Source organism: Gobius niger, assembly GCF_951799975.1.
Source record: "Gobius niger genome assembly, chromosome: 22".
Classification (NCBI taxonomy): Eukaryota; Metazoa; Chordata; class Actinopteri; order Gobiiformes; family Gobiidae; genus Gobius; species Gobius niger.
In genome coordinates, this window is record NC_136873.1 from 2242961 (window position 1) to 2303908 (window position 60948).

Sequence of the window (60948 nt, forward strand, 5' to 3'; positions counted from 1 at the left end):
GAAATGGAAATCAAATTCTCAGTCCCTGGAGGTCTGGATCCAAGATTATAGTCAAAATCAAAGTGACAAATCAGGTCACTGGTTGATCCAAATTCTGTAGAAATTCCTCAAAACGAGTCTGTATCATCCTCAGTAGTGTGTGTGGCCTCCATGTGCCTGAATGCACTCCCTACAACGCCTGGGCATGCTCCTGATGAGACCACGGATGTCCTTCTGAGGGATCTCCTCCCAGACCTGGATTAGAGCATCAGTCAGCTCCTGGACAGTCTGTGGTGCGACGCGGCGTTGATGGATGGACCGAGACATGATGTCCCAGATGTGCTCTATTGGATTTAAGTCTGGGGAACGGGCAGGCCAGTCCAGAACATCAATACCTTCATCATGCAGGACCTGCTGACACACTCTTGCCACATGTGGCCTGGCATTATCAGGCATCAGAAGGAACCCAGGGCCCACAGCACCAGCATATGGTCTTACAATAGGTCTGAGGATCTCATCCCGGTACCCAATGCCAGTCAGAGAACCTCTGGCTCGCACATGGAGGGCTGTGCGGCCCTCCAATGAAATGCCTCCCCAGACCATCACTGACCCACCACCAAACCGGTCATGCTGGATGATGTTGCAGCAGCAGAACGTTCTCCAGGGCGTCTCCAGACTCTGTCATGTCTGTCACATGTGCTCAGGGTGAACCTGCTCTCATCCGTGAAGAGCACAGGGCACCATTGGCCAATCTGCCAATCGCTGTGTTCTCGGGCAAATGCCAATCGTGCTGCACGGTGTTGGGCAGTAAGCACCGGCCCAACTTGTGGACGTCGGGCCCTCATACCACCCTCATGGAGTCGGTTTCTGACCGTTTGAGGACCAACATGCACATTTGTGGCCCTCTGGAGGTCATTTTGTAGGGCTCGGGCAGTGCTTCTCCCTTTTCTCCATGTACAAATTAGCAGACACTCTGGACACTGCGCTGGGAGACACAGCAAACCTTCTTGCCTCAGCACGAATGGACGTGCCATTTTGGATGAGCATCACTCCCTGACCAACTTCCGTGGGTCGTAGATGCCTCCTCATGATACCTAGAACACTTGTACATGCAAAAGTGTTCCAAAAATACGGTACAAAGGATGAAGACAGGGAGATGGTCTGTGGTCAGCACCTGCAAAACCATTCCTCTTTTGGAGTGATCTTGCTAATTGCCTCTCATTTCCACCTGTTGTCTGTTTAATTTCCACAACACCAAGTGAAATTGATTCACAATAAGCGTGGCTTCCTAACTGGACAGTCTGATGTCCCAGAAATTTGATTGACTTGGAATTACATTGTGTTTTTTGAGTGTGCCCTAAGTTTTTGTGAGCAGTGTATGTCGAAGCGTCATTGTTTATCAACGGATTAGAAATTGAAAGGGCACATGAGATTAAGTTTCTAGGTATCCTGATTGATGAACACTTGACATGGAAATCGCATATTGATAATGTCAAAGTAAAGGTATCCCAAATAATAGCTGTGCTGTATAAAGTCAAAGATTCTCTCAATAAGAATGCATTGTTTTTGTTGTATAACTCATTGATTGTTCCATATCTGACCTATTGCATTGAAGTGTGGGGAAGTGCCTGCAAAACATACATTAATCAAATTTTTCTGTTACAGAAAAGAGCGATTAGACTCGCCAGTGGAAGTGGATACAGAGACCATACCAATCGTTTATTCATACAACTAAAAACACTGAAATTTTGTGAATTAGTAGAGTTTAGCCTCTTAAAAACCATGTATAAAGCTCACCTGGAAAGTTTACCAAATCATTTACAAAACAGATTCAATAAGAGAAAAAGCAGATATGAACTAAAAGGTACTGAGGTTTTTACAAAACCCAGGTTTCAATCGGCAGCAAAGGAAAGATGTATCTCAATCAAAGGAGTCTTGATTGTACAGTTAAAACTTCTATGTCCATTGATGTGTTTAAGAAGTATGTAAAATTATCAATGTTGCAAAAAATATGATACTGCGGAGTAGCAGATCAACTTTATTTATGTATTTTGTGTTTTGATGTCTTGGAGAAAAGAAATAAAAAAAATAAAAAAAAGACGGCTGCATGAGACAGTTAAACATTAAAATTAACTGGAAATGTAAATGATTTTGTGTTGATTAGGGGCAGACATTATACATTTTTACTTCTTTCTGCTCCTTTTCATTCATGTTAAATGCTGTTGTTGCATTTTTAAATGAATGAAATAAATTTAAAAAACTGAAATGAATGAAAATGAAATTTACTAAACTAAATATGCCAGACCACCGGGACTATTTTGTGTGGGTTATTAGCTGGTCACTGAAGGCTGGTCTCAGAGCGAGTCATTCTCCGCAGCTACGAGGATCTCAGTCAGGCTCAACGACACAACATCAGCACAGAATCACAACACAACAGGACTAACCCGGCACTTTTCCGTGGAAGTAAACACCGATATGCGGCACTCGTGGGCAGGAGTTATTTCACTTTTACGCTGTTTAACCTGAAGCTAGCTAGCTCAACGAGCTCAACTGTTTATGGAAACAGCTGCGGTGGAGTCGCTCACACCTGGGCCCCCCCAACTGAAACTTTTATGTTTGACTTTACTAATCCAGACAAATATGCTTAAATGCTGGGATCATTTTATGTACGCCTGAAAATTATGAATGGTAGCCTACCTTAACCGTTTTCAATAGAAATGGAAAGCTAATATTTTATTAACAGTAGCTAACCTAGCTGCTCACTCTCCTCTACTTCCCATTCATCAAATGTTTTGTTTTGGCCAAAAACGTTGAAATTAACCACAAAATCCATCTCATACGTTCCTGTCAGTCACTAATTACATGTTTATCTGATTCAGCTGTGTCATGCGTTGCTATGGCGATGCCCACAGCGGAGTGATATCCCAGTGATTTAACTACCGGACTACGTGTGCGGTTATACGAAAATATTGCACACTTGTTAGCCCCCACCAGCCAATTAGAATCAAGTATTCACCCAGACCATGGTACAATGACAAATAACCATCGCGTAACTACATCAAGATAATACACTGAGAGTTAAGACAGCTACACGTGAAGGACTTTGTTTCTACGTCCTCTAACTGTCCATATTCTCAAACTGAACATCGCTGTCATCGTCCTCGTCAGGCGCCTCATCAACACCGGTGTTACACATGGCGCTTGTGCAATTGGCACAATGGCAAACTATGCAAGCGCCACAAATGAAAATATTACAATTTGCGCAAACTGTTGTGGTTTTACGGTCTTGCTTGCAAGCATGTCACCGTTTTCGCTCTTTAATTACCCAAACACCTTGAGACGGGTCTTGGCTAGTTCCGGCTTGGTGTCTGCCTTGACCCGACCCTGCCGCTCGGTCCTGCACCACATTGGCGCCCCGGGCAACTGCTTCCCGATTACGAAACATTTTCACCACCTCTTGCGCCGCCTTGTTGTGTGGCATATGGCTTCTCCTCTCTGAGTGGTGCAACCAGTGCTTTGCCCAGTTCCTCCAGATAGACGCGGCGCTTGTTGCGTCTTTCTGGCCGAACCATAGTAAACAAAATTGAAAAATTGGAAACCAGCATACCGGAAGTCTGGGAGGCGTTTGGAGAGCAGTACCCCATTGGAAAAAGTATCAAGGAAGCGATTGACATTCATTTAAAAAAAAGCATATGAAAAGGAATTTGGCAAAACTAAACAACGACAAATGAAGAAAATTGAAGAGTTAATTAGAAAGAAAAGAAAAGGCAAGCATTTCAAAGGAAACGAAAAATGGTTAAGCAACCTGTCCACCCGCACGCTCACGGAGACAGAAGAAAATGGACTGAAGAGAGGTTTAAATTTCGCTGTTACACCTAAGAAAGTACCACAGGAAGATTTCATTGTTGCAACTGAGTTAGCATGCAATAAAATACCAGACCCGGGCAAAAAAGCAGAACTACGCAACGCAGTCGCAGGAATTTTAAAAACAACGAAAGCCCCACGCAGCAATATCACCAAAGAGGAAAGGAGAGCAATCAATACTCTAAAAAAAGGACAACACAATCACGATCATTCCAGTGGACAAAGTCAGGACCACAGTCGTAATGGACACAGAAAAATATGAAAAGCAAATGGAAGCATTATTGCAAGATAAAAACACATATGAGATCATACGGGAAAAACCCCACAGAAGAGAAAAAAAGGGCGCTCAAGGCTCTTCTAAAACTGCTGGCAGAATCGGGAAAAATAACCACGCAGGTTTACAATAGTTTCGTCCCAACAGCTAACATAACCCCACGTATTTATGGCACTCCAAAAATCCATAAGAGGGACACCCCTCTCCGCCCCATAGTGGATAGCACGGGGTCTGTTACATATAATTTATCAAAGGCATTAGTAAAAATCATCAAGCCCCTCCTTGGAAACACTCCACAACACTGCAAAAACTTGAAGGAATTGGCCCAGGAACTAGAAAGCATAAAAATAGGAGACGAAATACTCATCTCACATGATGTAGTATCATTGTTCACAAAAACACCCGTGGACGTAACACTACATATAGTACAGGAGAGATTAAAAAAAGACCAGACACTAAAGAAACGCACAAATCTGGCAGTAATAGAAATCATGGAACTTCTGACTTTCATAGCGAAATCGACATATTTTCAGTACAAGGGCACGATATACAGACAGAAGGAGGGATTTGCTATGGGGGATCCCATATCTGCAGTCATGAGCAATTTTTTCATGGAGGATTTCGAGGGGAGAGCAATAAAAACGGCCTCGCAGGATTGCAAACCAACGCTCTGGAAGCGGTATGTAGACGACATTCTGGAAAAAATAAAACGGGGACATGCACAGGAACTAACGGAGCATTTAAACACAATAGACGCCACCGGTAACATAAAAGTCACATGTGAGGAGGAGAAGGAGGGGAAAATATCATTTTTGGACGTCAGCATCCACCGCAAACAGGACGGCAGTCTCAAAACTACAGTCTACAGAAAGCCCACACACACGGATCAATATTTACTATGGACATCAGAGCACCCCATTGCGCACAAACTTTCAGTAGTCAGGACATTATTCGAACGAATCAATATAATCACAGATGGCGAGGATAGAATTAAAGAGGAGAGACACATCACACAGGCGCTAAAACAATGCCAATACCCGAAATGGGTCAAGAATAAACACAAAAAACAAGAAAAGGACAAAAAACCACCCAGAACAGCAGAAGGAAAAAATAGAGACCAAGTTAAGACAGTTACTCGCACACCCCAAGGACAAAATTCAACCCGATCAAAAATGCAACGTAATCTACGAAATTCCATGCAAAACTTGCAATAAAACATACATTGGTGAAACAGGACGGACTTTCAACACACGCAAGCGGGAACATCAAAAGGAGTGCGAAAAGGAGACAGCGGGACGTTTAACCAGAGCAATAAAACAAAAGGCCACACAAGAAAACCTCAAATCCGCAATATCAGACCACTGCAAAAGGGAAAATCATATCATGGACTGGGAGGGGGCGAGGATCGTGGGCACAGAAGAGCACAAATACAAGCGCTGGATCCGGGAGGCCATAGAAGTCAGAAAGCGAGGAATAAGATCCATCAACAGAGATGAGGGCGCCTTTACCCTGGCGCACACATGGGACGCACTTCTCCACTAACCAGCACACGGCGGAAGGCGTGGCCACACTGACAGGTTTATTGCTTATGTCAGTGTGGCCACGCCTGGGAACTACAACTTTCCCAATAAGAGACGCATCATGCACGTCGGGAGACGCCTCTGACGAAGACGGAAGTGGTTCCTTGTCCGTCGAACCGCGTAAGGTAATTGAACAGCTTTTGTTTGTTCCAACCTTGTGTCTTTTAAAAAGAAACCAGAAAAAGTTTAAGTCTAAGACCACTTTCATTGCAAGATTTTTTGGTCGTTTTTTGAACTTCTTCTTCTGTCACCGGGTTATCTGTGCCTCATTCTCGTTGTGACTCTTTCTCTGCTTTTAACCCCCCCCTTTCTTGCAGTTGCTGCTCTTCCTGATGGGCCACCGGGGCTTGCTGTTCAGGTACATCGCTCTCATCATCAGAGGTTGAGGGTTGTTTTCCCAGGTACACCTGCATATTCCAAGCGTAGCTGGACTTGGTGTCACAAGCCACCCAAATTTTAATGCCTTATCTCGCAGGCTTCTTCGGCATGTACATTCGAAATGGACAGCGTCCTCGGAATGGCACCAATTGTTCATCGACTGCAATGCAGGCGTATACTTTTGAGGCAATTGGCCGACGAATAAGTCCCACACCTGACGAATCGCTGCAAGTTTATCAGAGGCTCTCCTCGCATCTCTCGTGGCATGGTCATCGAACATGAGTGTACGGGAGAAGGCATAGAACTTTTTTAGGGGCATGGTGGCTCGGAAAATGGCCCTACCGGTCTCCGGTGCCCAGAGGCTCAGATCGGCTTCTCCACGCGACTTGTAGAAACGCGTGCAGATCGATTGAATCTACAGGTCTCCAAACATCTGCACCAAACTTGCGTATTCCCTCATGGTTTGTTTGTTTCATTATTATATCCTCCATCTCTAAAGTTATGAATAAGCGAAACGCTGACAGAATGTCATGATCATTTTGAACAGCACGCTCTGTAGGCCCTGGCCCTTCAGGCCCCTGAGGTGGAGGTGATGGGGGGATGGGAGAAGTGGACCGCGAGGTGCGCATTGCCATTTGGGATGTGGCTGGATCGCAAGGGCTACGCAACCATTTGATTTCCTCATCTCGGGATAGGAAGGAGGTGGGTGGGAGAGCAACGAGTGGGTGAGGAAGGCAGAGGACAGTGAAGATGAAGTGGGGGATGGAGAGCCACGAGTGGGCATTTGGTAGGTGGGTGATGGACAGCGAGTGGGCGAGGACGCCAAAACGGCCACTTGTTTCTGTCGACCACGACCCCGACCGCACCCTTTGGGAAACAATGTTGCAGCCAGAACTACTGGCACCTGCCATGTCGGGAAGACTAGAGACATTGCTTTGTGTGCGGCGCGGTGATCTTCGAAGGGCAGCTAGAGCAGCCGCGTGACCAGACAGCTGTCCCTTCCGTGGTCTCCCACGTTTCCGTACTGTAGCTACAGGCCCGGGGAACTTTGTATATCCCGTGTGGCGCAGTCGTGTCGCTCGTCTGCTGAGGATTGCGCTTCTAAATATGACCGTCTCGGGTCCGATTGCTAATGCTAACTGAAATCCACTTTCATCATCTGTGCTATCGTGGGTGGAGTCATACTCCTCAAAATCTTCTAGTTCTGACAAATCCTTATTCTTGGTCAATATCAGAACCATCTTCGAAAAATACGTCCTTCAAAACCTGTTCTCCTGAAAGTTCCGAGGCCTTGATTGTATCTGCGAGGGTGAAAAAAAAAGTTTTGTAGGACAAAAAGTGAAAGTGCAGCTTTTTTCCCCCTCGCGCTCCCTTTTGTTGTCGTGTGACTCCGTGAGACTTGAGAGCATAAAAGACATGTCAAAAAATAAAAAAATAAAATAAAAGACACTGGAGGAAAGGTAAGTTAAGTGTATTGCACACGGACACAAAGACAGTATCTACCAAAAGGAGTCGGGAATCGAAGCGCTAACCGTCCAGTTACAAGACGACCCGCTCTACCATCTGGGCCACTGTCAGCTGATGTTTTTCCTTAAAGAAATAGGCCACCGTTTCTACATACTGAGATATGTTCTTACCTGAGCTTAGACAAGTTCATTTGTGCCTGTCTGGTCTTCACGCATGTCCTCAGTCACGTCAACACAGCGGAGTACTTGGGCGTCCGCACAGTAAAGTGAAGATATTACTGTGTGGATGTCGAACTACTCCTGATATCATTACGCCTTACAATATAGTTCTCCCTTTTTATCCACTTACAAAATCAACATGTTTCATTTTGTGTAATTTTACTTTTGTAGTGTAACACTTCACCTAACCATATTTAAAAAGGGAAAACATGGAAGAGTTTGGTAGCTTCTATCTTCACCTCGTTTGGAGCTATAGAGGAGAGGCCAAATGCTAACAACATCTTTGCTGTTTTGACGTGACTGAGGGCACGCGTGAAGACCAGACAGGCACAAATGAACTTGTCTAAGCTCAGGTAAGAACATATCTCAGTATGTAAAAATGGTGGCCCTTTAAATCTTGACAACAAACCTCCCTCACTCTTTCCCTGATAATTTTCTTGACAGGGTAGATTTCAAGATTATGATGCTGGCATTCTGAAATGTATTGAGAAAAAAAAGCATTTCTGTTATGTACATGTTTTTAACACGTGTTTAATATTAAGAAGTAAGGTGCCTTTAGGTTTTTTGGTCCTTTTCGTTGCAGATTTTGGGGGAGCAGTAGTAGCAGAGAGGTCAGAAGGAAGAGTAAGTGAGGAGGACGAGCTAGGAAGAGGGGTGACAGTGGTCAGTTCTGAAGATGAGATAGTTGTGCAAGGAGGGATAAGAGTAGTAAAGTTAGAAGAGAGAAGAGCAGAGGTAGTAGAGGAACTGAAAGGGGTAAGAGTAGTAAAGGTAGAAGAGAGAAGAGCAGAGGTAGTAGAGGAGCTCAAAGGGGCAAGAGTAGTAAAGGTAGAAGAGAGAAGACCAGAGGGAGTATAGGAGCTGAAAGGGGTAAGACAAGTAAAGGTGGAAGAGAGAGGAGCAGAGGTAGTAGAGGAGCTGAAAGGGGTAAGAGTAGTAAAGGTAGAAGAGAGAGGAGTAGAGGCAGGAGAGGAGCTGACAGAGGTGAGAGTGGTAAAGTCAGTAGCAGAGTAAGTAGAGGAGCTGAGACAGGAGAGAGCAGAGGGAACAGGAGGAGGGGGTAGGAGGGTTGGGGGTCAAGGCTAAATGTGAAGCGCTCGTGCACTCACAAGTATCTCCAGGAATCGTGCCAGCTTCCGAGGAGGGGAAAAAATTAGACACTGTACATGCATTGAACAACCCTGAAGTTGCCCATAACACATGTTAATTATCCTTACCATTCAGTACACTTTCAAAAATCTTTTTAATCGTGGCCAGAGCTTCTGCCTCCTGCTGGCACGACGGTTCCACTGGGCACAGACATTCTGCCACAAATGTTTGCCACATTACCCATACCCTTGAGTTGTATAAGTGAAAAGCGCGGTGCGTCGCTGTAGCCGCTCGTCCACACAAACAAGCGGATCGTGGAGAGTGTGTGAATGTAAATACAATGAACACTTTTGCTCTCCTGGCTTCAGAGGAGTAAAAGAACAAGGCTGGCTGCGTTGGCTGACCCCACCTGTGCCTCGGTCATTGAGGTTTTCACAAGTGGCGACGAGCACGAGAGCCATGTGCCCGTTTGGCCTCGTAGATGCGATAAAAACAAAACAAAGCGGTAAATATGAGATGAGGCGGACTGCAGACAGAACGAAGCCTGAGAAGCTGCAATGACAGCACAAGCTCCAGAACATGGAAGTGTTTGCTAGACACTTTGGGAAGCACCTCTGTAACAGAGCTTCAGAGACATCCACCTGTAAGAGTTCAGCTAAAACAGTCTGTCTTCTAATGGTAAGACTGGGCTTTCATTACTGTAGTTTATTTTGCAGATGGACGTTCACAAAGCTTATTTTCTTTGCACTGGATCATGAGCTGTTTATTTGAGCAGATCTAACTAATTATTGTGAATACATGATATAAATGATACATTCCAGCATCATTACAACATCATGTATACTGTAATAACGCTGTAAAAAAAATTAAGAAAGAAGGGAAAATACAACATAGTACATATAGGGCTATTTTTTGTCTTTTTTGGGGGTGGGCGGGGGGGTGGGTCTTCGCAAAAAATAGAGTACCGGCACTTCTTTTTGTCCACTTAAAGCACTGGGTGTAATAGATTTTATTGCTGGCATTGTGTGGCAGTTTTCTCTGCCTGTAATTAGGTATGCTGCTATCCCGAGATCGCAGCCACTATGTTGTTCCATATTTACCTGTGCCCAGTCAGGTATGATGGGGTTTGGGGTCATCATCAATTATCTCCTCGTGTTGAATCATGACATTTACCCATGATTCCTTAGCATAATGTAGAAGAAACCCTCTATTTCTGCCTCGTTTATGAATCATTCCGTTCCTTGCTGAATTTCGTTTGACACCCCAGTTTTCAAAATTTCTGTGAACTTTGGCACCCCAAAAAACACAGACCAGACAAATAGGATTTCATCAAAAGTAGGTATATTACAACATTTCAACTACACACTGGTGATATGTCATAGCAATCTGATGCCAAGAAGTGTTCTTTTTTGTTGGTGCCGTCGACTATGTTGCATTGAAGTGGTCGCAAAATCACCAGATATGGGGCTCCAAATCCGCTCGCGAAAACAATCCTATCGTCACCATATTAACAAATAGTAATAATGACAACAAAACAAAAGTTGTTTGCGGTCACAAGTCAGATTTCATTTTCCTATGTTTTTCCATTAAAGTGAGTTGCCCCAATTGGGCCCAGTTAGACAATACAGTAAGTGCTGTATCTTCCTTTCTATTTATCACAATCATCAGAATTGGTGAGACTGTCCTCCAACAGAAAACGACACAAGTGGTCGTTTGTCTTATCCCTTAATTACGACCATATAAGACGTTTACTAAAACAGCGCCCCCAAGCTCCCATTGAGGGTATGTACATTACATTTAACCCAATTCAGAAACGACTTTGCTTTACGTAGTGTTTTACGATGACGATTCCAAAACTCAAACGCAAAGAAATAAATCACAAACTTGCAAAATTAGCCCCACATGCAATAAGTAAAGCAGCCCCAGATCTTCAGCCCCGCCACAGCTTTGGAGGAACTGAACGTCCAGCGGTGCCAAAGGCTCTCCAAGCGCGCTCTGCGCTATTACGCATCACACCTCCCCAACCGCAGCAGCGGCACCATTCACCACTCTCATCATTTACTATATTATATGTGTGAGCTGTAGGTTATCGCCATTTTACTCATAACAACAGCGACACCAAAGCACAACTCACCATTGACGCCTTCATGTCTTCTCCTCCACATGCGTCTCCAGCTCCATAACTCTCCTGTCACTTCCATCTCTGTCCTCAAACGTCCTCGTGTCTCAGACTCCGTGTCTCCCGTACGTCCGGTTGTCCGGTGACCGCGGCGAGCCTCGGATCCGCCCCGGGTTCCAGTGCGCATGATGCGGGAAACACCTCTGTCACCCCGACAAAGTCGGGCCTCGGCTCCGCTGCTGTTCTCCACAAAGTCCCGCATCTCTTTCTGAGTTCCTCTGGAGAACGTGCTGCCAAATGTCCTGATCAAACTGATGTGGTTCATTTCTCCGCAGAATCGTCATTTAAAGATAAAACATATAAAACATCACAGCTGTGTTTAGCTTGCGGGTTTTTGAACTAGATTTGACGGACACTCGCTCTGTCCAATGAAAACACGTGAATCAGCTCGAGGGTGTTTGGGCAGGTGAGCCTGCGCTCTGATTGGCTGAAGGGTCAGCTACGTCATATCCAGTAGTATTTGTTGATAATTATCATCATTATATTATAAACAATCTGAAATAAACTGCTGTAAAGCATTTCCTCTGATGCCTGTGATTTATATGGACAATGTTACACATTTCATTATTTTTCTATTCAAAATAAATGTCTTGGTCATAATAATCATTCTACCCATATGTGTTTCTACACAGCAAAATGGGCCGAGTTAGTTTCCTGGTGTAAAGCCTTCAGTGTGGCTGGGGCTCAATCCGAAACCATCAAATTGTAGCCTCTAAGCACTAACACTAGCAACTAACTCCTTAACCTTTCATGGGGTCAACTCTTAGACCTCTATGCAGTTAGGGAACTAGACCTTCAGCAGCATTTGAACAATCCGTCCGTCCTTAAACAGGGGAAGGGGAAGTGACATCACCAACAGCTGCTTTTCTTCTTCTTTAAAGTTATTGGTGGAGTGCAGGCCAAACAAAAGTGCATGTCGCCCCCTAGTGTACAGTGTCCAACAACAACATAGTGTCCAAACAAAGACATTTAAGGAAAAAAATAAATCCAAATGATCCAAACATTTCCCTTTAGTGTTATTTTATCTCAACAGCTGTTTCATAAAGCTACAGCAGCAAATGATCCATGTGGCTTAAGTTTCTACTAAATGAAAACAAAAGCATTTAATCTGTTTCCTGAGTTTACTCTTTAACACTGACATGTGACTGAGCTGTGGGGACGACAACATGGATTTATCACTTTTATAAAGTTTGGCTTGTGCAGAATCTTACTTTTTAATTATTATTATTTTTATTATTAAATGTGCTCCTGTCAATCAACAGTGGTTGCGCATGAATCACTCGAGGGTGGGGGCGAGGGGGGTGGGGTTTTTTGGCGCAGTGGCTTGTGGGATGGCACATAGCTCCTAATCGCTGGCTGTTTCCCAATTGCCAGGATCCTCGGCGTCTCGACCACTTCGGACGTCATTCGCGTCATCACGGCGCCGCCAAGTGGTGTTCCATTTCACCTGGACCACTCGCCCCCTCGCAGCTCGACTCCTCCGTTTGGCTCATTTACGAAGGATACAGCAGTGGATCCTCCGCTGCCTTGGAGAGCTGAAATTACCCATGATGCACTGCAGCATAGTTTCTTTTTTCTTTTCTCGCAAAACTTTATTAGTTTGAACTCACTTTAAAAAAGTTTTGTTCCACATAAACAGTTTCCTGGCCTCTGTTATTCATAAAACAGTTGTTTTAATAAGCATAGATTGACACGTGACCTGACGCAGCCGCTCGCTCCGGAGGCCGTTCCATTTGAGCTCAAAGGCGGCGGGGAGAGGACACTCCGCTCCGTTTTGGAGGAGCCGCCACCGAGGACGTCAACGAAGTGGCCAAACAGAGGACGGATCCTCGCAATTGAGAAACAGCCACTGGTTAGTTAGCATCAGAGGTCCCTATGCTAAAGTGGCCATGATAGTTAGCATCAAGGCTCCTTTTCCTAACTACTTCCTAACTGACTTACCAATTCGGAGGCAACTTGCCATGGCGGACGCTGACGCACATCCGGTTTGGCGTAAGAGCTCTTAGCAATCTGCCCGTTTCGGAACCAGCCTGGGTGTTGGTTTTGGGTGTGGCTATAACTCGTCCAGTGAGAAGACAACTCAAGGGGCGGTGCTTTTTCGCAGTGTGAGCCAATAATGGATAGCTGTAGACCCGGAGCCGGGACAGATCTACCGTGGAGCGAATCCACCGTGATAGTGCGCCCTCTGCTGGTAAAAACGGATCTGCGACGGCATTTAGCTCATGTTTTACAGTTGTATTGTTGGGATTATTTTGTGTAATTTAGAATGTGTTGACATGGAACTTAAATTACATGAATTATTATTATTATTTTTTTTATTAAATTAAAATTGTAATCAGTTTGTTAGTAGTATGATTTACTCCAATATTTCAATATGGTGCCTTCATTTGTTCGTAGTAATAAGGAACAAGGGACAGAGACAATATTAAAATTTTATGTTTTACTCCAATATTTCAATATAGTGCCTTCATTAGTTCGTAATAATAAGGAACAAGGAAAAGAGACAATATTTTGGAACCAATTTTTTTTTATTGTGGCCATTGCTGTCAGTACAGAAAAGGAGGGAAATCATTGGGTTAATAATGATGGCTTTCAGATGCAATAACAAAGTAAAATACAAAAATGTGTACCTTCAGGGTCTTCCCTGTTTCTTGAATTCAACAGAAATCTTTCTGTTGAATTCCTCAACTTCACTAAAGCATAAGATCAACACTGTTGTCAATAATGTGTAAAAATCAAATGTATGTTTGGAATGTTTCTGGTAAAAAATAAAAAATAAAAAGCAAATCTGAAATAAAATAAAATAACCTTTGTTCGTAAATGGCTCCCTGGAGGTACACCTCTTTTGCCTTCTTCCAGGAGATGTTTTTCAGTTGGCAAATTCCATGAATGATTGCCTATACAAGTAAAAACAAAGTAAACATCAAACTACAACAGTAACATTGTCACACTTTTGGATGTACCTCTGGAAACAGGACGCCAAAAATGAATTCCACCTCATCGGTGACCTTCAGCACTGTCTGTGCACTTTTTATCAGGGTTCTGAGGTGCACAAATAGAGTATCCTGGTGCTCCTCCGTATCTAAATAAACAGGTACCTGAAAGCGTGGCTTTAAGGGATACCACTCAGATTTTTTCCCTTTGAGTATGTCCTGTGGCACACAAATTAAATACTTTATATGAATGAATCAGCCATACAATTTTGTTTTATTATGTAATTTTACATCTACAGTGGTTTTTGTTTTATTACCATCAAATGCCTCTCCGTGTTACAATGCAGTCCACAAGCCTTCTTTCCTCCTTTGTTCTGTTATTGACTGCTTGGAGATGAGCAGGAAGAGTGACTGTTGTTGTTCTCTTTATCCGAAAGAGTGGCATTAGCTTCCCCACAATCAGGTGACTTGCCTCCTTGGTCCAGAAGGCAAATCTCTGACCATGACTTTTTTCAAGAGAAAGATAAAGGAAATATACACAATAATTAATAGCAAAATCGGTGGCTTGACAATATATTTGATGTTTCTTTACCAATAGCGATGTATTGGCATATTATTAAATACTAACTTGATAAATTTACTTGATGTATAAAAGAATGTAAAAAATTACAAACATATTTACCCATCAATTGCATAGCGCTCCATAAGCAGAAGGCACCACCATCTGCGGATTAATGGCATATCCATCTGTAAGGAATATTTCAATTCACTTGATGACATTCAGTATGCTGGGATATATTAAAAGGAGGAATAAAACATTCAGTAAGGTAGTAACTTCAAATAAAATTAAAATAAATGTCACATTACAGTACATCTGCTCTACTTTTTGAGGTATGACAAATGGCACCCTTGATACTGTACCATACAAACAGAAAGAAAAAAATATAATGTAAACTAACCTCCTCGAATTCAAACCCTGTTCCACACACCATTGACAAGGTGTACTAAAAAAGAAAACATGTCCAGTGATTGTAAAGCAACAAAAGGGGCAGATATTATAGACTTAATATTCACTGCTCCATTTCATTCATACTGTTTTGGCTTGGTGGTTTGCTGTGATTGTTTTGGATGTCACTTTGAATTAATTAAATAAAGAAATAAAATAATATTAAATATTTAAAACTTTACCATGAGTATGAAAACTCCACAGTCATTCCCTCTTGTCTGACGTGGCAAAAGCTAAATTGAGCATACAAAACGAAATATATAAACAAATAAATACATATTTATTGCATTTCTTTAAAGTGTAATTATCACCGGAAAATCATATCCCGTCTTTTCAGTCCAGGTCCCTGGATCAATGTGGTAAGCAATTTGCCTGCAGATAAGATGCATTAGCAGCAACAATAGGTAGGACCCATTAACTCTTGAACATCATGCATAAAGACTACATGAATGTAGCCAAAATATACAGAAAATGGCTTTAGGAACGTAGCCAATATGTGAAAATGTGGAACAAAGGGTAGAAATAGGCTATAGGAACGTAGCCATATAGTACAAAGCAGTGGTTCTCAAACCATTGACACCAGGTACTATCCAAAAATACATTGTGAGCCACGAGGCCTATAATAATATCAAATCAGCATTAAAGTAGGTCTAAAACGCATCTGAATTTGCTCTAAATGATACCAAATTAATTTTGTTTAGCCCAATATCACAACATGACTTGCACACACGAGTGCACAAACCTGGGAATTGTAAAATGAGTTACTAAAACAAAAATGAAATTATTAAAATGACTAAAGTGTGAAATTGCTGAGTACCACCTTACGGTACCCAAGTACCATCAGTGTTACATGTAACATGGTTTGAGAATCAGTTATAAAATTACAGCTTGTAGAACACAATAGAAATGGCTAGATGAACGTAGCCATATATCATACAAAGAGACCTAAAAATTGCTCTGTATTCCTCATCTCCAAATCCAGTACTGTATTGTCTGTACATAGAGTCTAAAAACACCATGGGCCAGATCTTGTGGCGGCGCACGGGGCGGCGCAGGCTCTTGGCGAATTATTTTCCGAGTGGCGGAGCTATATGTGCCATTCGCCTCCGCCACCTGTGAGGGGGCGTCACAAGAGGAGGTGACTGCACTGATGGAAACACGGCTGACATTCACTTCCTGGTTTACATTGCGCTGGCTTGCGTTCTTTCTTAAGCCTTAGGCTCTCACAAGTCAAACTAAAAACTTTATTTACCCCATCGTGAGCTAAACGATGTTCACGTCTCGAGAGAAAAAGAGCTACAGCGTCCGCTGTGGCGCGGATCGGCCGCGCTTGGCGTGAACGCGAAGCAAAACAAAAGCACATGTTCACCCCCCACTCCCACACAACCACTCTCCTGGACGCGGAGTCGATCTGGTTGGAGGAAAATGTGTATGTCTCAACCCACTTAAATGCGCCAAGTCTGGAGTGGCAAGATCACAAAGTGCGCCCCGACTGAGCGCAAAATGTCACGCTATCCTCTCCGTTTTGATGCACAAGATCGGGCCCCATCTCTCTTCGAAGTGGCATCATTATCTACAATATACCAGTGCAAAAACATGTTAATAGTCTTGGTAGAAGCAAATGGTATAGTCTGTTTAGAATCTGAAGAAATGCATAAAGTAATCAACACCTATCCCAGGAAACAATAATTTCTTACACAGATAAGGAAGTGGTCAGGCCCACTAACGTTCGTCCATCCTGGAAAGACTATGAAGTCTTTCATATCAGCATCCTCCTGGAATGAATCACCAATTATGTGTTTTTTTAACATTTTCTTTTTAACCTCATTCACTAAATAAAGTAGTCAACTTACTGGTAATCGAGTAACAAGGTTAGGGCTTCTTTTCAACATTGGGACGACATAAAAGTCTTCAATGTATATGTCCTTGCCCTATGTAAATACAGAAAAGCTGACTGACAACATATATCAATATACAGTAAATATTAGCCTTCATACAATCTGTCGAGCCATTTCCTTTATGAGCTCCATGCATGCATTTCCAATCTGTATTAAATAATCAAATTAGACCTTGAGTGAATGTGCAAACAAAGGTTTCAAAAACAGACATCACTTACATAGGAGTCCATGTCCTTCAATAGTCCAAGGCTCCAAAACTCTTCACGAACAAGGCACATTTTGCCCTCTTTCACTATTATTTCACTGCCTGGTCGATTTCTGTCCAGCACATAATCAAGCTACAAAAACATAAATATAGTCAAATAGGTTAAAAAAAAACAATAAAACAGCAATTCTAAAAATCCATTTATTAAATTCTACCAGTTGCTCTTGTAATGGATGCCAGTCCCTCTCCCATGGCTTTGTAGATGCATAATATTGCAGAAGACTGGTCGGTTCCCAAGTAGTTTTTTGCTGGGCACTTGCTGAGGAGGAGTGGCAGCTAAAGGTGTAGGAGTAGGGACTGCTGTTAGGGCTGGTTGTGATGCAGCAATGACTGGTTGTATGGTTGAGGTTTCTGGCACTGATGTAACTGTTAATTTAAAAACAAAATGAAAAATCACAATATATACACATCACTAACAGACTTGAGGTCTACAACCTGTCCACAACAGCAAACTTACCACCCGTCCCATTTACATATTTTCTCTGGGAAAGTGTATGTTCTGTAAAAACATATTTAAACTACAGTTTATAATATGGTGGAGTATTCATAATAATAATAATAATAGAAAAAGGAAAAATTACCCAAAAACTGCCTGACTATGGTTATTCATGCGGATGGTTGACTGGAATTCTTTCTTTATGCCATTAAGTCGTATTTCATTTTGTCGCACATTATTATGTTGAATTATATTGCGCATCAGAAAAGTATGTGTGGATGGTAAAGCCATATTCAGAAAGTAGTTGCTGTTCACTCTCCCAGCAAGCTGAGGCACAAGATGCAGCTTTCTGAGCACATCCCGGGGATCCTTTGTGTTGTCCTCATGAAAACGGTCATACAGAACATAATGATCTGATGATCCCGTTATGGGATGGCTGTTTTGATCTGGAGACCTCTTTTTTGTTGTGAGCCATGGCAGTGAAATTGTTAGGTTTCCTGTTTGCGCCTTCCTGAGATTTTCTGGAGTTGGTTCCATCAATCTTCCCTCCAAGGGTGCAAAAGTGATGGGCTGTCTTAAATTGGTGTGAGTGGCCAATCCACGGGCAAAGTCATAAATTACAATATTGGGGATGTGCTTCCATGATAAAAGCATATCTGCAAAATCTCGAGGACTTTCTCCCCACAGATTGCATTTTATGCTGTAAACCACAAGGGCACATGATGACAGCCCAACCCCCTACAACATAAAACAGAATGTATGTGAGAAGTTTGATATCTCATGCAAGAGAAAGTACTATATTGATTTGCAAAATAAAAGCTTACCTGAGGCAGCCCATAGCCCACAGTTCTAGAGCCTTTGTCGTCTAAGCCACACTCCCAACACAAAGACCGTATCACTTGAACCTATGAAATGGATAAAATGTGTCAAAAGTGTAGCCACAAAATAAATAAAAGTGAATACAATGGAAAAATAAATAAACACTTTTTGTTTCATAAGCTCATCCTTCAGACGGTCTTCAGAAACTGTTATTTCAGGCCGTTCTGCTGGTTTGGGCAGCCGTACCTTCTGGAATTCGGAATTCAGAACAGTGTTGGATCTGCGAGTGTTCTTCCCGATCCAGGGTGCCCAAAAACTGTAACTGGGTGAAACTGAAAATGGGTTGTTTTTTTGGCCTTTGGAGAAAAACAACACCAATAACATGTAAGTACATAAACCATTTTAATGTACTATTTACTTAAAAATGTATAGACAGATGTCAGTTATATTAGTTGGGTGATAAAAAGTACTTGTCACAAATCCACGAGCAAGCCTTTCCATAGTAATGGCCTCCCAAAATGTATCTACATCAACTTCTCCATCAAAATCTTCAGGGGGAAGTGTTAGGTCACTTGCTATATATATATATTAGGGAAAAAGTATAAATGAAGTGCTTACCTCTATTTGTAATCAGAAACATATAAGCAATATTTACCACAGAGGTGGAAAGATGAAGGTCCATAATAACCACTGGTGGATGGTCACCACAGGTGACACATGAATACTGGTATTCATGCTCTGTCAGTGCCTCGAAATGTAGGTAACCATGAAGAATAATACCTGTTGAAGGAAACTTCACACCAGTTGATAACTCCAAATACTCGGCTATTCGGCTGACTGCAGTGTGCACCTAGGCAAGATTCAGCACAATAAATAACAATTTTCCCAAAGCACACATTTTGAATACATTGAAATACCTGCAACATGTGCCTTATAGTGAGACACAGAGATATTTCCAGGATGACATGATCGTTGAAATTATGCAAACCACTGCTCCACTCCTGGTACCTGTACATCATCGTACACTGTGGACAACTTTTGTAGTAGGTTGAAATGTCTGCAGAACACACATGTATAAAAAAAATGGCTTAAAGCTACACAGAGTAGAGTACAAGGTAGGTATACAAATATAAATGATTTACCTTCTACAATGCCTGATGACGAAAGGATTTTGGCTTTGTGTGTGATGCACACAGGGTCACTGAGGACAACCCGGTTTGGGCAGTGGTGGCAAAATGCTTCTTTAGGAATCAAATGTTTGGGGAATTCCAAAATTTCCATTGATGGATGTTTCACATGGTCAGGAAGAGATGGAGGAATTTTTTTATTGCCATATATATACATTACAATGGCCTTCAATGTTGGCACATCTTTTGGGGGGTATGCCCTTTCCCCCTCCACAGTGGTTTCAGCTTCGTCCATTGTGGTCACCGGCAATAGGTCTACGATAGCTTCAGTGCAACGGACCTTGCGGAATAGTTCTGGATTAGTTTGAAAGAGGTGCCATTTTCCAATATATTTATGTGTGCATGACCTTTGACTTTTTGAACAAGGACAGTGCCATGAATTCTTTTTTGTGTCATAAGACACCATTACTCTGCCAAGTCTGCTATAATAGGAAATTCTTGGCTCATAAACCGAGATACATTTTGTGGCAGATGGGATGCCAATCACTGACTGAACTGAGAGAGGTGTATTTTGTTCCTTGGCCAAAGTTTGGCGATCTACACACACTTTAATTTTATCATTTCCAAACCACTTCGCTTTGACCATTGCCTGGAGGGTTTCAATTGTGAGTGTGTAGGTGAACTTAAATAAGATTGGCAATATGAAACAGACCGAAGGTGTACACACTGGTAGGAAGTCATTCCACTTCTCCAAGCCAACTCCATATTTGCCTGGCAATCCCTTAAAGCACAAATCACACTATGCTGTTCCCCCCATATTCTAATCTGGACATGAATGGGAGTGGAAGCTCCATGAAAACTTTTCTGCACAGTATAGATCCCATTCTGGGGGTCAATGCACTCAGTTTGAAGATGGCAAGCAGAATGAATATCCTTCATTTTTTTTGTGTGCTTCCGTTCAATGTGTCTTTTTAAATTCTTTCTGTAAATTGTCAAATTACATTCTGGACATTTTTGTTTGCGCCTCCCCTTGATAGTAGCTTTGACTGGTCTAATACTTGGAACGACTGGAGGCATGGAGCGGCTGGGCACGACTGTGGAGGACACTGAAGGCATGGAGCGGCTGGGCACGACTATGGAGGACACTGAAGGCATGGAGCGGCTGGGCACGACTGTGGAGGACACTGAAGGCATGGAGCGGCTGGGCACGACTGTGGAGGACACTGAGGGCATGGAGGAGCTGGGCACGACTGTGGAGGACACTGAGGGCATGGAGCGGCTGGGCACGACTGTGGTGGACACTGAGGGCATGGAGGAGCTGGGCACGACTGTGGAGGACACTGAGGGCATGGAGCGGCTGGGCACGACTGTGGAGGACACTGAAGGCATGGAGCGGCTGGGCACGACTGTGGAGGACACTGAAGGCATGGAGCGGCTGGGCACGACTGTGGTGGACACTGAAGGCATGGAGCGGCTGGGCACGACTGTGGAGGACACTGAAGGCATGGAGCGGCTGGGCACGACTGTGGAGGACACTGAAGGCATGGAGCGGCTGGGCACGACTGTGGAGGACACTGAGGGCATGGAGGAGCTGGGCACGACTGTGGAGGACACTGAGGGCATGGAGCGGCTGGGCACGACTGTGGTGGACACTGGAGGCATGGAGCGGCTGGGCACGACTGTGGTGGACACTGAGGGCATGGAGGAGCTGGGCACGACTGTGGAGGACACTGAGGGCATGGAGGAGCTGGGCACGACTGTGGTGGACACTGGAGGCATGGAGCGGCTGGGCACGACTGTGGTGGACACTGAGGGCATGGAGGAGCTGGGCACGACTGTGGTGGACACTGGAGGCATGGAGGAGTGACCTTGTAGATGTTTTATGAAATGTTCTTTTCGCAAAACAGTTGATTTACAATACAAACAATGATAGTGGAGGTCCGCCCGACATGAGTGGCCACATCTGTGAATGGTAAATCCTGAAAATGAAATGAAATAGCAGGATATTAATGAATGTTTTACAAATATGTAAATTGTTACAACATCTTTTAAAGTTACCGTCATAATTGACAGATCTTGCGAAGTGTATTTTTAGGTGACGCTTCACCCTTCCCAGCTCTGTCGGCTTGAAGTGATTAGGGCCACATAATGGACAGTGGAAATCACTGCAGCAATCTGTGCACCGCGTAATCTCAGGCAGGGAATTCTGTTTTTGAATTGTAATATCCATCTGAGGGGAGGAATAATGTACATTTTGAGGACAATATGAGAATAATTCTGGGCTAAGAGTAATAATACTAATAGTAATACGGTCCAAACTAGTCTGGAATGACATATACATGCAACAATGTGCCATTAATAATGGTGCCATAACGTTTTCAAAAATGTATTTGTCCTTTATTTATCCAGGATAAAACTCGCTGAGATTAAAAATCTCTTTTTCAAGAGTGCCCTGGCGAAGATTCTTTAAATGAAAATATGTAATAATTGGCCACAGAAAGTAAAAGGTACCCTTAATACATATGAATAAATTATATATTTATTTAAAGCCTGCAATTGCATTTATTGGGGTAGCCTATGTAATTGGGATTCTTTATTGTTTTTACGAATTTACAACTAGCATAAACGCTAATTCGTATGTCGTTTAAAGTGTTAGCTTTATCAAACAACAGAAGCATCTACAATTTCAAAATGTGAAATAACGCGGTAAAAATCTACTCACGTTCGTTGAGTTGATCAAAATCAATCTTCCGAAGAGGTTTCCTTACTTTACTTAATCATTATTGAAGGGCCAATTAACAAGCTCGAAGAGAGATGTACTGCACCGGGTTACAGCTAAATGGCTGAATGGCTAGATGGCTAGTTTCCATCCGTAGTCCCCGAGCTAAATACCGTCGTAGATCTGTCCTTACCAGCAGAGGGCGCACTATCACGGTGGATTCGCTCCACGGCTCCGGGTCTGCAGCATAGAAATATATACATATATATATCTGCAGCTATCCCCTACTCGCTGCACTTGCTCTTGGCAGTGTTAATTACACTCCGGTTCCCGCTACTTTTTCAAAAGAGGCCAGTCTGCAGCAGTGCCACCGAGTCTCCGATGTGCAGAGGAGGACACCGCGGTTGATTTGAACTTTTAATGAGGTAAGACCTCCAAATGTTAATGTGTACAAGAAAACCCCAAAACGAAATGTGTTTTAAGATGAATGGTTGTTATAACTCCTGTTTTAGTAGCCTAATGCTAAACATGAAACTTATTGAAATACGACTACTCAATATAACCAAGTGCAAGGCTTTAGATTCAAAAGACAAGGTCGTTTCTAACTAACTGGTTACTGTTTTTTACAAATATTGTCTTCGTTGGGTCTGTAGTGTTCTCAAGACCAGCTGCTAACTAGCGTTAGCCGCTAACTAGCGGCTAGTTAGCGCGCTAACAACGCTGGCGATTCTTAAACCGCTTTATTCCCATGGGCTTGATTCAGCTGTAAAGCTACCCCCACGACTAAAATGTACTCAAGAAATGCAAAGTAAAGAGGTATAGCATGTCCATATTGAGCGAAATTTAGCTGCAGCAAAATGCAAAAATAATCAAAGTGCAGTAGGCTACTTGCTAAGTTGCGCTAGCATGTCTACAAAATACACGTACTGGAAAATCTACAGAGTGAGGCAAAAAGAGACCAATTAGCAGTAGTAAAAGTACTATTACAGATATACAGCACAAGCAGTGAGTAACGTTTGGCCATGGACTGTTCTGTCTTTGATACACATTTAAGGCGAGACACTGCAGGTGAATAGGGAAAAAATTTAAATTTAAAGATATCAATTTGAAACTTTTGCTGTAGATTAACTGGCATAAATGTGAGAAAAAAAAAACATTGCAGGTTTTCTGTCATTTTATCTTTTCATATAAGAACAAGGTGTTTTATGCTTAAAAATGCCCCAAATTTCCCATCTTTTCGGCGACGAAATCTGAATAATGGATAGAGCTACATTCAAATGTGTGGTTTCATTTTATTGATAAATGAGTTACCGAGACTTTTTCAGAGGGGATTCAGGATTTCTTGTTTAGTTTTAAAATAAGCTGTTTTTTAGTGGAAAAATTTGTAAAAATTTAATTTTCGCCTCATTTTTTGCCATTTAAAACTCAATAAATGAGGTTTAGGGATTAGATAATAAAAAATCCCTCTGAAAAAATCTTCCAAATATTGTTCAGTCCAAGGCTGGAAAATGTGAAGTCTGCAGGGTTCAAGACTAACTTTTATTTTAGTAGCGCTGGTGCTACCAACTTTTTCATTTGGTCGCACAGACAATATTTTGGTCGCACAGACTCGAGACACAATATCAAAATTCACCATTTTAATAAATTAAAACAAGAACAATTATAAACATGTTCGATATAACTTATAATTGATCTTAATAATGATAAAAATGGTGTTAAAACTTTTTAAAATTGAGTTTTTCATATTAATAATAGTGATTTTATATGTTTTATTATATATTTTTTTGTATATGTATATATTTTGTGTTTTCAATCCATTATTATTTATCTTCCTTGACAATTGTTTGTCTCTTTCTTCCCAAATCTGCAATATCACTGTCACTTGCAGGATATTCACTTATAAAATTATGTATTACTGCCAATTAAGACGTATTAATCACAGGCAAAAAGTACCTTTTTTAGCCTAAAGCCTAAATAAAATACAGGAGCTGAATCTACAGTGGCTGAGGGAGGGCGGGTCATAACAGCAGCTGTTAGCTCTCTGTTAGCTTTACGTTAGCTCTCTGTTAGCTTTACGTTAGCTCTCCGTTAGCTTTACATTTGCGCTCTAAAACAAGCTTTTTCTGACCGCGAGGAGATCAGAGCGAGCTCAGGTAGGAACATAAACCGCTAAACTCTTTCCGCTCCTGTCTCCTCCTATCGAGCTCGTGCTCCTGTCTCCTCTCGTGCGCGTGCTTCTCTCTGACCTGCGCTCGTGAGCTCGCTGCTCGGCTGCAGCGCTACCGCCCCAAAAGGCGAACATAAAAGTGAAAATAGATACTTCTTTGGGGAATAAACTGTCGGAAAGTGCGCATTGGCAGAAAGTAATAGAAGGTTAATTCATGTCGGGACACGTGGCTTCTTTTGCTGTCTGTATTTCATCTGTCCCTGGGACAAACAGGGAGAGCGGGACACTTGCCCGGACAAAACGTTTAGCGTAAACTACCAGCTGACTTCTTCAATAATAGTGGAAGCTTGGGTGGTGCGTGCGTGTTTGTGCAGTGTGTGTGTGTGTGTGTGTTCTCAGAGGAGTGCTCTGGAGACGCTGTTTATAACGTTATTTGCAGCACTCCTCATAAAGCCTATTAGACTTTCTTTATTTTTTTTGCTCGCACAGATGCTACCACTTATTTTTTTTACTCGCACATTCTCTAAAAATAGTCGCATATGCGAGCATTTTGGTCGCAGTCTAGAACCCTGAGTCTTTAGGTCCGACTGACGTGGACATAGTGTCGCCACAATGACAGAAAAATGTGTTTTGAGAAAAAGGCCCTTGAAATTGCATTCTCCCAGTCTATGGGGGAACATTGAATCAGCGCAATATTTAAACATGTTATTGTGAAGATTAGGCATATTTTCTGTTTTCGGGTGAAAGCTTATATGTTCAGAGACCAATTTGGGCCAAAACCTGAAAACTGAAAAAATTTAGTTTTGCCTGTAGTGTCTCCCCTTAAAAAGTCATATGTTCGATTCTTTCTGATGAACTTAACTGATATTACTGATAAAATTCAAGGAGTGTACAGGAATTAATTACTATCCAATCTGCTATGGAAAAAGTCTATGTTATTCAAAAAGTATGTTTGAGAAAACTGCCCTGTACTCATGTCGGTATAGGCAAGTATTCAAATCAAAGTACTCTTATCGGTTTTAGAAAAAGTGGCATCAGTGCATCCCTAGTTCTGGAGCACATGGCATTATTATTAGCCTTTGTTTGCTTCTGTACTCATTACTTGGTTGTGGTCCAATATCTAATGTGATATTGTGCTAGCATGTTTAAATTTGAATTATAATTTTGTTTTATAGATTTCTTGCTGTACTATCAGGTGCACAAAACGATGTACTGTATATTAGTGGTACTTACTCTTTTTAAAGAAAAGAAAAAATGATTTGCTGGTTTTATCAACAGACATTATCGGAATAACTCCATAGAATTGTATTTTGTCAGCTCCTTGGCGTCTTTGCAGAGCCATGTTGCTGAAGGTGCAATGCAACAACTAAGAAGTACAAACGTCTACAGGCAGGCTTCACTTACAAGGATTTTATGAAAGAAGGTGAGTCACTTTGTTTGCACTTGGCTTTTGTCTGGTCTATCTCATTAATAATTCCTTCATTATTTATTGTTAGTAAGATGCAAGTTTGGGTTTGCTGACTCGACTGAGTTGCTGGTTATGGATGAGAGTAATACAGATGTGTTTCTGGAACTGATGGAGGCCAATCCTGACATATGTCTGAAGATCCAGGAACATCCTAAAGATAATTGCAAGTCTACTTTTTAATGTCATATTTTTTTTAATTTTTTTTTTTTATACTAATGCCTTTCTTTAAAACCTTTCTGACAGCTCCTGCATCACCAATGGATCGCTCTTCATCATCCCTCACAGACACCCTATCACCTTCAAGTGACACTGAGACTCCTGGGCCAATGGAATAGTGGTCATCTGCCAGGAGCGTTCCCTTCCCTGATGTCAGAGCAAGACCTAGTGGAGAAGTCCTAGAGTCCAGTGCTGCCAAAGAGGTAATGTTACAAGGTCAAAATGCAATAATATGAAACCAATCCAGGTAGAGAAGACTTAATCTTAAAGAATAAAAATGATGTATTGTTAAGGTAGAGGAGCTAAGCAGTCAACTGATGATTGCTGTCTTTTTGTTTTGTCTTATTTGTGGGCAGATGGTGTTAAATGTCCTGCATGTGAAACCCGGAGGTGAAGACATCCTGGAAGAATATAAGGCCAAACGTTTGACTCCAACTCCAGATGTTCAACAGCTACTGGCAGCAGCTGAGGCATATGGACAAAATGACAACTGTAAGTTCAGACATATTTGTAAATTAAAGCAATTGAATCAATTACAATTGTAATGTTCATAATTGGTAAAACTGAAAAGGATACAATTACTTTGGGGTACAGTATGGTTTGCAGACAACAAATCTGTGTCCAGAATGTTATGTTGTGTATATAAAATCTTCTGATCCAGTAGATAAGCCTGCTACAAAATGTTCTGGAATACATGTGGTTCTTGTATTATTTGAGCAGTTTATATTTGTCTACTCTCTTGTTACTCTTCCTGAATGTGTTTTCAAAGACACAGTGTGAACAATATCTTGAGTTTGAAACATGAATTGCAAATCTTTGCAATACAAAATTTGCTATGCTTGCCAACTCTACTACTTCATCTTTGCAAATGTAAATGGCCTAAATATGGACACTAGATTTGATCATACCCTTTTTGCATTGTGCTTTTAGACTGGGACAGAGACATGGCCTCCCTGTTACTGCTCCGTCCGAAGGAGAATCAAAATAAGTTCCAGTGATGCAGAAAAGAAACTTGTCTACTTTCACAATGTAAGACATTTTTGCAATGACAAATTATAGGACTCATTTTAAGTCAATTTGTACTCTTAACTGCACAAATAAATTACCATTGCACAAACAAAAATAATGCATGTTTACCATTTTAATATGAAGGAAAAGACACCACCTAGTGGTTAATTATGTTTTTTGTTTGAAACGTTAAGTAAAATGTGTTTTCGTATAAAGTCACCTATTCTAACAATGTATGTAACCCGTTTTTATTTTTTTTTAGTCAAACAGCAGCCTTGAAGAACATCTCAGAGACGAGGAGAACCTACAACCATACATCAGTGCAGTTGGCCAAACCAAAAACAAGATGGATGCCTTCTACATTGCCATTGATAAGCAGCCAATACCCTGTCGGACCACCAGCTCGTTGAGTGCATGAACTGTTTAAAGCGCACTTCGTCTTCAACACAGCCTACGACTCATCACTGGTGCAGTTCTACAGGTTCATCCAAACTACAACCTACAACATTGACCTCAAAACAGCTGACGAATCTCAAAGACTTCGTGAGTTACGTGCAAAAATCCTAAATTACAGTTAAAATGCTGAGGTCCACCTTTGGGAACAGCCAACTGTTAATACGCCATATTAGACTTGACCACAGTTTTTATCCAAACACAAAGTTCAAGTTGTTCTGTGTTCAAGATGTTGTAGACATCAGTTCAGCACTTAGACAGGTTTGAGAAAACATTTAAATGAATGATGTTAGTGAAAGAGAGAGAGTTCTCCAGGTAATGATTAAAAACGTGTATGATGACTTCATGCCAGTTATTTTAAAGGAATAGGCCACCGTTTTTACATACGAGATATGTTCTTACCTTAGCTTAGACCATATGTTCTTACCTTAGCTTTGATGAGTTCTTTAGGACCTGGTCTTCATGATCTGATCTTCACCCATGCCTTCAGTCACGTAAACACAGCGCAGACGGCGTTAGCATTTAGCCTCTCCCTCTCTCCTCTATAGCTCCAAAACAGGTCAAAATAGAAGCTACCAAGCTCTTCCACGTTTTCCCTATTTAAATATGGTTACGTGAAGTGTTCCACTACAAAGTATAATTACACAAAATTAAACAATGTGGATTTTCTAAGCGGATAAAAGGGGGAACTATAAAGTAAGGCGTAATAATACCAGGAGTAGTTCGAAATCCGCGCAGTAATCTTCACTTTACTGCGCAGTAATCTTCACTTTACTGTGCGGATGCCAAACTACTCCTGGTATTATTACGGCTTACAATATAGTTCCCCCTTTTATCCGCTTAGAAAATCCACATTGTTAAATTTTGTGTAATTATACTTTGTAGTGGAACACTTCACGTAACCATATTTAAATAGGGAAAACGTGGAAGAGTTTGGTAGCTTCTATCTTGACCTGTTTTGGAGCTATAGAGGAGAGAGGGAGAGGCTAAATGCTAACGCCGTCTGCGCTGTGTTTACGTGACTGAAGGCACGGGTGAAGATCAGACAGGTCCTAAAGAACTCGTCTAAGGTAACAACATATCTCAGTATGTAAAAACGGTGGCCTATTCCTTAAGATTTACTACGATGACTTTGAAATGGTTAGCCCCCTCGGTTCAAAACGTGACATTGTATTTTGTCCTAAGAATTTTGCCACCCAGGTTTAATTCGCTGTTATGAACATTCATCTTGTGGCACTTTTTCATTCTGATAATGTGAAAACCTATGAATTTGATTGACAAGCTTGTGGTCGATCATGTCAGTGAACACTTTCATACAAATATGTGAGAGGAAATGTTGTTAAAGAAAACAGTCTTGTGTTTTACAGACCCTTTGACTTACAAATGTCTTATGACAGTGACAGTATTGTGCCCTTATTTGCCTTGTAAAGAGACCAGTTGTGCCAGTTCCACATTAAAAATGGTTAAATGTAAACATTTGTATTTTTTCTCTATTTTATAGGACTTGTTTATTTTAACTGCAATGTTCACAGCTAATGAATAAATAACACTGTTAAGATGAATAAATCACACAAGAAATGCTTTTTAAACAACACTGTATGAATATAGAAAATTCACTTAAATGGGTGAAAAGTGACACTTTTTGGATGAAGGAAATTCACTTTATAGAGTTAAAACGGTAACCCTTAGGTGGTGAACATTTAACTAAATTTAAATGAAGAAAAATCACTTTAAGTGTTAATATTTTAACACTCTCAGTGTCAAAAAATAACACCAAAAATGTGTCAAATTTTTAACACTTTTGAAAGTGTAATTTTAACACAAAATCCGTGAGAACTATATAGACCCAAAAAAAAGTGTTAAAATTAACACTATGGGTGTTAAATTAACACCGGCCATTTATATGCATGATATAATGGGCTAAACACATGAGTGCAGATTAAAGGTTAAGATCATTTATGTGTCATTACAAAATGTGTCTCTGCATTTGGCCCCTCCTTCGACTGAGGCGAGCCGTCAGGTGCAGTGGGCAGGAACGTGGAGCATGTGGAGCCAGGCTGATGGTCAGAATCACCTGCAGAAGGATTCACCTAATGCACATGTTTTATGTTTAAAGCAAATGTAATAGAGACACTGCAGATGTGGCACTTTGTGTTCAGTGTGAATGTTTCCTCATGTCTGATTGTGTGTGCGCAGATGAGCGGCCGATTCCCCTCTGGGGCTAAAGACGTTTATCTTATCTTATTATATCTTATCTTATGTTGTGGTGCAGATGAACTCCACACTGAAAGGGAATTTAACCCAGGACCCTCTTGCTGTGAGGCCAGAGCACAAACCACTCAGCCACATGAGCCACCATCATGTAAATCATACAGACGACTGTCACGTGTGTTTTAATAAAATATAGAAATGTAAACATGACTTTATCAAATAGTAACATATGAGGAGGTTGCATTATGTCTGATCTGTTTTGTGCAGAGGAACATCATCATCATTCCCTATGATGTAAACTCTAATGAACAGCTGCAGGGACAGATGTGCTTCATGGAGTTCTGGACAGTCCAATTGTGTCCAGTTCTTCAGGTCCCTTTGTGAGTCAGTGTACGACACTGAGATGGTCAAATGTACATACTCACTTTTATGTTACATGACTTAACACTGATGATCCACATGTGGCTGTGGCTCCTCCTGTGGCTCCTCCTGTGGCTCCTCCTGTGGCTCCTCCTCCTGTGGCTCCTCCTGTGGCTTCTCCTGTGGCTCCTCCTGTGGCTCCTCCTGTGGCTCCTCCTGTGGCTTCTCCTGTGGCTTCTCCTCCTGTGGCTCCTCCTGTGGCTTCTCCTGTGGCTCCTCCTCTGGCTTCTCCTGTGGCTCCTCCTGTGGCTTCTCCTGTGGCTTCTCCTGTGGCTCCTCCTGTGGCTCCTCCTGTGGCTTCTCCTGTGGCTTCTCCTCCTGTGGCTCCTCCTGTGGCTTCTCCTGTGGCTCCTCCTGTGGCTCCTCCTGTGGCTCCTCCTGTGGCTCCTCCTGTGGCTTCTCCTGTGGCTCCTCCTGTGGCTTCTCCTGTGGCTCCTCCTGTGGCTCCTCCTGTGGCTCCTCCTCCTGTGGCTCCTCCTGTGGCTCCTCCTGTGGCTCCTCCTGTGGCTCCTCCTGTGGCTCCTCCTCCTGTGGCTCCTCCTGTGGCTCCTCCTGTGGCTCCTCCTGTGGCTCCTCCTGTGGCTCCTCCCGTGGCTCCTCCTGTGGCTCCACTGACATCACATATGATCAACCAACACACACATGCACCCACATGTATGTGCGAACCCTCACGGTCCAGATGAAACGTGACATGATGAAAACTATAAGAATTATGTTTTTGTTTCTTAATTTTATCATAACCCCTGAGTAAATGTTTGTCTGATTAAGGTTTAATGTTGATAAAGCAGAGAAAAAACATAAAACAATGTTGAAAATTCTGATATGTGTAAAAAATACCCCAGAAAAAAATAAATCACAATTCTTTTGATAAGACACAAGAAAATTAATACAGGTTTAGATTCATTGTGCTTTGATTCATTTTCATTTTTTTTCTTCAGTTTGCCGCTTGCAGATTTACTCAGTAAAAAGAGAACCATACACTCGAGTACAAATACTACTTCAAAATAATATTACTTGAGTAAAAGTAAAAAACTCAAATAACAATTAAAAATATAAATAAATGGATCCCAGAAAGAATAGTTATTGCTGCGGTAAATATATAAATGCATAAGTAGTAGATAATAAGAAATGTATAAATGAATAAATAAGTAAATAAATAAAATCAAATACATAAACCCCTTTCTTTTTTCTTCCCACCTGTGCACCTTTTGCTATAGGGTTAAATCCTGCTTTAGTCCATATAAATCACAGGCATCAGAGGAAATGCTTTACAGCAGTTTATTTCAGATTGTTTACAATATAATGATGATAATTATTAACAAATACTACTGGATATGACGTAGCTGACCCTTCAGCCAATCAGAGCGCAGGCTCACCTGCCCAAACGCCCTCGAGCTGATTCACGTGTTTTCATTGGACAGAGCGAGTGTTCGTCAAATCTAGTTGGAAAAACCCGCGAGCTAAACACAGCTGTGATGTTTTAGATGTTTTATCTTTAAATGACGAAACTGCGGAGAAATGAACCACATCAGTTTGATAAGGACATTTGGAGCTCGTTTTCAAGAGGAATGCGGGACTTTGTGGAGAACAGCAGCGGAGCCGAGGCCAGACTTTTCCGGGGTGACAGAGGTGTTTCCCGGCATCAGACGCACTGGAACCCGGGGCGAATCCGAGGCTCGCCGCGGTCACCGAACCACCGGACGTACGGGAGACACGGAGTCTGAGACACGAGGACGTTTGAGGACAGAGATGGAAGTGACAGGAGAGTTTATATGGAGTTGGCAGTGACGCATATGGAGGAGGAGACAGGAAGGCGTCAGTGGTGAGTTGTGCTTTGGTGTCGCTGTTGTTGTGAGTAAAATGGCGATAACCTACAGCTCACACATATAATATAGTAAATGATGAGAGTGGTGAATAGTCGCCGCTGCTGCGGTTGGGGAGGTGTGATGCGTAATAGCGCAGAGCGCGCTTGGAGAACCTTTGGCACCGCTGGACGTTCAGTTCCTCCAAAGCTGTGGCGGGGCTGAGATCTGGGACTGCTTTCCTTATTGCATGTGGGGCTAATTTTGCAAGTTTGTGATTTATTTCTTTGCGTTTGAGTTTTGGAATCGTCATCGCAAAACACTACGTAAAATAAAGTCGTTTCTGAATCGGGTTAAATGTAATGTACATACCCTCAATGGGAGCTTGGGGGCGCTGTTTTAGTAAACGTCTTATATGGTCGTAATTAAGGGATAAGACAAACGACCACTTGTGTCGTATGGATTTGGAGGACTTGTAAGAGAGAGAAGGACGGGCAGGAAAAGATTTGATAGTTCATTAGAAAAACACTCTTTGATAAACAGGCCGAGCAAGAAAAGATTTTAAAGTTCATCAGAAAAACACTCTGATAAACAGGTCAAACAGCGTCCACTTCTTCAGAAACACTCCTCTGTGTGAGTGTCTATTCAAACAGTGGCTCAGGGGTTAGACCATTAGTCCATGAATCTGTGGGTCAGTGGTTCCAAAGCTAAGACCAGTACACTTGTCCAGGGACTGTTTAGTTGGTGCAGATACTTTTCTGTCGCTCCTCAGATGTCACTCTATATTGTAATGGCAAGACTTCATAGTCAGGGGGAAACGCAAAAATGTGCTAAAAAACAAATCTACGGTCATTTCTTTTATTAAAAAGTCCTTACCTCAAGTGGAGGAGTTCAAGTATCTCGGGGTCTTGTTCTCAGTGAGAGACGGATGGAGCGTGAGATCGATAGACGCGGAAGAAAATGGATGGATGGATAATAATAAATAGTAATAATAATAATAATAATAATAATAATAATAATAATAATAATAATAATAATGCATTGGTTCTATATAGCGCTTTTCTGGACACTCTTTACATGGCATTATTCATTCACTCCATACTTGGTGGTGGAAAGCTACTATTGTAGCCACAGCTGCCCTGGTTAGACTGTCGGAGGCAAGGCAACCAATCTGTTCCATCAGCTCCTCCGACCACCACCAACCACTCACTCACTACATTCACCTAGGCTTCCTGGTGATTCCCAAACGGTCTCCCATCCAAGTCCTGCCAGGCCCTTCCTGCTGAGCTTCAGAGGTCTGACAGTATCGGGCAGAGCAAAGGCGGGACGGCCACATTTATTTATGATTTTAGTCAACAGAGCTACATTAATTCAAAGGCACTAATTTCAAAAATCACTGTCATCAAGTCAAATTATTGCTTTTACATGGTCTAATCCATCATCAAAGATGACATCATTGCTCATATGTGGTGAATAGTTAGTTTAATAAAAGGCCAATGTTACACTCGCATTTCCTGTTTAGTTCATACATTTGAGGACAGAAAGAGAGACTGGCTGTGCGTGTCAAAGGCAGTCAAAAAGGGTAGGAGGCACTCCGGAGTAGCAAAAATTAATTAAAAATCCTTTATTGGTGCATGGACAAAATGGATTAAAAAACGCCAACGCGTTTCGACAGTTATGTCTTCATCAGGGCGATCTTTGTGAGTGAAATTGCTTACAGGTGTGTTAAATACTCGAGAGGGCTCACGTGAGGTATCACGTGACCCGGTGTAGCAAAATAATGCAACATAAGATCATCGAAAAACATTCAACAAGCTAATTGCATATGTGGACAGGACATATTAAAAGGCATTTACATGCGAGAGAAAACAACTTATGTGAACAGTTCAATAATGACGGAGTATAGAAAAACCGTTCATAAAGGTATTCACAAGAGCACTAGTGAGGGGACGACAATGAGTGTGTTAATGCTTACATAGGACACCATAATAGAACAGGAGACGGAGAACACCGAGAGACAGACCGAAAAAGTCACACTTGCGAAACCAGGAATTTTTGCTGTGGAGAGGAATGTCATAGGAAGGGGGAGAAATCTATCTCCTCATTTAGGCCCGGGGGGGCTGGTGGCTTGCAGAGCCTCGATCCAGAAAGTTTCTCTCTGTAGGAGTCTTTTGAGTCTGTCACCCCCCCTCCGGTCATAGGGGATCTCCTCCAGGACCATTACTTTGAGATTGTTGAGACTTAAATGGCCGCTGTTTTTAAAGTGTTTAGCCATCGGATAGTCTAGATTTTGTGTTCTGATGGCATATTTGTGTTCGGCGAATCTCTGTTTTAGTTTGCGTTTGGTTCGTCCAACATAGAAGCTTCCACACATACAGTCAAGTCTGTAGACGACATAAGTGGAGTTGCAGTTGGCGAATGAGCGACAGTGGTATGTTTTAGAGAGGTCAGAGTTAGTGAAGGTGGTAGTTCTGTTGATGTGTGAACAATGAGTACAAGAGCCACATCTGAAGGTACCTATAGGCTTTTTTAGAAAGGTTGTGGGCTTGTTGGCAGGTGTGTAGTTGCGTACTAGTTTGTCCCTTAAAGTTGGAGGCCGTTTGAAGGAGAACAAAGGAGGATTGGCAAAGGCTGGGCCCAGAGTGCGATCGCATGAAAGGATGCTCCTTTTGATTGTGTGGGCCATGGTACTATATTGTATAGGACAGAAAATCCTGTTTTTCCGTAGTTGAGGCCGATGTGTTCTGTTGAGAAGGCTGGGGCGGTCAAGGTCTCTTGCTTTGGATAAGGCCGTGTTGAGTGTTGGTCTGTTGTAGCCCCTGGAGGCGAATCTATCGTACATCTCCACAGCTTGATTTTCGAACTCGGTTTCAGAGTTGCAAATTCGTTTGAGTCTTTGAAATTGTCCATATGGAATGTTTTTGATTAGGTTCTGTGGGTGGAAGCTGTCCGCCCTCAGAATAGTGTTTCTGTCTGTAGTTTTTCTGAAAATCGACGTGTGAATTAGTCCGTGTTCATCAAGAACTTTGTTGAGATCCAAGAAGTTTATTTTGCTGGCACTGTACTCAAGGCTAAGTTTGATGTTGGGGTTGGTGTTGTTTAAAAAATTGTGGAAGCGTAGTAGCTGTTCCTCCGATCCTGTAAATATGAAAAAAAGGTCATCAATATAACGTCCGTAGTACTTGATGAAGGGTTTGAATGGATTTTCTGTACTGAATACATACCGGTTTTCCCAGAGGCCTAGGAATAGCCCGGCACAGTTCGGGGCATATGCGGCTCCCATGGCAGTGCCTTTGATTTGTTTGTATAGTTGGTCCTGGAAAAGGAATATATTGTTAGTGAGAGTCCATTTTGTGAGATTTAGGACAAATTCAGTAGGTAGTGACAGGTCCTCCCTCTTCTGTAAGAAATGTTCAAGAGCATCCAGGCCTTCACTGTGTTCAATATTTGTATAGAGGGAAGTTATGTCCATAGTGACAAGGAGTGCATTGTGAGCATTGCCTAGATTTTGGAGATGATTAAGAACATGTGTGGTGTCTTGTAGGTAGGGCTGAAACAACTAATCGATTAATCGACAACTAATCGATTTCTAAAATAGTTGTCAACTATTTCTGTAATCGATTAATCGTTTTCTAGTAAACACAGACTAAAATAGAGCAAAAAAGACATGAAAATTATGTAATGTGGATGAAAACCTACTTTGTTTTTTAAGTTGGGTCTGCAGTGTTTTGTACATTGTAAATTTCATAAATATCTGTCTTTGTCTCGTCCAATCAGAAAGCAGAATTAGCACAAAGAGCCTCCCACAAACGTTTACTTTAAGTTTACTCCATCAACATGTCCTCAAACGGCGCCACTTTAGCTCTATGTGATAAAAAAAATTGAAAAAATACAATTTCCATGCACCTTTCACAGCCAAGCGATTAATCGATTAATCGTAAAAATAACCGGTAGATTAATCGATTACCGAAATAATCGTTAGTTGCAGCCCTACTTGTAGGTAAGCATCCAACGACATGGTAAGTGGCTTGATGATGTGATCAATGAATTTGGAAGCCGGTTCTGTGATCGTGTCTATCCCATTGATTATGGGTCTGCCCGGGGGCGAAAGAAGATTTTTGTGTATTTTTGGGAGTAAATGAAACGTTGCAAGTTTTGGGTTGGAGGGCACCAGGAATTCATATTCATTTTTGTTAATCCATTTCTCAACCAGTGCTCTATTTAACATGGTTAACAAATCACTTTTAATTTTGTCTATAGGGTTGGATTTGAGGGAAACATAGTATTCTTTGTCACTGAGTTGCCTCAGTGCTTCCTCTGTGTACTGGCTCTTACCCCAGATGACTGTTGCTCCACCTTTGTCAGCTTGCCTCACCACAGTAGTTCATGCATTTGTTTGTAGATGTGGATGACAGTGGCAGGGGCGACAGTGGCACAGATGGTAGAGAGGGTCGTCTCATGATGGGAAGGTCGGGGGTTCGAATCCCACCTCCTGAAAGTGCACATTGTCGTTGTGTCCTTGGGCAAGACACTTCACCCACATTGCCCCCAGTGTCTGCGTACACTGGAGTATGAATGAGTGTATGAATGGGTGAGTGGATCCTTGCTGTAAAGCGCTTTGAGTGCCTAATGTAGGTGGAAAAGCGCTATACAAGTTGAGACCATTTACCATAAAGTCAATGATCATAAAGCAAAACAACTAAAGGTTCAATCTGAGCCTGATGATTTTAATACAAAAGTCTGTCTATCACTGTGTGAACCCTCACACAGCGCTCACAATTCTCCATGCCCTCAAACATGACGTCTAAAAACTATCCACAAATCTGAGCAACGTGCTGGTCAGAGCTGATTAAACCTCACTTTTTACCGCAAATCCCATATGGTAACTACAGATGGCCACTGGTCTTTTGCTTAAAGTTACATTGAGTACAAACTATTCAGCCACCAAAGAACTGGAAACTCCTATCGTAACAAAGGCGTAACCCTATTGCCTACATAGGCAAAACCACGAGACCTCTCAAAAACAGAATCTCAGAACAATCGGTCCAACATACTGATCAGAATCAGAATTGTTTATTGCCATTGTTTAGGAATTTTTTTTGGTACACTTGTGCAACATAAAACACAGAATTTTAGATAAAAAACAGCTATGACAACATAAAAACTATAAGGCTACAGGGCATGGATAAAGTAGAGTCAAAATATGATAGGACAACAACTCCAATTGGACATAGAACAACAGTGGTATTGTATTCACAGATGTGCAGGTGTATTCAGTGATAGATATGAGTGTGGACAGACCAGATAGTGCAATAGAACAGTGCAAATGGCATGATCCTAAGAGCCCTGTCGCAATGCACTTTATATATGGGGCGACGGTGGCGCAGATGGTAGAGCGGGTCGTCTTGTGATCGGAAGGCTGGGGGTTCGAATCCCACCTCCCGAAAGTGCGCACTGTCGTTGTGTCCTTGGGCAAGACACTTCACCCACATTGCCCCCAGCGTCTGCGTGCATTGGTGTATGAATGAGAGTATGCATGGGTGAGTGGATCCTTGCTGTAAAGCGCTTTGAGTGCCTAATGTAGGTGGAAAAGCGCTATATAAGTTAAGACCATTTACCATTTAGAACATCACAATGTGAGCATGTTGCGATTTAACTCTTATTAAGAATTATGTATTATATTATTGTATATTATTAGTTTGCAGTAACAAAAAAAAACTGTTGAAGCTTAAAAAACTAAACCAACATTAATCTTTTAGCAACGTGTGGCTCAACTGTTTATGGAAACAGCTGCGGTGGAATCGCTTTGGCCTCACGAACTGAAACTTTTATGTTTGCCTTTACTAATCCAGCCACATATGCTACCGTTTTCAATAGAAATGGAAATCTTATCTGTTGCCAACATGGTCAAATCCATCATCAAAAATGACCTCATCATCCATAAATGGTAAACTAGTTACTTTTCTGTTTTAATCTGTTTACACTATTTCAAATTACTGTGTTAAGAAACCGTGGGTGAACGGGACAATATTTAGAAGTTTGCGTCGTAGCTTACGTTTTTGAAGCCGCTCCACGCGCCGCCCGGTCCGTGTGCTGTAACCTCGTAACTCCTGCACCGCGCCTTTCTCTCTCCTCTCTTTCCTCTCTCGGTCCTTCGTGAGAATAGTCCGCGCACTCAGCTAGCTCCGATGTGAGAGCCATCTCATTTTAAAACGGTTTAAGTTTCAATACGCAGCAAAGCAAAGCAAAACCACGCGCTGTTAAACTCCGAGCTGCAGAGAGAGAGAGAGAGCCCCGCGCGTCAGAAATAGAGCAGCGCTGCGTCTTTACGTTAATAATTACGGCTCATGGCTTCTGGCAGGTACTGACACTAGCGTGCATATTAGTTACATCCGTGATTTAATTTACAGTGCAATCCCTGCACAGTTTGTAGGTTTACAAGGCCCACAGAAGACCAGTGCGTGTTTCTGACAGGAGGGGGCGTGGCATCACAATGGTGGCTCTCCATCGTGATGTTGCTCATCCATCGGCGATGGACGATGATATCGTCCCTCGGCACAACCCTAATTTGCACACTCCGGGCAGATCATTGAGGTCTTCGGTAGGGATGCACCGATACCACTTTTTCTAAAATCGATACGAGTACGAGTACTTGGATTTAAGTACTCGCCGATACCGAATACCGATACGAGTACAAGGCATTTTCTTCAACATTCTTACTTTTTTCACAGCAGATTGGTTTGTAATTAGTAAATTTACTCATTTGCTACACTTTTAAGAGCACTTACATTAGAATTGTGCTGATGCCATTTATTTATTTATTTTTATTTTCATTCAATATAATTTTTAATTTTTATTGCACTGTGCATCATAGACAGAAAAGCCCATGTCCTAAAGCTCCCAATGCCTGTGCTTTATTCATTTATGTATTTTTATTTAACAATAGTATTCAGATGTTACTTAAATGGTCTCTTTTCGTCTTTATTCAGCTCCGTGTGGATTTTCTCGTGTGTTTGTAGTAACTTAGCGAGCAGCTACAGCGTTTTTATTGTTCTGCTGCAGCTCATTTTCACTCAATATAAACATGCTGTATCTCTTTATTTTGGATTTTCCGAGGACTTTTTAGTCGCTGGGTTAGTTTTTTCAGATGAATAAACCCCTGGGCATAAAACGGCATCACAATGGCCAAAACTGCGCTAGCCGCGAGTTAGCATCGTTAGCCTGTATGTTGTAAACACTGCAGACGCTGCAGCACTAGCAACATTTAGCTCTGGTTAAATCCAGCACAGACTCTTATTTAAAGAGCGCAGTCTGTAATAAAGTCAGCTCCATGTGGAATATTGTATTTCCACTAAAGAATTCTCCAGTTTGTTGCTATTTTCTCTCCTCAGCTGAGAGGTGCGCCTCGTAGGTGCGCTGGACGCACGTCAAATGGTATCGGATTCTGGTATCGGGACCTCATGAATGAGTACGAGTATGAGTACAAGCATGTGGTATCGGCCCGATACCCGATACTGGTATCGGTATCTGTGCATCCCTAGTCTTCGGAACAGTTGCTCTTAGACTGCCCACGGTCCAAGCAAAAACCAGGAGATCGAGCCTTTGCTGTTGCTGGCCCTAAACTCTGGAACTCTGGCAATCAGAATGGCCTCCTCTGTTGACAATTTCAAGTCGTTGTTGAAAATGCATCTCTTTGTACTGGCTTTTAATCCAATCTGAGCTAGACATTTGATTATGCTGCAGTTTTTATTTTTTGCACATTGTTGAAGAAATATGTTTTTTGTGTGTCTATATTTTTGCACTGAATATGGAAAGCACTTTGGGGCAGTACTCTGTTTGCAAAATGTGCTATATAAATAAACCTTGGCATGTCCTATTGGGAGGAGGCCTCATGGAAGACCCAGGACACGCTGGTGGGACTATGTCTCCGAGCTGGCCTGGTGTCGCCTCAGGGTCCCCCAGAACAGCTGGAGGAGGTGTGTGTGGATCGGGAAGTCTGGGCATCTCTGCTGAGACTGCTGCCCCCGTGACCCAACTCCGGATAAAGCGGAAGAAAATGGATGGATGGATGGACGAAAATAAAAATAAAAATAAAAATAAAAATACAAATAAAAATGCATTGGTTTTATATAGCGCTTTTCTGGACACTCTTTACATGGCATTATTCATTCACTCCATACTTGGTGGTGGAAAGCTACTATTGTAGCCACAGCAGCCATGGTTAGATTGTCGGAGGCAAGGCAACCAGTCTGTTCCATCAGCTCCTCCGACCACCACCAACCACTCACTCACTACATTCGCCCAGGCTTCCTGGTGTTTCCCAAATGGTCTCCCATCCAAGTCCTGCCAGGCCCTTCCTGCTGAGCTTCAGAGGTCTGACAGTATCGGGCAGAGCAAAGGCGGGACGGCCACATTTATTTATGATTTTTGTCAACAGAGCTACTTTAATTCGAAGGCACTAATTTCAAAAATCACTGTTATCAAGTCAAATTATTGCTTTTACATGGTCTAATCCATCATCAAAGATGACATCATTGCTCATATGTGGTGAATAGTTAGTTTAATAAAAGGCCAATGTTACACTCGCATTTCCTGTTTAGTTCATACATTTGTTTGTAGATGTGGATGATAAAGTCAATGATCATAAAGCAAAACAACTAAAGGTTCAATCTGAGCCTGATGATTTTAATACAAAAGTCTGTCTATCACTGTGTGAACCCTCACACAGGCAGACGAGTGCAGCTCACAATTCTCCACGCCCTCAAACATGGCGTCTACAAATCTTACAGTAAATGATCATGTAAAGTTCACCAACTCAGTCCAGACGACTATATTTTAATATGAAGGACAGGTGGAACATAACTGTGTTTAATAATGATTATTGTTCTGGAAAATCTTCATTAACTTCTACAATGAACATAAATAACAGACTTCCTCCATAACAGCGGTTTGTCAGGTTGAAGATCAAACTAACATTGTTTTAGGGAAATGTTTATGCATTTATGCCGTTTTAAGTCGACATCTGAGAGAAAAGTGTCTTTCAGAGGTGTGATGGGAAAGTCGATTAAATAGTTTCACACTGACTCATTGTTACGTAAATTCATAAATGAAACTGTCAGGATCAGATTAAATAGTTCATTAGAAAAACCTTCTTTGATAAACAGGACGAGCAGGAGCAGCAGATCTGTTCAGGGACTGTTTAGTTTTAATGGCAAGACTTCATAGTCAGGGAGAAACTAAAACTTGAACACAGCCTCACAAAAACGATGTCTCGGACATATCAAAACAAAACAAGTGGACTCCAGGACGAACTGCATCCTCTCAAAAACTATCCACAAATCTGAGCAACGTGCTGGTCAGAGCTGATTAAACCTCACTTTTTACCGCAAATCCCATATGGTAACTACAGATGGCCACTGGTCTTTTGCTTAAAGTTACATTGAGTACAAACTATTCAACCACCAAAGAACTGGAAACTCCTATCGTAACAAAGGCGTAACCCTATTGCCTAAATAGGCAAAACCACGAGACCTCTCAAAAACAGAATCTCAGAAAATCGGTCCAACATACTGATCAGAATCAGAATTGTTTATTGCCATTGTTTAGGATTTTTTCTTGGTACACTTGTGCAACATAAAACACAGAATTTTAGATAAAAAACAGCTATGACAACATAAAAACTATAAGGCTACAGGGGCATGGATAAAGTAGAGTCAAAATATGATAGGACAACAACTCCAATTGGACATAGAACAACAGTGGTATTGTATTCACACATGTGCAGGTGTATTCAGTGATGGATATGAGTGTGGACAGACCAGATAGTGCAATAGAACAGTGCAAATGGCATGATCCTAAGAGCCCTGTCGCAATGCACTTTAGATATGGGGTGACGGTGGCTTGTGATCGGAAGGCCGGGGGTTCGAATCCCACCTCCTGAAAGTGCGCACTGTTGTTGTGTCCTAGGGCAAGACACTTCACCCACATTGCCCCCAGTGTCTGCGTGCATTGGTGTATGAGTGAGAGTATGCATGGGTGAGTGGATCCTTGCTGTAAAGCGCTTTGAGTGCCTAATGTAGGTGGAAAAGCACTATATAAGTTGAGACCATTTACCATTTAGAACATCACAATGTGAGCATGTTGCGATTTAACTCTTATTAAGAATTTTGTATTTACACGCTGGACACAAAGAGACGTAAAGGCCTCATTGAGGATTTTTACCACAGTACCTTTCTGTAATCATGCTTCCAGTGTTTGTGAACTGGTTTTTATTTTATTTTTACCATCACTGCAGTGTGTGCCATAAATGCAACTACCCCTATTTGCACGTATAATTCACAATATGACAATATGTGTGTCATATTGTGACACAGGCAGTGGTTGTGTTGGCTCACATACATAATACATAACAGGCCACTCTCCAGAGACAGATTCCATATAGAATGAAAGTCATCAACCGCATCAGATTAATATAGGACGGCGACTACAAGAAAAATAAACTCTGATTGTCCATCTCAACCCAGTCAGCTCCATTTGCGTTACACCAGAAAGACAAAGATCGGATATTACACGACCAGTATTAGAATCTGAGTGTTGGCTCACATTTTTTGAGGAGCCAGTACACATTCCATGTACTGTCTCTCCCTCTATGTTAATCTGCTGTCCATTGTCATTGTCAGCAAATGAAGTCACTTGTGCATCTACAGGTGTGTCAGAGCCTCTTCAAACTGTCTGATGAAACGTCACTGTGGTTGTTCAAACTTACACAAATGGATCTTTAGGATATGATATGGGACTGTTATGTCATGAAAATCTATACGACTGGTCAAAAAAATAAACACCCACATCCATAGCAGCCTCTTCAGTCTGTTCTCATCAGGCCCAAAGAGGTGTCTCACATATTTTCCGTTTACATTCATTAATTTGACTCTTGTAAAGAATTGTTTAACATTATGAATAAAGACATTCAATAAACATTTTGAATAAATACGCAAATATTTTATCAGATAAAATTTTCTGCAAGGTGACTTTTGAAAGCTCTCACTCATACAGTGCCGGCAATAAAACATAGTTAATTATGTATTCAAATCAAGGTAAATTATATATAGTATTATATACATATAGTATTTTATTTCTATATTTTTCATTGATCACGCACAAACTAAGGCAAAGTTTGCAGTAACAAAAAAACTGTTCAAGCTTAAAAAACTAAACCAATATTAATCTTTTATGAAAAATTGTAAATAAACGTTGAATGCAAGCCAATGAAGAGTACAGGTTCACGAGAGTACATCCCTCTCTGAGGTCACAGGTCACCACTATGAACGTACCTCATTGGCTGGAGCAGGTGTCAATCAACCTTATTTCACTTTTACGCTGTGTAACCTGAAGCTAGCGAGCTAGCAACGTGTAGCTCAACTGTTTATGGAAACAGCTGCGGTGGAATTGCTTTGGCCTCACGAACTGAAACTTTTATGTTTGCCTTTACTAATCCAGCCACATATGCTGAAGTGGCAGATCATTTTACGTCTGAAAACTATGAATAGTGTCTTGACTGTTTTCATTAGAAATGGAAAGCTCATATTTTATTAACCTAGCTGCTCACTCTCCTCTACTTCCCATTTATCAAACATTTTGTTTTGGCCCAAAACGTTGAAATTAAAATAACAAAATCCATCTCATTCGTTCCTGTCAGTCATTAATTAAGTGTTTAAAAAAAAAAAAAAAAAGGGTTTTTTCTGATTCTGCTGTGTCATGCGTTGCTATGGCGACGCCCACAGCGGAGTGATATCCCAGTGATTTAACTACCGGACTACCTGTGCGGTTATAACAAAATAATGCACGCCTGTTAGCACCCACCAGCCAATCAGATTCCAGTATTCACTCAGAACATAAGTGTTGTGTGTTGTGGTAAATGATGACAACCGGCGGTATAACTTGTAGTTTTAATTTATACTGGGCAGGTACATGCCTGGCTGGTAGGTATCGGCGCTAGTAACACACAGTGCGCATGTCCGAACTACGGAAGCTTAGTAGGGCAAACATAAATATTACTGTAAACACATTCAATATTCTACATCCCCTTTCCTTAGTTGGTTCCCATAACCATAAACATTTGTAACTACTCAAATAACAATAATAGTACAGTAGTGAACTCATACCATACTCACAGAATGCAATAGGTAGAAAATGACATTACCATAAATCACATAGTCAGTATAACAACCACAATACCATACTAGAGACTAATAATTGCTCGTAACAGATTAATCTCTGTACTTAGGATTGGGCTTACTGATGCGACCTGAACGGGTTCTGTAAAGATTGTCATTGTCGACTGAAACTCGAGCCATAGGGCGCTCTGAGTCCATGTTCTGTTCTGTATGTCCATGTCCGGTGAGTGTAATACGCCTTGTTGGATCAGGCCTAATGTCCTGATAAGAGTCTTGTGGATCAGACTGAGTTGGAGCTGGTTCAGCAACAGGTAGGATGTGTTTTCTGTTCCTCCTGTATGTTTGTCCTTCCGACTGGACTAGGTAGGATCTGGGCTCTTTGCATGTTTCTGTCACAATTCCTGTGCGGTCATATCCTTTCGGTGTTTGAAGCCTGACTACCTGTCCTTCTGATAGAGGTTGGAGAGGGCGGCTTGTCTTGTCATAGTAGGTCTTTTGCGTGAGTCTTTTATTGAAAAGTTGAGCATGCACTGCCTCAGGCTTGCGTATGTTGGGCTCAAGCAGTCTTTTGGAGACAGGAAGAGTAGTGCGTGTCTGTCTTGACATTAATCTTTGTGCTGGAGATCCAAGTGTAGTGTCACGAGGTACATTCCTTAAGTTGAGCAGGTTGAGAAAGACGTCGGTTTTATCCCTGTGAGACTTCTCCATGAGACCTTTAGCACTACGAACAGCTCTCTCTGCTAGTCCGTTAGATTGGGGATACTCCGGGCTGCTTGTTACATGAGTAAAATCCCATTGTTGTGCAAAGTCTTTAAAGCGTTGACTTGTAAACTGTCGTCCGTTGTCCGTTATGAGAGTGTGAGGCGCTCCGTGGACTGAGAAGTGACGCTGCAGTTTACCAATGACAGTCTGGGATGTGAGATTGCGTAGCAGGTCAATCTCAAACCAGCCTGAGAAGGAATCCACGAGTACCAAGTACTGCTGGTTGTGCCAATCAAAGATGTCTGCTGCTACAGTTGACCAAGGCAGTTCTGGAACAGGGTGCAAGTGAAGTGGCTCTTTCTGTTGGTGTGGTTTTGTACTGTTGCAGACTGAGCATGACTGCACTTCCTCATCAATGTCTTTTGTCATTGTCGGCCAAAACACAATGCCTCTAGCTCTCCGTTTCGTGGCCTCTGCACCTGGATGTCCCCTGTGTAGTATGCTTGTGTACATCTGTTGTAAGGATGGAGGGATCACGGTTTTCTGTCCTTTCATGACAATACCATCCTCAATAGTCAGTTCATCCCTGAAAGGAAAGTAGGGACGTACAGCATATGGGACACTGTGCAGCTTGTTGGGCCAGCCACGTCTGATAGTGCTGATGAGCATTTGAAGAGTCGGATCAGTCGCAGTGTGCTCTCTCAGTTCCTGTAAACGAGCAGATGACACGTAGCAGACTGACATTACATCAAAATCATCCACTTCGTCCGCTGGCTGAGTTTTGGTGGTTCTTGGAGCTCTGGACAAAGTATCAACCAGATGCATTTGTTTTCCACATTTGTATATAAGAGTAATGCTGTACTTTTGAAGCCTTAGCATCATGCGCTGCAGTCTTGCTGGTGCTGCATGAATGGGCTTTTTGATAATCGTCACAAGAGGTTGGTGGTCAGTCTCAATAGTGATGGGTTTGCCATAGATGTAATCGTGAAATTTAGAGCATGCAAACACCACCGCCAACAGCTCTTTTTCGATTTGGGCGTATCGAGTCTCCGTGTCGGTGAGGGTACGCGAGGCATAGGCTACTGGATTGCCTTCCTGCAGGCACGCTGCACCGAGTCCATATTGCAAAGCATCACAAGTAAGTGTGACAGGCTTGTGAACATCATAGTATGACAACACTGGGGGGTTTGACATGTGCTCCTTTAAAGCGTCAAACGCACGTTGCTGTTGTTCATGCCATGACCACTCATTGTCTTTGTGGGTGAGTTGTCGCAGTGGAGCTGTGATTTCACTGTAGTTGGGGATAAATTTCCCAAGGTAGTTGACCATACCCAGAAATCTTTGCAGGGCTGGAACATCGGTTGGCACTGGCATGTCACTGATTGCTTTGGTTTTAGATGGGTCTGCTTTCAAACCCTGAGCAGTGAAAATGTGACCAACGTAACTGACCTGGTTGAGCCTAAACTTGCATTTGAGGGGGTTGAGCCTCAACTTGAGCTCTCTGGCTCTGTTGAGAACTTTTCTCAGGTTTGCGTCATGTTCCTCAATGTCCTTGCCTCCGATGAGTATGTCATCCACGATGATTGCGCAGGGGTAACCAGCGAAGATCTGCTCCATAGAGCGCTGGAATACCTCACTGGCAGAGCTGATTCCAAACGGCATCCGCAGGAACCTGTAGCGACCAAAACAGGTACTGAAAGTGGTTAGCATTGAGGATTTGTTGTCCAGGGAGATCTGCCAGAACGAGTTCTTTGCATCTAGGACTGAGAAGACTGTAGCGTTGGACATTTGTGATGCAACCTCATCCACTGTGCGCATTGGGTGATGTGGTCTTTTCAGAGCTATGTTTAAGTCCTTAGGATTGATGCAGATCCTTATTTCTCGTTTATCCTTCTTGTTGGTAGCGACCATAGAGGATACCCAATCAGTGGGGTCTGAGACGGGTGTGATGACGCCTAACTCCTGCATTCTGTCCAGTTCAGCTTTGACTTGGTCTTTCATTGCGACAGGAATGCGGTGTGCAGGGCGAACTACAGGTCTCACCTCCGGGTCAAGAGTCATTGAATATGTGACCGGAAGCTTTCCTTGCTCATCTGTGAAAAGGTCACTATATTCACTTTTAATATGCTGCGTGAAATCTTGGACTGAAGAGACACACACTTGGTGCACTTCTTTGCTGAGAGCTACGAGTCCCATTTGTAGTGAAGCACTGAGTCCAAGTAATGGCAGTACATTGTCATTGATGACGAAGAAGGGTAGGGTATAGCATTTGGCCCCTAGATGGCAGCATAAGTCAACAAAACCTAGAGTCTGTATCTTACTACCACCATAAGCAACGAGGTTAGTAGGTTTGCTGCATGGCTTTATTTGTTCATCTCTTTTCACTTTTTCAAAAGTCTTAGCTGAGAGGACGTTGCAGTTTGCACCGGTGTCTACTTTCATCTCAACTGCATTGTTGTTAATCTGTAAGATAAGATAAGATAAAGATCTTATCTTATCTTATCTTCTTTGTCTTTGCCTGTCAAACTGAGGTTTGGATTTGCAACACCTCCTGAAATGGTTCATTTTCTTGCATGCAATACACTGTTGGCCAAAAGCTGGGCATTTGTTTCTCTTAGCCTCGTGACTGCCACCACAATTGTTGCAGTCAGTAATGAGCTGTGATGTGTTCGGTTTGCTGTTAAACTTGGCCTTGTCATAGTCTCGCCTCCTCACATGTTTAGTTTGAAGCGCGTCAACGTTTGTAGCTGAGCTATGTGGGGACTTAAGCGTCTTATTGTGCTCCTCTGTCATCTCGTGAATCTGACACACTGAAATAGCTTTAACTAGAGTCAGATCACTGTCACGTAGCAAAACTTTTCTGAGGTGGTCGTTATTTATGCCACAGACCAGCCTGTCTCTGATAAGTTCTCCATAAAGCTCACCAAAGTTGCAGCTCTTAGCTTTAATTCTCAAATCGCTTACATAGGATTCAATGGTCTCACCAGCCTTTTGGTTACGTGTGTTAAACTTGTGTCTTTCCATCGTTTTGTTTGTTTGAGGGTTGCACATGTCCCTGAACTTTCTCTTGAGACATTCTGGGTCCTCCTTGGACTCCGCGGGAACGAGGACACGTCCATCGTCGCCGGGTTGGCGCACCTCCACCCTGTAAACAAAAGATCTCTCACGCTCGATGGCTTCGGGTCCGGCCAGGTTCAGTAGAATGTAGGCACGAGTCCGCGCTGGCTTGTCTGAGTGCGCAGCAGCCATAAAAATGTCGTACTCCTGTTCAAATATGCGCCAGTTCTCCGCTATGTTGCCATCAAACCCCAGCGGGTCGGGTCTTCTGAAGCCGTCCGCCATGCTAGCGTGGTAGCACAATGGTCCCGCTCGAAAAAAAATACTCACAACACTCTGCAGTCTATGAAAAATGTAAGTCCGAGACTTCTGACACCATGTTGTGTGTTGTGGTAAATGATGACAACCGGCGGTATAACTTGTAGTTTTAATTTATTCTGGGCAACAGGATACACAGCAGGTACATGCCTGGCTGGTAGGTATCGGCGCTAGTAACACACAGTGCGCATGTCCGAACTACGGAAGCTTAGTAGGGCAAACATAAATATTACTGTAAACACAGTCAATATTCTACAATAAGTAAGGGAAAATAAGTACCGACAAGGCGTTCTATTGGGGTCAGCACATTTGCCAACTGAACACACACAACATAAACTTCATACTTTTATGAAGGCTGAAAGGTTTATTTAATGACTTCCGTGGCAAATAGTTCCCAAAAGTTTGGGCGTTGCTTGGCAACGTTTGGCTAGGCTAGAAGCAGCAAGGCTAGTAGCTAGCCTAGCTACTTAGTTGAAGGTGCAGTTGGAGGAATGGTGCTGAATCTCTGGGTAAGTTGAAAGTCGGACTCCCACTAACTTCACGAGCGATTCCCCCAACTTCTCTCTCAGTGATGGGGACAGAGACAGTGTCCGCTACTACGTACGTGCAGACTGATATGAAAGACCTGTATTACAAGCACAAACTCCGTTGCCATTGGCAGCGGTCATTATTTTTTTCAGATGTCCTCTATCAGAAAATAATGACCGGTAGAACGTTGGAAAATCCCATTCAAATCAATGGAGCGTTCTACTTCCGTTGTGAAGAGCCGTATAATAATATTCTATAATAACGCCACAAAATGATGGTCACTCCATTTTTCCAAACACTTAAACTCTTTATTAGGCAAGTTTGCAGAGCAAAAGTCATACACAAAGCAAAAAAAAAAGCAGTAAAAATTGTTATATAAACATAAATCATTAGTAATCATTAGTGATTTATTTTACCACTGAGTTAATCACAGTGCCCTTTACCATGTATCAAGGTGCATCTAATGCAATGTTTATATTCATCGAATCACTAATATTTACAAAGATTGTCTAAAATCGGATGCTTAGACTTCACTACACATGGTGAGTTTCTTATTGAGTAATGAAGTCGATTTTGGCCGACACAGTGGACTTTGACTCCACATCTGTCACTTCAGCTTTGATTTCAGTGGCACCAAAGAAGATTTTAAGTTTGATTTCACGATCAAGGCCCTTTGAAGTGTTAGGCATCGGCACTTCACATGACGCGACGGTGTCCTCCACCCCACAGTCGTCTATGTAAGTGGGGCTCGGACTTTTTGTACGGTAAAAATGGAATAAGCACGATGTTTGATCTTTATTTGATGGAGAGAAATTGAACTCTCTAGTTTGATCCCACTCCACGTCTTCATCTATTTCCACCAGTTTCTCAAAAATATCTTTACAAACGACACCACAGTCGTTGGTTATTTTCTTCTCTGGTTTATGTTGAATTGGATCAAATGGTAGTGAAGTGTCGACCCCGTAAGTGTACGCACTCTTGCGGGAGCTGATCACTGACTGGTCGCGCCCGAATACCAGAGCCCCTTTCATTACGACCTCCTGTGGGTGTGTTGGACACAGAACTTTGGCTTTATCGCTGAACTTGTTGGAGATCATTTCACGGAGAATTTTGCACTGAGCGAATCCCCCGACTAACAGGATGTAGTCAATCTTTTCGTGTTTGGCGAAGATGCCGCCAACACTCTGTTCTATGTGTTCCAGACTGTCCTGAAAAAACGACACCATCTTATCTCGGGAAATAACAATCCTGCCATCGACCCACTCTAACCCTTCCATTTGTTTGAAAGAGTTGTTTGATTGGATTATGAGTCCAAGTTTGTTATCAGCTGTAAGTTTTAGTGGCTTTGGTTTACTAGCAAATTGTTTGGCTATTCCAAAATCACTGAGGAGTTTCTGAGCCTCACTGGGATGGTCTTTCTCATATGTATCCCACTGACCACCACTGAAGAACTCCCTGAGACACTCTTTGAACTGTCTGTCCACATGTTGACCTCCTTTGTCGTTCCCTGAGGCTCTGTGCAGCTCTTTAAGTGCTCCTCCTTGCAGAACCTCATGAACCGTGATGTCAATGGTTCCACCTGCAACACAAACAATCAAGTAACGTTAGAAACTCTGACCCAACTCCACAGCAGTAAACCAGTCCTGAATGATATTTCTGTTAAGTGGAACATATATCTCACGGATACTTTTCATCACTTTTGAGTAAAATATGCATTTTCTGTTTTTTGGAAATAAGTATTCTAAACATTGTCGTTTGTGACATATCTAAGAGGGGTAACTTGTATACATTAAAGCCTGTATGATTATTCTTAACGACTGTTTTATCATTTACATTCATTATCACAATGGTAAAGAGCAAAAGTCGAAAACTCAATGCATAAGTATCAGCTTCTGCTATGCACTTGGGGTGAACCAGTCTCATTGGAGCTTACAAGAAGAGCGGATTGTCCAAGAAAAAGCTAATTTGTAACACAAGAGCCCATAATGGTAAATGTAACAGGGTAAGCGTGCCTCCAATTAAAGTACATTAAAGTGGCTGGCTCAAAAAATTTGAATACTTTGAAAATGGACTGTAAGCCATAATAATCAAAATCTTAACAAATAAAGGCTTGACATATGTCACTTTGCATGTAATGAGTCTATATCATAACAGTAAACAGTAAGTGATGTCACTCACCTCCACAATCGACGACAATGTACCGAGTTCCTGGAGCCTGTGATATGTTTGATTTCTTTGAAAACTCAGAAATGAAGCCTTCAGAAGGAAGTTTCCTGCACCACACTGAGGCTCCTTCAGGCTCCAGAGCAATCACCAGCTTTTCTGGTGAAGATGTGGACACAATCCCAGCCTGAAAACAAAAGTTAGAGTAATCATTCCCTTTTTAACAATGACTTCATGAATCATCTGTTGGAGGTGAATGAAGAATTTAGCTATGACAATGTTAGTGTTACCTGCTCAGCAGCTTCCCTCATGAACTGCCGTGCTGGAACGTCCCAAATGGCCGGCACCGTCAGGACCCATCTGAAGTCTGAGGCAACTAACTCCAAGTCAGAGCAATGATCATTGATGGTTGTCAGAGCGTCTTCCTTTATAAACTTCAGAGCTGCAGAGAACACTTTCAGGGCGTTCATCGGCTTCTGATTCACATCTTTGATCGTCAGGTCTTTGGTGATTTTCTGTTTGGAGAATTAGAGCAAAGCTGGAGAGGTAATCAACATTATAAAACAGTATAATTGTAGTGTTTGGATATTTGTGACTCACCTGTCCGTAAAGCTGCATCTTGAAGTCTCTGAAGAAATAGCTTCTGTTTGCCTCTTCACCCATGTCTAGGTAAGCTGCCTTGGCCTCATACCCAAAAGCTATAAAGTCTTGGTTTTCATCAAAGAGGATGCACGTGGGAGTTTTTGGACTGTCTTGCCCATACTGTTGTCCCCATCGCCTTGAAAGTGGTTTAATTTCTTCATTTCCCTGCGTAATACTGTAAGTATAACCACTGAAAGCTGTGCCAAAATCAATCGCTACGAGATATGACTCACTCATCTTGGAATCAGGTCCGGCAGGTGTGGGGCATCAGATGCAGTGAGCTGTTTATATCAGTGTATTCTGACCCCGCCCTCTGGGCGTGTCCTTTTCACAAAGTTGTCATATCACAAGAGGACATAAAGATGGACAGTTAGATACTGATTTTGTGTTATTATTTTTTTATATATGAAAGAAAAAAAGCTTTCAGATTCAGTCGGGACAAGGCATGTTAATGAACATACATGGGTCTCATACATGTAAACACAAGACATTGGATTGTAGCCTTGGGCTAGTTTCCATCCGTCGTCCCCTATGCGCACTCTCAAACACACTCTCATTCATCCTGGTTTATTGATTGACTGCGGAATTCTTCCGCAGTCAATTATTGGTTTTCATGTTCTTTATTATTATTCCTCTTCCATCTTTTTCCCGATTTTCTAGAGCTTTCAGCACCTTCATGCTTTGTGCAATTTATGCAAGTTATGCATCAAAATGTTCTGCATGTTGAGGAGAAGGGTGCTATTACTTTTGGGAATTCTGCAACTTACGTTTTTTCCGCAATCGGCCAAAATGTCGGAGATTTTTCCCATTGACTTATAATGGGGCTGCCGCAAATCCATGCTTTTCTGCACTTTTTTCTGCATTTTCTGCAATTTCTGCACTTTGTGCAGGTTCAGCTTCTGCAACTTGTGGGTTCTGAGAAAAAATTGGTCTTCTGCAGTTTTCCAGTTTTTTTATACGAGAGTTTGAAATTTTTGCATTGGTGTGTATGGGGGAATCCAGCCAATCAGGAGACTCCAGGCCTTTCAGCCATTTGTGCAGCTTCTGCCAATCAAGTACTGAGGCCATTTCAACAGTTTGACCAGTTTATGGAATTTAAAAAGTTTATGCAACATTAATAATTTATGCAAAGTAACCACTTTATGGGATTTAACCAGTTAATGCATTTAAAGCGTTTATGCAACTTAAGAGTTTATGCCATTTAGGATTTATGAATTTTAAAGCGTTTATGCAATTTACATAATTTAAGCGAATTAACCCATTCATGCATTTTACCACATTTTGCAGTTTATAGTTTATGCAACATGACATTTTATGCATTTTACCAGTTTATGCAAATTTGATTATGCAATTTGAAGAGTTTATGCAATTTCTGCATTCGCTTCCTGCATTTCCGCAGTCAATCGCAATGGCGCAGCCATTGCATTTCTAGTTGTACATGTTTTTAGTGGTTGGGGAAACCGGAGTACCCGGAGGAAACCTATGGGGACACAGGGGAACATGCAAACTCCACAGAAAGCCACCGTCCATCGATCCCTGGACCTTCCAGCTGTGAAGCACGAGTGCCAACCACCGCGCTACTGTGCCGCCCAAGCTAGTTCCACAAGGGACTTACAGTGCATAGTTTTTGTGATTCTTGATTTGGTGGAATAATACCTGTTTTATGTAAGTAAGTGCTTTATTGTCATTGTACAATGAAATAGTGTTCAGGTGTCAGTCCTGAGCTGCTGCTGCCACTGTGAGTCAACCTGACCCGCATGAGGCCGGAGAAACTGTAGCACTCAGAAAAAACCTGGCTGGCTGCTCTCCGTCTCCTCTGATCCTCTGAAACGGTGCAGCGCCTCCTGGGTTTGCCCCTGTTTCAGAGCGTGGTGTCCTGCACTGACCCTGACCCCCTGACTATGAAGTCTTGCCATTATAATGTAGTTGAGTGACTTCTGAGGAGCGACAGAAAAGCATCTGCACCAATCAAACACTCCCTGGGCACAAGTGTGTTGCTCAAGGACAGCTGGACAGGTACACTCGTCATAGCTTTGGAACCACAGATTCACGGACTAATGGTCTAACCACTGAGCCACTGTTTGAATAGACACTCACACAGAGGAGTGTTTCTGAAGAAGTGGACGCTGTTTGACCTGTTTATCAGAGTGTTTTTCTAATGAACTATCAAATCTTTTCCTGCCCGTCCTGTTTATTAAAGGTTTGGTTTCTAATGAACTATCAAATCTTTTCCTGCCCGTCCTGTTTATTAAAGGTTTAGTTTCTAATGAACTATCAAATCTTTTCCTGACAGTTTCATTAATGAATTTATGTAACAATGAGTCAGTGTGAAACTATTTAATCGACTTTCCCATCACACAAGGCAAGGCAAGTTTATTTGTAGAGCACAATTCATACACAAGGCAGTTCAACGTGCTTCACAGTTGCATAAATACAAGAAAAACAAGTAGAATCAATAAAAACATCAACATAAAATGGAATCAATTACAGTCAAAGGCGAGAGTGCAGATAAAATACTTTCAGTCATATGCATTGATAAAAAGAACTGTTTTCAGCCTGGATTTGAACATTGTCAGAGTTGAGGCCTGTCTCACATCCTCATGAAGACTGTTCCAGATTTTAGCTGCATGAAACTGAAACGCAGCCTCACCGTGTTTATTATTGACTCTGGGAACCACCGGGAGGCCCCTCCCTGAAGTTCTCAGGGCCCGAGATGGTTCATACGGCTCTAACATGTCAGAGATGTACTTTGGTGCTAAACCAATGAAAAGACTTGTAACAAGCAGAGCTGTTTTAAAGTCTATTCTTGACAGGAAGCCAGTGCAGAGACCGGAGCACTGGACTAATATGGTCGTATTTCCTGGTTCTTGTCAGGACTCGAGCAGCAGCGTTCTGGATTTACTGCAGCTGTCTGATAGCTCGTATAGAGAGGCCGTTACAGTAGTCTAACCTGCTGGAGACAAACGCATGGATAAGTCTCTCTAAGTCTGATATTGACACTATTCCTCTGATCTTAGCAATGTTTGTCAGATGGTAAAAAGCTGCTGATGTTATTGCTTTGATGTGGCTGTTTAAGTTCAGGTCTGAGCCAATGATTACTCCTAGATTTCTAACCTGGTTTTAGAGAGAGAGACTCGAGGTGACTGACAGCACTTTGTCTTTGTGCCTGTGGGCCAAAAACAATGATCTCAGTTTTGTCTGTGTTGAGCTGGAGAAAGTTGTTTTGCATCCACAAACTGATCTGTTGAATTTTTGTGATCGTGCCAGCTCCCAGTTTGGGCCTATACTCGTGGCTGCACCAGTGGGGCAAAGAGCCACTACATGAGGCTGAAGAGCCACATGCAGCCCCTAGGGTTGCCCCCTGGATGAACGCCTCAATGTAATGTCAACGTTATGCCGCGGACACCGGGGCAGGCCTTGATCCATCTCACGGGAACACGAGGCAGACGGAGGCAGACAGGAGCCGAGAAGATCCGGTGATATTTCAAAGGAAAAAAACAACTTTGTTGAAACCATAAACTCGTTTGAAAAATGTAAACAAAATACACACGCGGTTATGGCGCAATCACAGAGAAGCTTCTACAGCGGACATTTGTGCATCCTGGAAGAGGGAATGTATTGCTGTATTTGGATTTGCTGTGCATATGGTGAGTACTTGGAACATGGTTGCATTTCTTAAGCTCATAAAATAAATTTGGGTTGCACGTAAATTGACAGGGTCGGTCGGCAACCGGAACCAAACTTTATTTTTTCTTATGCCTGATCATTAACTTGATTAACTTGACCTGATGAGTAAAAGCGAAAGTCTTTAGGGGCAGAAAGGAATAGGAAAAAAAAATGTGTAATGGACTGAATAAGGAAGTGTTTAAATGGATTGTAATGGGGGTAAGGAAACATGGCACCTTATGGTTGTAAATTTTAGCTCCCAGTAGGATTGGGGGAAAAAAGTAATTTATTTTATGGCATATTTCTAATTGCTTATTTGGATGCTATATTGTAAATTGTTTTTGCTTTTAGCTCTTACGGTGGTCACTGTGTACAAATAATGCCGAAAAACAGACACAAGATCCACTTGTACGCTTCCGCATTACAACTGGGATGCTACAACTATAAAGAGTAGAATATCAAAGTCGGCATCGGCAGTGCAAAGTTTAGTCTTAGTGCAGCTTGTCAATAAGTGAATAAAGTGGCGTTGCAAAAAGAATATTGCACGTAGTTTTGCAAAGGGGTTATTGCACATGTTATTGTACAGTCTGACTGCAGTGGATAAGAAGGACCTGCTCCATCTTGCACTGAGGGTGTCTCCGTCTTCCACTGAAAGAGCTGCTCAGCTCCTCTACAGTCCCGTGTAGTGTGTGGGAGGTGTTGTCCATGTCAGCTTGGCTAACACCCTCCTGTCCCTCACCTCCTCCACAGAGTCCAGGGGGCAGCCCAGGACGGAGCTGGCCCTCCTGACCAGCTTGTTCAGTCTGTTCTTGTCCCGCTCTGTGCTGCTCGGGGCCCAGCACATGGCAGCGTAGTGGAGAGCAGAGGCCACCACAGAGTCATAAAAAGTCCTGAGCAGAGGCCTGCTCACTCCGAACTCCTCAGAAGGTGGAGGCGACTTTGGCCCTTCTTGTACAGGGAGTTGGTGTTGTGGGACCAGTCCAGTTTATTGTTGAGGTGAACACCCAGGTACTTGAAACTGTCCACCTCCTCAATGTCCTCCCCCTGGATGTTCAGCGGTGTGTGCGGTAGTGGCTTCCTCGTGAAGTCGATCACCATCTCCTTCGTCTTACTGATGTTCAAGCACAGGTGGTTGCGCTCACACCAGTCCACAAAGTCTAGGATGACTGACCGGTACTCCAGGTCGTTCCCCTTAGACACACAGCCCACGATGGCGGAGTCGTCGGAGAACTTCTGGAGATGACAGCTGTCCGTGTTGTATGTGAAGTCCGATGTGTAGATGGTGAAGAGAAACTGTGAGAGCCCTGGGGGGCCCCGGTGGTCGGTCTGTGAGGTAGTCGATGGTCCATGCAGTGAGATGTTCATCCACTCCCGCGTCCTCCAGCTTCCCCCGCAGCAGCGCCGGCCTGATGGTGTTGAAGGCACTGGAGAAGTCAAAGAACATGACCCTCACAGCGTTCCCGGCGTGCTCCAGGTGCGTGAGCGCCCGCTCCGACAGGTAGATGACAGCGTCCTCCACTCCGATGTTGGGTCTGTAAGCAAACTGCAGCGGGTCGAGGGTGGGGCTCACCACAGAGCGGAGGTGGGTGAGGATGAGCCGCTCCATCGTCTTCATCAGGTGGGAGGTCAGGGCGACTGGTCTGTAGTGGGCCGGTTCCCTGGCGTGCACTGTTTTAGGAACCGGGATCAGACAGGAGGTCTTCCACAGGACGGGGACCTTCTCCAGGCTGAGGCTCAGGTTGTAGATGTGGCAGAGGACCTCGGAGAGCTGGTCTGCGCAGGTCCTCAGCAGCCTGGGACTGATGCCCTCTGGTCCTGCAGCTTTCCCCCGCTTCAGTCGCCTCAGCTCCCTCCTCACCTGGTCCAGTGTGATGGAGAGGGGGGACTGGTGTGGGGGTGGACTGCCGGGGGTGGGGCAGGTGCTTGAGGAAGGGAGGGGAGGGGGGCAGTGTCCACTGGGCAGTGTCCACTGGGCTGGAGACGTGTGAAGAGGAGGAAGAATCAAACCGGTTGAAATGTTCGTTGAATTCATCCGCCCCGCGCTGGTCTCCATCAGCTGTCCCTCTGGCACTCTGTCCAAAACCGGAGATGTTCTTCAGTCCCCTCCACACGTCCCGTGCGTTGCCCTGCGCCAGCTTCTGCTCCAGCTTCTCGCCATAGTCCTTCTTGGCCTTCCTGATCCTCCACTGGAGTTCATGCTGGACTCTCCTCTGCTCCTCTCTGCCCCCTGAGTTGAAAGCCCTTTTCTTTTGGTTCAGGAGGGCTTTAAGTTCAGGGGTCACCCAGGGGTGGTTGTTGGAGAAACACCGTACCTTCCGGGTTGGTACAGTGTTTTCCACACAGAAGTTGATGTAGTCTGTGATGCAGTGGATCAGGCCGTCGATGTCATCTCCATGAGAGCTGCAGATCATGTTCCAGTCTGTGGTCTGGAAACAGTCCCTAAGTCTCTCTTCAGCCTCTTCACTCCACACTTTCACAGACCTCTTCTGTGCTGGCTCCCTTCGCACCTTGGGTGTGTAATCCGGCCGCAATAGGACGAGATTGTGGTCTGAGCGTCCGAGTGGGGGGAGGGGGGCAGAAGTGTAGGCGCCCTTCACGTTAGCATACAGAAGGTCCAGGGTCTTATTGTTCCTTGTGTGGCACTTATGTGGGGATAGTGGCGGAAAGAGAGGCGTGATTAAAGTCACCGGTGATGAGCAGCAGGGCGCGGGGATGACCCATCTGGGTCTGGGTCACGGTACTGTGGATGCGCTCACAGGCTGCGGGGGGGGGGATATACAACCACAACACGACCATGTGTGAAAACTCCCTCGGTAGATACCTAGGCCTCATGCTACTCCCCCGCCTTTCTTCTTCCCGCTCCCCTCCACACACCGGTCTGCGCGCGCGAGTTAAAGCACATCAGTCCGCACTCCCGATAAGCCCTCTGATGTCGGGTTAGTGCAGCCAGCTCCTCGGTCTTGTTCGAGATGGAGCGTACATTAGCCAGGATCACTGAGGGTAGCCATCTTCTCCTCTTGCGTCCACGTCTGCAGCCTCGGCCTTTCCTGTGTATCTCGGCGGGGATCACCGGCCTCTCCACATGCATGAGAGCTGAGTCCTTGAGTCCAAGAAGCTGCTCCCGTGAATAAACAAGAGGACCGCGTCCTCAAACACAAACACAAACATTGCTTTCATTTTTCTGAGCATCAAGTTAACCAGGCCATAGGAACAACATGTGCCACTCCCTATAGGTCCCTAAGGTATCTTGGTTTCACTAGTCACATCTCCCCTTCCATATAGGTCAGTTAAGACCTCTATGGACAAGTGATACTATTCATTTTTGGCATGGCTAATAATGACATTGTCTTTAGATGTCTGTGTAGGCATTTAGTCGTATATGATTTGTCTGTCTTAGATGCAGGTTCTTGAGTCATGTTCTGTACTCAGTCGCTATCCTACACTAACTACAGTGTACAGAAGATGACTCAAGAACTGTCTGTAGATAGCTTGAGATATACTTGCAACATAAAATTATGCCATTGAGGGTACTGTTACCTTCAAACTGCATTTTTGTGAAATACACCTGTGTCCAGAGTTATGCATTTCTGACATTAATCATCCAATTATTTTTCCATAGACTTATTTCAAACATAAAAAACATCTTAATTTTGCCTGGAGAAATGGTGAGTTACATGATTCAAATTAGCTGCAAACCCGGTTTTGGTCGTTTACCTGTTATTTCAGCAGGAGATTCAGATGAAGTTGTGTTTTTTGCTGTGTGATGATGTCACACTTAAACGTATAACAGTCGGAAAAAAAAACACTTGCACGTTCCTTTTTCCGCCATGGCCTATGAGTTCCTCCGTAGTCGTATGTTTTTTCCTCTCCAGCATTTATGTCCCTCAAGGCAAAGAGACATAGATGTGGTTTAATTTCAGACGTCATCCTTTTCATTTTACAGTTGGGATGGAGGTGGTCATCATTGACGAGTCTACCAAGGCTTCTGTCTTCTCGAGATGTATCAATACTTAGAAAAACAAACATACATTAGTTTTGATCAAAAACCAACACTGTGAATATATTTATGTAAAAAATGTAATCCCTTAAAAAGGAATAGGCCACAGTTTTTACACACTGAGATATGTTCCTACCTTAGCTTTGAAGAGTTGTTTTGTACCGGTCTGGTCTTCACACATGTCTTCAGTCACGTAAACACAGCACAGACGGCGTTAGCATTTAGCCCTTCCTCTTCTCCTCTATAGCTCCAAGCAAGGTGAAGATAGAAGCTAACAAGCTCTTCCACGTTTAACCTATTTAAATATGAGTACGTGAAGTGTTACATGATAAAGTATAAACTACACAAAATTAAACAATGTGGATTATCAACAAAGTGAAGATATTTCTGCGCAGATGTCAGAGTTGTTTTGTACCGGTCTGGTCTTCACACATGTCTTCAGTCACGTAAACACAGCACAGACGGCGTTAGCATTTAGCCCTTCCTCTTCTCCTCTATAGCTCCAAGCAAGGTGAAGATAGAAGCTAACAAGCTCTTCCACGTTTAACCTATTTAAATATGAGTACGTGAAGTGTTACATGATAAAGTATAAACTACACAAAATTAAACAATGTGGATTATCAACAAAGTGAAGATATTTCTGCGCAGATGTCAAACTACTCCTGGTATTATTACGCCTTACAATATAGTTCCCCCTTTTATCCGCTTAGAAAATCCACATTGTTTAATTTTGTGTAATTATACTTAATATTGTAACACTTCACGTAACCATATTTAAATAGGGAAAACGTGAAAGAGCTTGATGGCTTCTATCACCTGGTTTGAAGCTATGCTAACGCCATCTGTGCTGTGTTTACGTGACTGAGGACACGCGTGAAGACCAGACAGATACACATGAACTTGTCTAAGCTCAGGTAAGAACATCTCAGTATGGAAAAACGGTGGCCTTTTCCTTTAAGGCATTGTTAAAGTTACCATAATCTTACTTGCCTCCTATTTTGACTCAAATCAATACCACAAAAACAATTTACAAACTATTGCGTTCCTTACCACCATATCTTTTCATTTCAGGTAAAGTTGAACATGAAGACAAAACATCTTTTATGATATACTCTGCGGCGTCGCTCTTCTTCCACAGAGTTAATCAGTTCTCCTCTGTATTCGACCACAAAGTCTCCTTTTTGTATTTTTGTTTTTGCAAATACACCACGTCCTAGCAAATGCACATGAAATGTATCATCTTACAACAGCTCAAAGTAGCTTTAAACACAAACTGTACAACTCACCTTTTAGAAAGTTGACATATTTCACTTCTAAAACATTGGTCTTGTCTGTTCCCTTTAGTGCATGTTCAATCGCATCATCTTTAGGAGGTTTCCTGCGTTTTGATGCCATGGTCCTGGAATAATAAATAATAAATACTTTACACCTGTTGTAATAGAAGGCAGTGTCTATTAACACCAAGGGTTCACAGCACTTTTTTGTCTTGAACAGCTCACCATGTCGTTTTTGGTAAATTGCACTTTGTAATGGTTAAAACTGTCATGTAATTCAATATCGCTAAATAAACCAAACAAAACACATTTTCCTAAAGCACACAATATGATAACTTTTACCTTGAAGGTGAGTTTTCCCCATCCACAAACATGTGCTTAACCTAACCCTAACCACTAGAGGCCGATACTGAGTAAATTCTGTTATACCATGGTCTGGGTGAATACTGGAT

At 42.6% G+C, this 60948-nt stretch overlaps 1 protein-coding gene across 1 annotated transcript; it reads right to left on the bottom strand.

Annotated features, from left to right (window-relative positions):
- Positions 1–49305: 49305 nt before the first annotated feature.
- Positions 49306–60617, bottom strand: LOC306981544 (heat shock 70 kDa protein 12A-like; the record flags this gene model as incomplete). The annotated part of the gene is made up of 7 exons (XM_079581151.1): positions 49306–50333; positions 50933–51104; positions 51208–51432; positions 51518–51615; positions 57913–57984; positions 58100–58372; positions 60509–60617. The coding sequence occupies 7 exons, from the start codon at positions 60615–60617 to the stop codon at positions 49306–49308; spliced, it is 1977 nt and encodes a 658-aa protein (XP_079437277.1).
- Between the last annotated feature and the right edge of the window lie 331 nt (positions 60618–60948).